At 35.0% G+C, this 68,198-nt stretch overlaps 4 protein-coding genes across 7 annotated transcripts; 1 reads left to right on the forward strand and 3 right to left on the reverse strand.

Moving 5' to 3' along the window:
- The first annotated feature begins 12,238 nt into the window (after positions 1 to 12,238).
- LOC115994640 (1-aminocyclopropane-1-carboxylate synthase 1-like) lies at positions 12,239 to 17,966 on the forward strand. Of its 3 annotated transcripts, none has more exons than XM_031118854.1 (6): positions 12,239 to 12,524; positions 13,003 to 13,050; positions 14,594 to 15,414; positions 15,589 to 15,749; positions 16,584 to 16,705; positions 17,180 to 17,966. In XM_031118854.1, the coding sequence occupies exons 3-6, from the start codon at positions 15,268 to 15,270 to the stop codon at positions 17,209 to 17,211; spliced, it is 462 nt and encodes a 153-aa protein (XP_030974714.1). In that variant the 5' UTR covers positions 12,239 to 12,524; positions 13,003 to 13,050; positions 14,594 to 15,267; the 3' UTR covers positions 17,212 to 17,966. The 3 variants fall into 3 exon arrangements, with proteins under 3 accessions (XP_030974714.1, XP_030974713.1, XP_030974712.1); XM_031118853.1 differs by lacking the exon at positions 12,239 to 12,524 and adding an exon at positions 13,579 to 13,709 and having other exon boundaries at positions 12,854 to 13,050; XM_031118852.1 differs by lacking the exon at positions 12,239 to 12,524 and having other exon boundaries at positions 12,854 to 13,709.
- Positions 17,967 to 29,200: 11,234 nt separating this feature from the next.
- On the reverse strand, positions 29,201 to 33,665 carry LOC115950690. 2 transcript variants are annotated; one of them, XM_031067917.1, is made up of 7 exons: positions 33,405 to 33,665; positions 31,549 to 31,952; positions 30,452 to 31,064; positions 30,171 to 30,271; positions 30,004 to 30,093; positions 29,749 to 29,876; positions 29,201 to 29,590 (listed from the first exon to the last, which is right to left on the reverse strand). In XM_031067917.1, exons 2-7 carry the CDS (start codon positions 31,912 to 31,914, stop codon positions 29,446 to 29,448), a joined length of 1,443 nt encoding a protein of 480 aa, XP_030923777.1. In that variant the 5' UTR covers positions 31,915 to 31,952; positions 33,405 to 33,665; the 3' UTR covers positions 29,201 to 29,445. The 2 variants fall into 2 exon arrangements, with proteins under 2 accessions (XP_030923777.1, XP_030923778.1); XM_031067918.1 differs by having other exon boundaries at positions 31,549 to 31,955.
- A 1,770-nt stretch (positions 33,666 to 35,435) lies between these two features.
- On the reverse strand, positions 35,436 to 36,877 carry LOC115950872 (pectinesterase inhibitor 10). The gene has a single exon (XM_031068146.1). It carries the CDS (start codon positions 36,797 to 36,799, stop codon positions 35,759 to 35,761), a length of 1,041 nt encoding a protein of 346 aa, XP_030924006.1. The 5' UTR covers positions 36,800 to 36,877; the 3' UTR covers positions 35,436 to 35,758.
- Positions 36,878 to 38,238: 1,361 nt separating this feature from the next.
- On the reverse strand, positions 38,239 to 41,020 carry LOC115950765 (universal stress protein PHOS32). Its single transcript, XM_031068002.1, has 4 exons — positions 40,666 to 41,020; positions 39,490 to 39,599; positions 39,275 to 39,393; positions 38,239 to 38,639 (listed from the first exon to the last, which is right to left on the reverse strand). The coding sequence occupies exons 1-4, from the start codon at positions 40,844 to 40,846 to the stop codon at positions 38,549 to 38,551; spliced, it is 501 nt and encodes a 166-aa protein (XP_030923862.1). The 5' UTR covers positions 40,847 to 41,020; the 3' UTR covers positions 38,239 to 38,548.
- Positions 41,021 to 68,198: the final 27,178 nt, after the last annotated feature.

Genomic DNA, 68,198 nt, shown 5'->3' on the forward strand with positions numbered 1-68,198 from the left:
GGTCTGGGCCCCGGGAAAAAACCCGGTACCCTAAACGGGCCGGGTCCGGGTTAAGGGTCTTGTCTCGCGGGTCAGGTCCGGGTATGAAAAAACCCGGCCCGAACCCGACCCGTTGCCATTCCTACTTCTGCAAAAGCTGTAATAGCTCCAGCTAAGCTACAAACAACTCTAGCAGAAGCAGAAACACCTTTTGCAGAAGCTGAAACAGTTCCAGCACATTCTGCAGTAGCTCTAGTTGTGGTTCCAGAAAAATCTCATAAAGCTTATCTTACCATCTTTAGTCAAATCATGAATTTAATGCAATATACTTTCCTCCAAGCAAACGATTTCATTCGGATGACATCATCCAACTGTAACAGCTATGATTAACAGCTGTTATAGCTATAACTTCAGCCATTAAGTCTCAAACTTTCTTCTTTTGGCCAAAGAACAAAAGACCACTTACTTTATCAAAGACTTTTCCTGATTTGCCGAGTTTCCCTTCAACTAGTTCTGATCTAGTTACATAGCTTGGCTCTATATAAAGAGGACCAAGCTACACACTAAAGGGCTCCTCTCTGATCTTCCTCTTTGATCTCTGCCCTCTCTGATCCATCTCACCCTCTTATGCAAAAACTTCACTCATTTTGCTGCAAAATACACATTTTTACACTTATCCATCTCCCTTACAAAAATATCTCTTCTTAGAGCACACCATTATAGACTAGCCCTCTCTTGTCTTCAATACTTTGAAACTCCATTCATCTTACTGCCATATCTCTAAAAGATCTCCATATCTTTCTTCATCCCTTTTACAAAACCTCTCTTCATAGATAACAACACAACACACATATTACAACACCATTACCCATAACCCACCTTTCCCACTCCATTATTCTGAAGTATCATCATCTTGTTGCCCAAAAACACATCTCCATCTCATTCTTTATTTCTCATACAAAATCCCCCTTCTTAGAAAGCAACATAACCAATGTCATAATACAAAAAACAATCCCAGTAGCAGCCTTTACTACATTTAACCTTCATTTATCTATCTCATACTTCCACTTATTTTACAAAACACATTCCTCACAAAATACCCATACACACTTCTCATATATCTCTAAGCTCTATGTCTCACAAAGTATACATATACAAGATCCATGTCCAACAAAGTATCTACATATAATTCTCATACATATTACAAACACCATATCTCACAATATATACATATCCCTTACCATCTCCACACATCTTAAAATATATCAAACACTCTTCCAAGAACTTATTACTAGAAGCCCTTTCTTATGAAAGGCAAAAACTTATAAAATTAAATGTCCTTCTTATGGAAGGCAATATCACTCATATTTGACTAAAAACTAAAAGAGTATTACATGGAAAAAGTCATTTAAGTGTATGATGAAAGGGGATAAACTTAACCAACCTATGCACATGGCTGGACATATTCTCTCTCCCTCCAGTTGCACCCATTTTTCCCCTTCAATCATGAAGTCGCCATGTAAAGACTCATAACATCATATTGTACCGCTGGATTCATTCTATCACGCTGCTGAAATGTCTAAGTCCATTGCTGTCCTACGGCTGGAGCACCAAACTATGAAGATAAGCCATTATATTTTACCCTTAAACTTATATTATCAAGTATATTTTGTTCATTATTATTATACCACTCAACTAATGTCATTATACTGCTGGAATCTTTTTAGCTCATTAACACTATAAGACTAGAGCCACAAACTATGAAGCTCACCAACATTATACGGCTGGAGCCACAAATCACATGAAGAACAAAGTGATGCTACACGGTTGGAGTCAGAAACATAAAAGATAAGTCAATGTTTCCTCCATCCTTGAAATTACATTATTGAGTATATGTTAACTCATTATCATTTTACCATTATCTAACCATTTAATAAACATGGTCTCACTAATAATAAACATACATATTAATAAATTGATATACCACCAATGGACATATATTACTTGGACATAAACCATTGTTGGACTTGTATCATTTGGACATATACCACCAATGGACATATATTACTTGGACATAAACCATTGTTAGACATACCTTATCATGATGAACATGAACCATGAACCGCAACTAAACATGGACTATTGGACTCATCCCATTGTTAGACATTCGACACCTAATTAATTATTTTCTAATATTGGATATCACTCAATATACATAATAATAACGTATCAACTCACCATTTAATCAAAACTATCATACTAAGCATATTATTTATTTATTTATTTCAACCATTATTGTGATTCTAAGACTTTGGGTTTTATCTATTTTGTAGGCTTAAAATACACCGGTAGTCATTGGTCTATGCGGCCTAATGTCGAGTTCCGGGTTGACTTCCCCAAAACAAATCCGGGCCTAGCAAAGCCACACCTCCAAAGGCACGTGGCTACGCGCACAAAAAACGCCCCCAACACCCTATAAATGCAGCCCACTACTTATTTATTTACTTCCATTATCACCCTATAATAAATCCAACCCACTACTTATTTATTTACTTCCACTATCACCCTATAATAAATCTATATAATTAATCCAGCCCACTTCTTATTTATTTAGTTCCACTATCAAGCCCAACAACCCAAAGCCTTTTCAGTTTAACTTAAAGGAAAATAAATAAATAAAAAACGTTGAAGCCTTCAAGGTTTTGCGTGACCAAATAGAAAAGTGAGGAGATAGAGAGTTTGAAGATTGTAATGTGGAGGGAAGCTTAAAGGGGGAAAAAAGTTGAAGCCTTCAGGTATTGCGTGAGAAAACAGAGAGTTTGAAAGCTACTCACCTTCCGGCTCTACCGTTTTGCAGTAACGGCTGTCTATCCGATTTCCTTCCTTCCTGTCTTCCTTTCCACACGGTGTATAAATACTGACAAAACTTGCCTGCTTTGGTTGAGGTATCTCTACATCTCAGTTCTTTTTTGCCCCATTAGATTTTGTTATAATTCTATGTGATTCCAACTACTTAGTGTGACTATGATTTCTTAGTATAGTGCTGTGGTGTTTGCTTCCACTATCTACTTCAATATCATGATTGTATAACACGGATTGGATTTTAGAATCAAAGCAAATTGTTTTCCTGGTGTTTCAATTTTTTGCAGTAATTTTTTTGCATAATTGTGTTTATGGTGGTCTTTGGTTTAGACTTGGTTTGATATTCATGGTTTTAATTTTAAGTCACTGTGCAAGTGTTTTTATTTTGTGCTAAGATTGTGTTTTTTAATCGAGATTTATAAGGCTGCTATGGTGTGGCTGATTGTTTACGGCATCTTTTTCAGGGTGTTGAATTTTTGATTGCTGGGTTTTTTAATCAGATCTCTACCTCTTTTGGGTCTGTTCATTTTGAGTTTTTTGATTGCTAGGTTTTTAATTCTATTTGCTTCTGCTGTTTTTCAACAATTGATATTAGAGCGTACTTCAATATCATGATTGTATGACATGGATTGGGTTTTAGAATCAAAGCAAATTGTTTTCCTAGCGTTTCAATTTTTGCGGTAATTTTTCTACATAATTGTGTTTATCATAGTCTTTGGTTTAGACATGGTTTGATATTCATGGTTTCAATTTTAAGTCACTGTGCAAGTGTTTTATTTTTTGCTAAGATTGTGTTTTTTAGTTGAGATTTATAAGGCCTAAATCTCTCTCCCCACCTAAGATGTATCAATTTCAACTTCCCATTAAATATGTAATTAACTTGAAATACGTCTAGAAAGTTGATACATCCCATAAAAATACGTCTTTCAAGAAAAGCAAAACATTATAGTAAACATTTTATGCATCCTATTAATCTGGGTGGTTCTTACTTGCAAGTTTTAACTAACCATTAAATATGTAATTAACTTGAAAGACGTATTGTAAAATGTTTTTCTCTTATTTAGTTCATTAGTTAATTACACACTTCAAAAAATTAGTTCTTTAGTTCAAATTAGTTAAAAAATTTGTGCTTTAGTTCAAATTAGTTTTTTTTTTTTTTTAAAAGCAGAGCAAATTAGTTCTTTAGTTCAAACATTATATAAACTAGTCGCATACCCGCGCGTTGCGCATGATAATTTTTTTAGAATGGTCTCATTAAATATTTTATTAATACTATAATTTTTTTTTTGAGAAATTTAATACTATAATTTTAGTTATTAACAATTGGTTTTTTATTAGTTTTTAAGTTAATAAAAACCTTAAATGTACCTTTTTTTACTTTTATACACGCTTGCACACACACACACACACACACATATATATATATATAGTGAATCTTTACACATACCTTTAAGAAAACTCTATATATTCCACATTTTTGGATGCATAAAATTATAGACTACTATTCTATAATGATAGTGGTTAATTAATTTTATATATATATATATATATATTTTAGTGATCTCATTTGTAACGCTTCTTACCATTATCATGTATTTACTAACTGATGATTTGCATAACAAAGATGATAAATGAGAGGTAGCATTGTTCATTAGATTTTTGAAAGTAATAGTGTATGAAAATTATATTTTTATAAATATATATATATATATATAGATATATAATATAAATAAGGTTAAATGAAGTGTCAAAAAATGAATTTTTAAATTTTCTAACTTTATTTCTTATGTAATTTCTACTACTATCAGAGAATATCTCTTTTTTAGTTATGATTAATATGGTTTTTATATTTAGAGTTTGATTAGTTTTAAATTTAAATTTAGTACAATGATTTTATTTAATTGTTGATTTAATTTTTTAAGTGAATTTAACGGTTTATGTTACTACATTGTTCTCCACACAATAATCTCTATTTTATTTTTTACTTCTCCTTACAACCTCTTTGTTTTCCAATCAATGATTACTAATTGATGTTTGGTTTTTTTTTTCCTTTATCTACTCTTTATTACTTTGTATTGGTTTTTTTCTATACAATCTCTCTCTCTCTCCATTGGCGACCTATCGTTTTCCAAAATTTGATGATGATTGGTTTTTTTTTTTTTTTTTTTTAATTTAGTGTTTCTAACTTGATTTGTTTTGTATTTCATTCTTCTTTTGATGCATTGGGTGTGAGAATGAGTGTTTCCCTAACATTACTCCACTTAATGTGGACAATTTTATTTATTTAATTTAGACAAAATATTATATTTTAAAAATTTTAAAATAAAAAAGGAGTGGAAATATAAATAATTTAATGATATATATGGGGATGTGGCTGAATTTAAATGTTAAATAAATGATATGAGAAAAAAAAATACATACCAATAAACACTAACTTATCCAAATAATTCTATGTAATATAATAACAGTACATTCTTATATACTATTTTTAATTATTTATAATGCAATATGATAGTATTTAACCAAAAAAAAAAAAAAAAACTTAACACACAAAACTAAATCCCATCAACCAAAATAGAGTTCTGAAGAATATAAAACTTTATCAAGCTAAAATAGAGATGCAAGAAATATAAAAATAAAAATCCACCAAAAAATTGAGGGAGAAAGAGTGGGAGTGGGAATGGGAAATAACCACTTTTTTGTAAGAGAAAATTATGTAAAGAATGGAAGAGTGAATGACAAATTTATACTAAAAGGATGATAATAAAAAGAAACAAAATGAAGGAAGATAAAAGGAAAGAGGAATAGTGATATCATGGGTAGAATGATTGGGGAGATGAAAAGGTAAAGAGAAGGAGAAAGGTTGGAGAAAGCGTAAATGTAAAAAATAAAAAATAAAAAATAAAAAAATAAAAAAATGAGTACAATTTGATAAGCACAATTTTCTTTTATTTGAATTTAAGTAAAATATTACATTTTTTTTAAAACAAAAAGAGAGAGAAAATATAAATAATTTAATGATAAGGAGGATGTGGTTGAATTTTAATATTGAGTAAAATAGAAGGGGGAAAAAAAAAAGAAAAATTAAAAGATGTAACAATAAACACTAAATTATCCAAATTATGCAATGTAATGGAATACTATTATATTTTTATCTACTATCTTTAATTTTTTATAATGTAATCAGATAAAATTTAACAATCAAAGAGCAAAATAATAATACTAATAACTTAAAACACAAAACTATATTGTATCAACCTAAATTAGAGTTCTTAAAAACAAAAAAATTTATCAACCTAAAGCGGAGATGCAATAAAAAATAAAAATTCACCAAAACATTGAGAGAGAGAGAGAGAGAGAGAGAGAGCCTTTTTGTGAGAGAAAACTATGCAAAGAATGGAAAAGATTGACAAATTTATAGTAAGAGGGAAAGGGTAAGAAGAGACAAATAAAGGAAGATGAAGGGAAAGATGAATAACAATATTAAAGTAGAGGGTAGTGGGGAGATGAAAAGGTAAAGGAAAAAAGAAAGGTTAAAGAAAGTGTAAATATTTAAAAAATAAGTGAATATAAAAAAAATTATAGGAAAATTGGAAATGAAAAAAGAAATATATATATAGATGTTAAAACAGACAAAGATAAATATTTAGATTCAATAATCTATATATATATATATATATATATATATTGTAAAAAAAATATGAATAAATAATAAATAATAATTATGTGGCGAATGACGTGGCGATGAGGTAGCGCAACAGGAGCTCAGCAGCAATAAATGCAACGCTTCAGCTTTTAGTAATATATAGATATAGATTACGTCCCTAGTTCTTTTTTGAGCAATACATCTTCCACGTATTTTCAATACGTCTTTCCCATTTAATATCTGAAGTTGAAAGTATGTAATTAATTTATGAAAAAATATTGTTAATTAATTTTATAGATCTATTTCATGTGAAAATGATATATTTTTAATGGCAATTTTTTTAATGAAATTGGAAGGAAGGCCTAAATTGCAACCTTGTAGGCAATTTTTTATTTGTAGTATCTTGAAAGGGGATATGTAACTTTTAAATTTGACAATTTTTAGACTACTATTGCATATTGTTCAATCAGAGGCATTTGTAAAAATGTTCACGCCCAAGCCAGTGATAATTGAATGATTACTCTTTACATTACTCTGATCAAATAAGCTGCATTTACTCAAGAACTTCTCCACTATTAGATTTGGTCACATGTATTTATGGTTTCTGTTTCCTTCATTGGGTTTCCATAATACTTTTTCTGTGTCTTTTTATTTTTATACTTTTCTTGGGAATTATATACAATTGAAAAGTTGTTTGACAACATTTCAAATGATCAAACGGCAATGAAACTTGATCATAGCACAATAGTAAGCTGTCAACAATTACAAACTTACCATTATTTGCAAAATCAAACATTGTGTTTTAATCCACAGACTGTGTTTTAGGAACCACCGCAAAAGGATGAAATCAAGAAAAGTCCATAACAGACTTCTGACAACAAAACATTTGAAGTTATTGATACAAAATCATCCCCACACACAAATAATGATCCAAGTGATCCACCCACAAGTAATGTTGATACCACAACAGTAAGCTTTCTATTGCTATATTTATTTGCAAATTCATTCAAAAAAAAATCTACAATATAATTTAATAAACATATTTTGGTGTAGGAAACATTGGAGAATTATGAAATCAAGAAAAAAGCAGATCAAACTTCAGACAAAAACACATTTCAAGTTCTTGATACAAAACCATTAACAAACACAAATAATGATGCAAGTGGATCAAAACAAGAAAACAATGATGATGCCATCCCATGAATGAGTTCTGCCTCTAATGTTGAAGATGCGGAACCAAATGATGATGACATGTTCCTTCAAGATCTAATCAATCATTGAAAATCTACAAAACAAAAGTCATCAAAGAAGAAGAAGCTTCAAAGACGCAAATGATATTGGAATTTTATATTTTCCTACCTATATGAACTCATTTCAGAATTATATTATTTCTTCATATTGTGTCAAAAAATCAAATACTTTACTTCATTAATAATAAAAGCTTTTTGGAAAATCAAATTGTTATCCAATTAAGTATTAGCACTGATAAAATCAATACCAGCTAGCAACTATAGCTACTTCTATTTCATGAAATATACTCATTTAAGTTTAATTACAAACTTCATTATTTGACAATCAAAACATCATCTTTTAATTTAACATCTAAATTAAACCTCATCCTCCAAATCTATTAAAATATATATATCTTTTTTTCACTCATCTTTTAATTTTTTTATTTATAAAAAACGTGTTGAAATACAAACAATGTTGTATTTTAAAAAAAAATTAAATTAAATCTAATTCATTTAGGTGGATTTCATTTGATTGAGGAACCTAAATATACTACCACCAAATATTGTGCCAAAATCTTACCCATTACCACACATATACTGCTTTCAATAATTGATTCATTAGTAATTTTTAATATCAAATTTTACATATGAATGTCATTAGAAAAATAAAAGGACCTCTTTATGTTGTTCAATAGTGCTGTAACTTAACAGCCAAAAACAATATTTTATTTTACCTTTAAACATAATTTACAAATTTTTATTGCAAAGACTCTTCAACATCCTTTGTTTTCAATTATCTAATAAATCAGTTCATGAAAGTATATTACCTTTGCATTTATTTCAAAACTTACACCACCCCAGTACAAATCAAACATGAAGCTTTCAAATCATTTGCCTCTCACAACCAAATACTTCAATTATTTATGACAATTTCCCATTTTTAAAAATATAATGAACCTATCATCTCTTCTCCATAATATTCTAATATTCTTACAATTAAAATCATACAAATATTTTATTGTTATCAACTAAAATTATTTAAAAAAATCTATATTACGTCATCCTGTTTAAACATAATTTATATGAATCTATTAAAAAATGGTGGCAAGTATATCTTTCATTGTAAAAAGGCAAAGGTTGAAGAGGATGAAGATTGAACAATTCAAACGACTCCTACACTAATGAACATCACTCACACACTACTTCAAGGTCTGTCTTCAAGTAGCCACATGTTTATGTTATTATACCATATCATGGGACAAGATATAAATCTAAAAAACAAACTGACAATCACCAAAATTAATAACTTTGTCTTAAGTAACTGATGTGGACATTAATCAATTTGCAGCTATTTACATGTATTTAATAATATAATTTTTGGGTCCCTGTTGTATAGATATTGTCATAGGAACGTTATAGGTTGTGCTATTTAGCATATACAAATTATTAGGATAGGATAAATATGTTAGTGTCTTTTGTCCTATTCTATAGAGATTTCTTTTACCTATCTCTGTTCGTTTGGATGCCTCTCTTTCAGTTACTTCTGCCAAAATTCAATACTTGCTCATCAATAGATATCCAACGATTGTAAGTGAACTTTTGTTGCTTGATATTCTCCTTATTCAAATAGTCAAGAAAATGAATAAACTTCTCCCATTCTCTTCTCTGATTTAAAGAACAGAAAATCAACCCCCAAGTGGCAGGGTAATACTTTCTTAATTACTTCATGATTTGCCTAAATGAAGTTTCGCATTTCTTCTAATTGGGAAGTAGTTTCTTTGTCATAATGGTATGAGCATACTATACCTTTTCATATGGTAATTTAACTTAGTTGGTATTTTTGTTTTTTTCCTAAATTTTTAGTATTACATACACAAATTTTAGAAGTCATAATTTTTTTGGAATGAAATTTAACTTTTTAAATATGGGGATACAAAATAAATTGAACTTGAACCAAATTATAGGCATGAAAAGTATGTTTAAAGGAAAATAAATGTTTCTCAATTTTATAATATAGTATTAAAATATGTATTTTTTTGGTACATTAATTTCTTAATATGTGTTATTTGTTTTAAAAAACAGCTGCAAGCGATTCGATCGGCTAACTAAAAAAACAAAAGTTCTTCACCGCATCAATCTAACTGGACTGTTTCAAAATCCTTTATTCCTTCGAAAAGATGAAGAAAAGCTCATTCATCAATGCTTTAGGGCTGGAAACAAACAGGCACTATTTTGGGGTGAAGCTCACAAATATTTTGTGCAAGGTAAAACTAAAGCAGGAAAAAAATCCTTCTTCAAGCCAACAAAGAAGGGGACAAAAAATGCAAAATATGGACTCGCAATTGCACTCTTATGTGAATCAAATGAGGAAGGAATCTAGCTACTATTATCAATTCTAAATCAACAAGATGGGAAACAATTGCTACAAAACTATTGATAAATCCTTCAACATACAACTTTTGGAACAAACACATTTTGCATCCCAAAAAACCAAGCATGCAAGAAAAATAGAGTAGGTCATTGGGATCGTGATTGCCCTTACCCTTATGGAAACGAAGAATTACATGTAACATGCAAAATGTGCTCAATTGACTTGGAAATGTACAAATTAGCAAACCGAGTGTGGTAGAAATTATGTTCCAAAAAACTAATAAAACAATAAAATTTCATCTTTCTATTTCAAATACTAATCTCTAATAATACAAAATAAATTCCATCACCAAAACATCCAATCACCATAAAAGAAATTATTACACGCAACGCGCGGATCCACAACTAATACTTCTTATTGTGGAATGTCATGTAGACTACCGCATATTTATTTATTTTTGTATATCAAGCTACCACAAATTTCCACAGGAGCAATGATATTTTTACACTCTCTTTCTTTCTTTCTTATATTCGCTATTATGTTTTAAAATGTTGATATTTTCGCATTGGATATTGATATGTAAACTAGAATAAAGGAATATCCTGAAGTTTGTGAAAATCCTGTGTGTGATTTGGTCCAAAAAAATCGCCCAGAATATGGCACTTCAAGTCGGCACCAAAACCTCTCTCTCTCTCTCTCTCATTCTTTCAAACCTCGTGATGAATCATCTGATGTACTTCGTGGAAACTTCACATATTGCCCTGCATTTTATTTTCCATGGAGTGTTAAACTAGTTAAATTGTCGTTCTGAGCAACAAAAATTAAGTACCTAACCCGGCAACATCGGAAAAATATATTCAAAGATCACGAATGAAGTAAAATTCTCTTTTCCACGTTAAGGGTTGTTATCATGGGTAACACGCAAGCAAGTACGCTTGTTGACCAATACGAACACTTAAGGCTCTCCGACTACCTTTTTTTTTTTTTTTTTTTTTTCTTAGGTGTTCTCGTTCTGAACAACAAAAATTAAGTACCTAACCTGGCAACCTGGACAGGTAGTGAGGATTCATATACATGATAAATCGGAAAAATATATTCAAAGATCACGAATGAAGTAAAATTCTCTATTCCACGTGAAGGTTTGAAGGGTAACACGCAAGCAATTACGCTTGTTGATCAATACGATTACTTAAGGCTCTCCGACTCTTACCTTTTTTTTTTCTTAGGTGTTCTCGTTCTGAACAACAAAAATTAAGTACCTAACCCGGCAACCTGGACAAGTTGAAAGGATTCATATACATCGGAAGAATATATTCAAAGATCAAGAATGAAGTAAAATTCTCTTTGCCACGTGAAGGGTTGATATCATGAGTAACACGCAAGCAATTACGCTTGTTGACCAATACGAACACTTAAGGCTCTCCGACTCTTACCTTTTTTTTTTTTCTTAGGTCTCTCTCACCTATAAATAATGGGCCAGAATCCGGTAGTTTGTCACTCACTACCACTACATTGTTAGACAAAAGTTGTTGATTCTTACTCAGAGCCATATCTCAAAAAAGAAACAATATTATTGAAGATATGGCTGTGAGTAAGAATCAACAACTTTTGCCTAAGATTGCAAACAATGATCGTCATGGTGAGAATTCTCCTTACTTTGATGGGTGGAAGGCATATGATAACAACCCATATCACGCTATTGATAATCGTGAAGGAGTCATCCAGATGGGTCTCGCAGAAAATCAGGTTGGTATAGAGGAATTTTATTCTTCCTCACTAAAAATGCACATTAATTAACATACAGAGTTATCACTGCAACAAACTTGAGTTTTTTTAACATGTTTTTATTTATGATCACTAAAAAATGTTCATAAAAACTTTAAACTTCTACAGTTATACACAGCTTTTTTTTTTTTTTTTTATATATACAAATTAGAATTTTTACTCTAACTTAATCTAAGTGTGTATATATATGTGAAATTTCCTCCTAAAAACTTGAACCCAACTTTTACCCCTATAAATATTTATACTTATGAAATGGTTATTGAACGAAGGGTAGGATATGCGTGTTATACACAACCGTTGAGTAAAGTAAAGAAATTTACATATTTATTTCTACCGTTGGTATAACTGTTGAAACATTTATTAAAAAAAAATTCACAGTTTGCATAACTGTTGAAATAGGATCGGTCTCGCGCTCTCTCTCTCTCTATCGATCTCTCTCTCTGAATTTTGAGCTTCGCTTTTCTCTTCTTCGAGTCGCTTTGAATTCTAATCTCTCGCTTTTCTGGGGTTTCTCTCTCTCTCTCTCTCTCTCTCTCTCTCTGTGATTTGATTTTTATTTATTTTTGGTTTCAGGCGGATTCCACTGAAGATTTCGAGCCATTGTTCGATTGCTCTCGAGTTCAGCCTCTCAATTTCGTGTCCCTCGACGGTATTTTATCACTCTCAACTCTTACCCTCTGTTTGGTTGCTGGGAAAATTTTAGGATTTTTTACCAGGTCATCGAAATTCTTTATATTTTTCTATACTGTTCAGGAGGATTAAATTGAAGAAAATCGAACCGTGATATTTGAAGTTTAAACACTTCGTCTCCTCGCTCGACACCTCGTCGTCTCCCACCGCCTCCATTTCCAACTTCAACAAACGACGCTACGTCAAAGTCAAGTCCCCTAAATCCTCCTCCTCTCGCTCAACCAAAACCTCCTTCTCCTCCTCTCTTCCCATCCTCAACCTTGACCCTCTCTCTGATTCTGGTACTTTAAAAAAAAAAAGAAAAAAAAAAAAAACTTTTGCGATTATGTTTACCGTTACTTTTTGTTTGGTTACTGAGAAAATACGAGATGGGAAGTGAAAAGAAAGTTCGTGATTTGCTTTCTGAGTTTTATGTTTGTTGTCGTGCTTGAATGCAGAGGACTCGACGAAGCAGTTGTCCAGGGAGATATCTTCTATATTGTCCGGTATGTGTTTGTGAAATTTACTCTGAGAGTTTTAAATTGTTTAAAGTCTTAAAATTTTTGGGGGTCCTTGATTTTGAGATAACGGATTACTTTGAAAGTGGAAGTTTGAATTTTTATAAGGATTTCGTAACCTGGGTAGTTGTACACTTGTACTCTGTTGTAGCTATGCTATTTTATTTGAGAAATTCACTTACTCAGCTATGGCTCAAATAGTCAAATGGTACTTCTTTCGTTTAAATAAGTTGTGGGTTTAAGATCCATTGGGTGTCTGTGTAACTTAAAAATGTAAGTAAGAATGTCCATTTTCTAGGGAAACAAGGTGAGCTTATTATGAATTCTCTTTTGGGTTTAGTTTCATTAGGTTGACAACGTGAAAGAATCTAGGAGAGTTAATTTTTTCCATGTGATTGTGATATATTTCTAAATTACTTCCCTGAAAATTACGGGAGCTAGAAGAAGATAAGAATTTGGTAATTTCGTTATGACTGCCATCCTATTTGGGTCGATTGGCTGCATTTAATGTTTTAGCCAACAAATTTAAAGAAACAAAATATGTCGTCGTGGGTGAAAAGGCAAAGGCTCAATTCATGCGTGACTCCAGGAAGCACATTGATATATCCATAACTGAGTTGCAGAAGAATCCTCTAAATTATACACAGGTTAGTCTTTTTCTTGTTTGTTTGAATATATGTGCGTGTGAAATTCAAAAGGATTTTCTAATTTTAACAAATATATTGAAAGCTTGAAGTTATCTATCAATGAAATGAAGTGGTAAATGCTAGAAGTGTGGTTACAGATCCGTTCATCTGGTCAACAAGGTTTTTCTGGCTTTAGGTCTTGTAACGTGAGGCCTTCTGAATGCGAGTTTAATTTAAATTAAAGCATTATCAGAATTTGATGTCTTCATTAAGCCGTTGACTTAAGCTTATGCTTATCCTCTTTAGTTCCTGCCAATTTTGTTAGCCGATCCGTTAAATAATTTGTAATTGCAATAAGACCTTCCCCAACTTTGATGATTTGTTTTTTGCTTATTTGAATTAAATCCTATGGTATTTACAAATACGGAAGTCCTTATGTGTATATATATATTTTAAAAAGTGAAACAAGAAATTGGAGAGCCTTGAAGTAAGACCATCATGGTTTGAGATTATTTTTTAAGTCAATGAATTGTTTTTTGGTTAAATCACAATGGGCAGGAATTGGGTAATTGATTAAGGCTATTGCAAGTTCAACTTACAGAACTACAAAAGAGACTGAGGTGCACCTTTGGGGATTTTGGTTGTTAAAGTATTGCCTTTGCATTATGAGGTGCACCTTTTGAATTTGAACCCATGATCCTATTGAAGATCATGGGTTCAAATTCAATACCCACTTAGTGCAATGTACATCTTTTTCCTGCTTACACTACAAAGGTTCCATCTAGGAAAAAATATTCTTGTCCATTAATTTCATTTAAATTGTGTGCCATATTCAAATTATTTTTTATAATTAAAAAAAGAAAAAGAAAATCTAATTGGTTCATTGTTTTTGTTTCTTTGTACAGGAAAATTTCTGGGAGATGGGTGATATATGTCCTTGTGGACCTTGCACTGAAATACATATGATAGAATTCATATCATAATAGGGAAAGTGATGGTTCTTTAAAACCCCTGCCTGCTAAGCATGTTGATACGGGCATAGGTTTCAAAAGGTTGATTTCTATATTTTCAGTTCAAATTACTAATAAAAAAAAATATTTTCAGCTCTAATTATCCATTGTATTTGTACAGTTTTTTTATTGTGTTAAAAGAGTAGTTGATTGGTTGTTGTAAATTTAATTAGGAATTGCACAATTGTGTTACATTATTTTGAATTAGGTTATTAAATTTTGATCAATGTAAAAAGTGCATCCAAATTTATTTATTTATTTATTTTAAAGAAAATACTAATTTCAACGTTTACAAACCGTTGAAATTTATCTCAAGATATCCTTTATCGACCGTTGAGTACATGTAGAAAAAAGTAATAAGCATCTTTATGTGTTTATGTTTCAACGGCTTTTAATAATACTTTGACGTTTATTAACCGTTGATAAAAGTGTAACTTTTTTTTCGACGGTTGCATAGGCCGTAGAAAAAAATTTTCGACATAGTTTTTAATGACGGTTTTCAACGGTTTTTAGTACTTCTTTCAACGGTTTCAGCCGTTGAAAATAACCAAATTTCTTGTAGTGTATATATGTATGTATTTCAGCTTTGCTTTGATTTGATTCAAAAGTGGATTAGGAGAAATCCTAAAGCTTCCATTTGCACCGCTGAAGGAGTTCACGAATTCAAGAATATTGCTATCTTCCAGGACTATCATGGCTTCAAGGAGTTTAGACAAGTATGAATTTATTGTTTGTAGAATAAAGTATTGGGATTAGGAAAATTAGATAAAATAGAGAAATGTGGACGTAGAGCTGGAATATATATATATATATATATATATATATATATACACACACACATATTTGATATATTATTGACAATTAGAAGAAAATGTGTGAATTATTTGCAGGCTGTAGCAAACTTTATGAGTAAAGCAAGAGGTGGTAGGGTCACATTTGATCCAAGCCGCATAGTCATGAGTGGTGGAGCTACTGGAGCAAACGAGACAGTCATGTTTTGCCTGGCCAATCCTGGTGATGCTTTCCTTGTACCCTCACCATGTTATCCAGTGTAACTCTCTCTCTCTCTCTGTGCACTCTTTCATTTTTGTTTTCTTTACTAATTAAAACACAAGAAAATTAAAGGTGTTCGATCACTGTTGTTTTGAGTCCTATATATAGCAGATGAAGGCATAAAAAGCTTTCCTCCTGTAAACACGGGAATATTGACATATGTCAATTCCAAAACATGTGTCAATATCGTATTTCTCCCCATGTGTGAATTATTAAAAAAAATAAAGGTTGAAAAATAAGTTAATACTCCAATTTAATTATGCAACTCTGTTTTCTGTGTTTCTAAACCAGACTTTGCTTAATCTTAGTTTGTTGGGCTCACTTTTTTCCTTATATACAACTGTGAGAGTTTAGAGTAGTGTAAAGAACTACACCAGAAAGATGAATTCAAAAGAATTCAAGTCATGGTCATGACCAGAAATATAAACAATTGTTGTTTTATATATATATGATATTGTTACAATGTCAAATATTCCAATGCCAACTATAGCTAGCAAAGGTCAATTAAATAATTTACTACTTTTGGAAGTCATAAAATTCAATATGGTTTGATTCTATAAGTTAGGTCAAAGTACATACCAAGTCAGATATTAGTTATTAATACACACGAAGTAATAAACTAGATTATTAAGTCAAAAAGCACGAGTTTTTATTTATACTTAACTCCATATATTAATTTGTGTAAACTTAACTAGTGGACCCTAGCTATTGACCTATAAGCCCTTTAATTGAAACAACCTGCTGGTCATCACCTAATTCAAATCAAAAGCAGAGTGCATGCGTCTGCGTACGGCTGATTTCCCATGTATATGAATCCTCTTTACTTGTCCAGGTTTCCACGTGAAGGGTTGATATCAAACCTGATTTTCTGCGAGACCCATCTGGATGACTCCTTCACAATTATCAATAGGGTGATATATATGGGTTGTTATCATATGCCTTCCACCCATCAAAGTAAGGAGAATTCTCACCATGTTCAATAATATTGTTTCTTTTTTGAGATTCCAATATTATTGTTTCTTATAGCTCACTTGCCATAGCTCTATGAATAATATGGATATTGTCTAACAATGTAGTAGTAGTGAGTGACAAACTACCAGATTGTGGCTATTATTTATAGGTGAGAGGAGATGGAAACAGATAGGAAAATATCATTACTCCTGTGGAAATTTGTGGTAGCTTGATATACAAAAATAAATAAATATGCGGTAGTCTACATGACATTCCATAATAACCAAAAGATTGTATTTTCTTGTTCACTTTTCTATGAAATCCATATTTATAATGCAGAATACACAAAAGTCAATGATAATTTACATTGCGATTATATATATATATATTGATTGCTCCAATTCCATGAGTTTCTTTAACAATCAATATATTGATTTATTAATCAACCTTGTAATTTTTCCCGATAATCTTCAACAGCAGAAGATCAAATCAAGAAATTTTGTGGCTAGAAAAACCTGGTAAGCCAAACAATGATAGTTGTACGCACATTTTCTTTTTCTCTGGGCTAATTTTTAACATCAGAAGATCAAATCAAGATATTGTGTGGCTCAGAAAAATCTGCTATTAAGCCAAACAATTAACCTGACGGCAGTAAAAGTGATGCTTTAAAGTGTTCAAGGACCCACAATCTTGCATTCCCCAATTTCAATTTCAATGTTTTTCTCATTGCATCCGCATCCACTATCTTTTCTTTTCCTAGCTACTTGTTATTACAGTAAAGGCCTAATTGCTTTTTACGAACAATGCAATTCCCATTTTGTTGGACCGTCAACATTACATGACAAATGAACATTGGACCATGGACGGCACGGTAACATGGTTCATATCTGGCACATAGAAGAATTTTTGAATGAAGCAGTACTGTAGTACTATAGCTGAATTAATTTAATGATCCACGTTTGCTTGTTTACGCGGTAGATATCTTTGAATAGCAATGATAAACGTGGTTGTCATGTCACACTCTCATTTCTAAGTTTCCTCTAAGGTCTATGTATATATATATTGTTGGCGTGAGCTGTCAGTGACTGGAGAAATCGTAGGCCAGTTTGTTTAGAATCCCTCCTCTTGAGGGTCAACCATTATAGTAGCCATAATTTGTGTATAGCCTAGTTTAGCTTCTAGATCCTTCTCTTTGTATTGCTATATAACCATACTTGTTTCTGTAAAGAAATATAATGAAATATACGAGCAATCATTTTGACATATATGTGCCTAATTATTTCACATTCAAATGACTCATAGAGTAGCAAGCAGGCACATTACAGGTTAATAATGTGGAACATGAACAAAAAACTTGTGAATCTTCCTATTTTCCTTGATTTCATAAGCATCCAAATTATAATTACTAGCATGGAAATTTTGTACTTCTAACCTTAATTTTGAGTGGTTTCACTTGAGATAGAACAAATTGATTTTATACACCTACTATTGTAAAGTTTACCCCTTTATTTTGTTTCTTTGTTACTATTATTCTCTACTTTACATGGGCAACTTTAGTTTATTGCATCACACAAACCTACCTCTAATACTATCCACCAATCATGGACTTGATCTCCCTGTCGATCTGCCAATTCTTTAATATGTAGGTCATCCCTTATGTGCATTACAACTAAGGGATGACCTAATTAAGTCATTGTTCTCTAATTATAAGTCATTGTTAATTATTTTATTTTTATTTTTTTTGACTCTCAGTCATTCTTTAAAGCTACAGCAGTTAAGTGTGAAACTTTCAATGCTAATCATCAATATATATATAAAAGCAGAAACCTCATGCGAGAGAGCATGAGGTTCTATCATACGGTGCACTCTATAAAGAGAATTGAAATACCCTTAATCCACATTAAAGATAAGAACAAATTTAAAAATGAGACTTTTTATTTCCTTTGGTTCAATATTTCAAAACTATTTTGGTTACATTATTTATTCAATGTTTTAAGACTACTATTTGTTTCATTTGGTTCAATGTTTCAAAACTTTTTATTCAATGTTTCAAGACTTTCAACCTTTCAATGATACTTACATAACACAAACATTGTAGTATTATTTGATCGTAATCCGTATGAGTAGGCTATGACCAAGGAAGGGGGCTTGTGTTTTTTATTCAGTGATGGTAGCTTACGGTTTTGATGTTGAAGTCAAACATTGTAGATTTTGTGAAGATTATGATTCGCTTGGAGTTTTTGGGTATTTGAGATTTTGGTTTGGGAAAGTTATAAATGTATTTTTTTTAGAACTAAAGAAAAAGAAAAAGAAGCATTCTAATAAATTATTTATGAAGTTAGCTATTTGTTTTAAAATTTTGTGTTAGAATTCATAATTTGTAGGGTTTTTTGTAAGTTTATTTTTGTGCTATTTTGTGCAGTATGAGCCATAGTGATAAAAACATAAATCAATGGTGATTTAAGTGTTTTTCGCTTTTCTTTAAGGATACGAAAGCGTTTTTAGCTCAATTAGTAAAGTCTCTGATGATTGTATAAGAAATCTAGGGTTCAATCCCCGCCTACACTAAAAATTGATTGGTGTCTTGGTCTAATGATAAAGAACTATCATCAGGAGCGGACGTCATAAGTTGAAATTCTCTCTAAAAAAAAAAAGGGAATACAAAAGTCCAAATAAAGACAATTTAATTGGCAAATTTCTATTTGTTTAATCACATTCTTGTTATGTTGATACTTACAAATGATTTCCTTAATTTTATTGAGATAATTAATTGGGTGTTTGTGATCATAGTTTCCATATTTGGTTGTGAGAATAGAGTGGTTGAGAAAATATTTAGTAGGTTGTTGAAATTTATGTAATTTTAGGATATAAAAGTATTATATACTTTAAATTCTTATTTATAGATTTCAAAATCATTTAAACCGTTTAAAAGTAAAATCTACTTTTAATAATATATATTATAATCTTACAGTGTTATACAATTGTTTTTAAAAGAAAATATGAATTAAGAAAATCAAGTTTCAAAATTAACAATATTGTGGGCAAACATAAATATTATACAAAAAATTAAGTATTATATGTAGATTTTAATACACATCAAAATGATTTCAAATGAAATTGTAAAATAATTCGCGCATCGCTCGAGATATCATCTAGATAACTCAATTTTTTTCCTCAAAAAAAAAAAAAAAAAAAAAAACTCAAATTTATACTCCCATATTTGACAATAACCTTAAAGTTCGAATAAAAGCATATTTTTTTTAAATGATGTCCTTCATATAACTCATAGGCTAAAGAGAAGTGTCCAACTTTACAAGATTGGGTTTGGTAAAAAGTGTTCAAAAGTTCTAAGAGTAAGATTACGAAGGGATAATATAATGAATATATCTACATATATACTAAATGTGAGGTAGCACTCACACTTCCTTCAAAATTATTAGGAAAAAATTTTTACTTCTCTATCTACACTCTATATTACATTACATGATTTTCTTTACTTGAAACCCAAGCTTTAGCACCTTCGTAGCTTCTTCTTCCGTTGATTTTTTCTTCTTTTTCATTTTTTAGCTAGGCCGAGGAAAAAGTTTAGTATGGAGTGGTTGTACCAACGTTTACATGAAATGTTATTGTTGTTGTTTATTATTATTATCATTATTATTGGTGAAAAAACGTCTAGTGAGATTACAATGAAGTAACCTGCATTCAATCGCTTGGCAAACATCAAATAACCAAATTCCCCCAAAGCTCTAAAATGGTCAACACACCCCCAAAATCACAAAAAAAAAAAAAAAAAAAAATAGCCAAAAATAACTTTGAATATCCCAAATGAATAAAATACCTTAGACTCTCTAAAATGACAAAAATACTCCCAAACTTCTAAAATGACCAATTACCCTTAAAAACTCCAAGACATACTTGGAAAAATAAAGGGATTTTTTTTTTTTTTTTCTTTGTGTGTGCAAAATAACACTATTTTTCAAACAATTTCGTTAGTTAGAATGGTTTCCAAACTATTTAGAAAACTAGCATCTCAAGTCTTTTAGACTCGATTTCAGTGTAGCAACTCAAGCACAAGAGACTACTCGAGTTCCATGTTCTGGTCACGCTAATCCAAACCGAGCAACTCCAGCAAATCCCAAGTTCGATCAATCCGAGCAAAATCTCCACCACCTCATACCGATCTGATCAAAATCTTACTCACAAACCCAAACCTAACACCTCATACCGATCAAAGCCAATCGGAACTTTACAAACCCAAACCCAACAAACAGGGGCGGCTTAAGGTATTGTGGGGCCTAAGGCGACTACTTTAAGCGAGGTCTATTCTTATACTCTGAATATTAATAGAATATTTATTTAACTTTTGGTTTTTTTTTTTTTTTAAATCTATTTTTTTTAGAAAAAAATTACAAATTAAAATGAACACATCGCAATGACTATACAACTAAAATAAACACTATTTATTGAATGAAGTAACCAAATACTAAAAAATTATGATTGAAAATTTTAATAAAGTTATATAATTGATATCTCTAAATAAAATTTGAGTATAAATTTATTTACTACTGTAAGATTCTTGAGTTCTTTTAACATTTATGTGTGAGAGATTAAATGATTGATCCATCTAATGAAAACATTTTTCTTTAACTGGTTTTTCTTTGATAAAAAACTACTTTTTATTTATTGGTGAATATTTAGAGCTTAAATAATACTTCCATTGGTACAAGAATATCTCTATTGGTAAAAATTTAGGGGCCTTTTTTTCATTGGGGGCCTTAGGCGGTTGCCTATTTGGCTCACCCATTGAGCTGGCACTGCCAACAAACACGCCACCACTTCATACAAATTAGAACTCACAAACCCAAAACCAACAATCGCACCACCACCTCATCCTAATTGGAACCTGTAAACTGAAACCCAACAAACGCTATTCATCCCAATTGGAGGTGAGTTTCGGTGGAGAACGAGAGATATGGAACAAAACAAAGTGAGAGAACCACCTCAGTGATGAGCTTTAGCCTTGGAGGCCCAATTTGAGCTTTGATCTAGAGAAAATACTAGAGAGAAGAAGGTTCAGAGAGAGAGAAGTCAGGTTTTTTTTTCTTTTTTTCTTTTAAGGAACTTTAGTCTATGAGACTCGAGTTTCATGTGGATTAAAATTCTACATCAGCATGCTAGAACATGGAACTCGAGTCTCTTAGGCTCAAGTTGCTACAATGAACTTGAGTCTAAGAGATTTGAAATGTTAGTTTTTTAAATAGTTTAGAAACGTTGCTAACTAATAAAATTGTTTGAAAAATTGTGTTATTTTGCAAAAAAAATCCAAAATAAGGTTCCAACTTCCCTGAGATCTTAAGACTTCTTTCTTTTATGCTCATCGTGATTCCATGAGATTTTCCTTTATACGATAATTTTACATTTTAATTACGAGGAAAATGAGCTCAAAAGATACCAATAGATAATCGAAAATGCCAAAGCAACCTTTCAATATTTGAGAGAAAAGGGGAATAATGCTTTAGAGATTCTATTAATTAGTGTAAAATAGACAAGCCATTGGTGCTTTGCTTTCCATGTTATTGAAGGTTCGACTATCAATGTTCAGGAAATCATCCACCATGAAAGCAGAAGCATCTGCAATGAGAAATCAACAACCGATGCAAAAAGGAAGAAAACTGAGCAGGGACAAGGTTTGTTAGACAAAATTAATTAGAAAACAGTGATCAAATTAGATTTTTTCAGTTTAGACAAGGAATCGAGAGTGTCTTATATTAAGCCTAACTTCTTAATTGGGAGGTAGCATTGGAGAATAATAGCATTTGTTTGAGCAATCTGGTGGAACTATTTATCAATGAGCTGCTATCTTTGATCAAAGTTCTGAGCACTCAATCAGAAAGATTCATTATTTTTCTAGGCATTGTTGTAGGAAAAACACATATCTGTATCGCATACAAAACATACGCAGCGGAAAATTAACAGATCTACTTCATTCACAATTGATAACATATACTATGTAAATTTCAGAATATAAGAACAAGAGAGTGTACCTTGGTGCAGTAAAATTCAAAACCAAAGATTAGAAGTACTTGGAAACACTTTTAATCTTCACTCCAATTCCACTTGTGCCCAAGAAGTGTGGTCTCAATCAATTTATATGTTTGCGTTCAAGGGAGATTAAGAGTGTCCAACACTCACATACAAACCATTTTCATTCTCTCTTTTTTAAAATTCTGTATGTTTCTCTCCTTATAACTGATTATCTAATTGGACTAGCCTTTTGGACATTTCCAATTGGGCTTTAGTTTGTGGCTTGAAGTGAGACCAAAATGGAACAAATAAGACTTTAGCTCTAATGGGTCTTGTACTTTTCTGTCAACTCTTGACAAGTCCAAAGTTACCATTAATTATATTTAATACCACTATATAAATATAATTGCACTCTAGGCCTTATTAATAAATTATATCCCAAGATTTTATTGTACATGCAACCCCTTCATAAAATATTTGTAGTAATACAAAGTCATGAATATATACTTGCACTTTGAAGATTACTACATCTTAATCCTTGAATACCCGGTTTAATCATTTAAGTTATTCATCATATATTTATGAAATCCAATTTCATAAATATATACTTTAATAACTCTTTACTAAAGTAGTTAGTCCTAACATTCTGAATAACCAAACTCATTAAACTTATCTCAATGAAATATTTTATATCTCCGTTAAGAGACTATGAATTACATCTTGAAAATATATGTTTCATCAACACTAAATATGGCTACCCAACGTACTGAGGTTTTGATCGTGACTTTAGATCTCACTCCTGATATATCAAAGCAATCTACACTTCATGATCAAATCCATTATTCTCTTAGGATTAAGAGTTCGTATATATAGAAGCCGTGAGATTTATTATTCATTTGACAGTCATTAAGAGAATAATAAATCTCATAACGGCCCAGTTTAATATGTCTTAACTCTTAAAACATATCAACATATCAACTAAAAGTCTTCACTTCCATGATTAAGACAAATTATCTTAGTTGATATGTTATAGTTTTCGTAGATAAAATGTCCAATTTCATCACCGACTACGAACTAAAATTCTAAGTTTACAAAGAACTTGTGATTTATATCTTCTATGATTAAATCACATAATATGCATCTCATGAACTATATGATAATGTCTAAATATTCATGTTAGCATTATTTTAGAGAATAATAAAACAACTTTATTAATCACAACATTAAGTCATACATAATGTCATACATAATATCATACATAGCATCATATAATAGGATTTAATGGATTTAATGGCACTAATCCTAACAATTGTGATATTGAAATATCTTCTACAATTAAGCTCTTAATCAAGTGAGGGATTGAGAAATTTGCTTTCTGGCACTCTGGCTAAAAAATCTGGAGCAATTGTTATTGTCAAATTCTTTCTTGTTTGGACCTATCTAATATTTCATCATTTGAATTAAATTTTCAAAGTATGTTTTTTCCTTACCCAAAAAAAAAAAAGGTTCAAACTTCAAAGTATGTTTTAGTAACATGCTTTCAAAGTATGTTGGAGTATTTCCTCAAAAAAATTAAAAAAAAAAAAAGTATGTTGTAGTAACTTAAGACTTTTTTTTTTTTTTAAACGACTTGTAAACCTTCTCTTATCTATATATATAAAACTAAAGTGTAGCATTTATTTTTATTATACTCCTGTTAAGTCACCTCATTCGCCACATCATTAATTTTTTTCATATTTATTTTTTAAATTTAATTTTTTTTACAATATTAACTATATAAATATATTGACTTTATAAATTCATTTTAGGAGGTTTTAGCTTTACAAATTCATTTTAGGCGGTTTTAACTTTACATATTCATCTACTTTAATTTTGATGTTATAACTAAATAATAAATCAATGGAAAATAAAAACAAAAGTTTTATCTACATATATTCCTCTTAGACGGTTTTAAATTTCAATATTATTTTGCCATTTTATCTTCCTTTATTTTGGCTTTTCTTATTCTCATCCTCATACTATAAATTTGTCACTCTCTTCCATTCTATGCATATTTTTCCTATACAAAAAAGGTTCTCTCTCTCTCTCTCTCTCTCTCTCTCTCTCTCTCTCTCTCTCTCAATTTTTTTTTCATTTTTTTTTTGGATTTATTATTATTATTATTTTTCTTGCATTTCGACCTTAGATTGATGAATATTCATGTTTTTTAGAATTCTACATTTGATTGTCTATAAAAAATTTATTCATAGACCTTGCTTAATCATTGATAGTAGAAAAATATACAACCTGATAGCTGCCCGTAGGAGGATCTCCAAATACAAGTTTCTACTTTCACTGTCCTATTATTGACTAATTCATATGCGTTCTTTGATGCAAATATTTTCTTTTATCATTTTATTTACAACACTAAAATACTTTTAATGAATGGTGTTTGTTGTTGTTTATTTACAACACTAATTCATATGTGTTGTTGTCAGGTTTTAGCTTATTTGGAAAACTAAAGGATAGTTTGAACAAGCTGATGAAGAACAGTTAGTTTAGTTGAAGACAATGACCTTCGTGCAATTTCATTTCACTATTTAAATTTTTTTTTTTAACAAATTAGTAGTAAATTGTTATGTATTTTTTATCTATATATATTTGAAAGCTGAAACGTAGTATTTATTGTTACTATACTTCTATTAAGCCACCTCATCCGCCACATCTTTAGTCTTTTTCATATTTATTTTTTTAAATTTAATTTTTTTTACAATATTAACTATATAAATATATTGACTTTACAAATTCATTTTAAATAGTTTTAACTTTACATATTCATTTACTTTGATTTTGATGTTATAACTAAATAATAAATCAATGGAAAATCAAAACAAAAGTGTTGTCTACATTTATTCCTCTTAGACGGTTTTAAATTTAAATATTATTTTGCCATTTTATCTTCCTTTATTTTGGCTTTTCTTATTCTCATCCTCATACTATAAATTTGTCACTCTCTTCAATTCTATGCATATTTTCCTTATACAAAAAAGGGTTTTATCTCTCTCTCTCTCTCTCTCTCTCTCTCTCTCTCTCTCTCCCTCTCAACTTTTTTTTCATTTTTTTGGATTTATTATTATTATTATTATTTTTCTTGCATTTCTACCTTAGATTGATGAATATTCGTGTTTTTTAGAATTCTACTTTTGATTGTCTATAAAAAATGTATTCATAGATCTTGCCTAATCATTGATGGTAGAAAAGATACAATCTGATAGCTGCCCGTAGGAGGATCTCCAAAAACAAGTTTGTACTCTCACTGTCCTATTATTGACTAATTCATATGCGCTCTTTGATGCAAATATTTTTTTTTTTTATCATTTTATTTACAACACTAAAATACTTTTAATGAATGGTGTTTGTTGTTATATATTTACAACACTAATTCATTTGTGTTGTTGTCAGGGCTTATTTGGAAAACTACAGGATAGTTTGAACATGCTGATGAAGAACAGTCAGTTCAGTTAAAGACAATGGTCTTTGTGCAACTACATTTCACTATTTAAAAATATTTTGTTTAACAAATTTGTAGTAAATTGTTATGTATTTTTTAGATGATGTTCTTAGATGCTTAGTAATTGTTTTAAGTGTTTAATATTTTATGTTATTCTTCATCTTCTTTATCTTATTAGTGTATTCTTTGAAATTTTTAAGAAAACAAATTCAATTTTTGTTTGAAATTATTTATTTATCTATTTATTTTTCATATATTAGATTAGAAGTTAGACTAGATTATGACAGCATTAACACAATACTTCATTCTCAAAAAAAAAAAAAAAAAAAAAAAAAAAAAAAAACCTTCTTTTTTCAAAACAAAATTTCTCTACTTTTTTCCCCTTTGGAATTGTACCCTTTTGTGTTTTTTTTAAAAGGACAAATGGTTACAATCTTTTATTTTTTCCCTTTCTTTTTTATTTTAAATTGTAGTTTTGATGAGTTTTATGAATTTTTTTAGTTATGTTTCTCAATGTTTTTGATTGTATGGTAGAAAAAATTGGGTTTGAGAAAGTTTGTTTAAAACTAAAAAAATAATTTCCAAATTTTATATACTTTTTTATGATACACAAAATATTATAAATAACTTTTATTAAAATATTAATATTTTCACTAACTTACTTTTTTAATTCTTGAGACAAATTGTATTGTTTTGATTTTGGTACAACAAAAATTATATGTATTACATTTGTGATTATCGTTATAATAAATGAAAATATGATTATGATTTACATTACTATTTAATACATTATTCCATATTGAAATATATATATATATATTAATAAAACTATTTTAAAAATATTATCACGTACAACGCGCAAGATCTGCGACTAGTAATTATAAAAGTGCTTGTAGCAGGTACGGTTAATTCCACATCTTTTCTTAGGTTGAAAGACTTGTAGCTCTCTCTCTCTCTAAAACCAAACAAGTGGTACATATTCCAAACTCTAGTAAAGAAAATATGAATTACAACATAATGAAGTGCAATGAGCTCAGAATGAAAACCGATTACAATTCTTTATCCATATTGAGAGAGGGGAAAAAAAAAATTTATATTTATCATCTAATTCATTGAGTCAGAAGACAGTTGGAAATCAAAAGAAAAATTAGAGGAAAATAAAAACAGAAAAGTTAGCAAGTTTCATAAAAAAAGACTTTTTCTAATTAACTTTGAAACAGTGCTAATTGACCAAACAATTCAAAAAATAGTATTATTGGGAAAAAGAAATGGCCCATTTGGGAAAAGGGATGTTGAATCCAAATGTATAGGTTATTACGGTTCCATCTGTTGACATAGCCATTGAGCAACCAGATTGTCAAGGCAAACACATTGATCAGTTTGGATTTGTTAATTGCCTTGTCTTTATCATATATCCATAACATTTTCACAACAAATGATAGGTTGTTACTGATTATTATTAGTGGGCAAAATGGTAATTTCAGTTAGAGAGTTATGGGTTATTACTTATTAGTGAGGCATGTGTGCAAATGGTACCACCTATATTTCATTATTTTAGCCCCAAAATAGTAGATTTTTTATTAATTTTTTTTTCAATATCTCAATAATTATGCTTGTGGCAAATTTTGAATAGCAGTGGAAGGGAAGGTGGGTTCAAATCATAGACATAAGGCAATACAAAGGTTGACATTTTTACTAGGCTATCACTTGAATCCATGATAATTTTATAATCTTCACTCTTTAATGTTTTATTTTATAGACAGAATAAATGAAAAACAATAAGAATGTAGTGATCTAATCATGCGTTTACAGATTTGGAAATTGCATGATATTGGGACTAATATAAATAGACTTGTTTTATGCCAACTAAAAAAATGTAAACATCACTTTGGTAATTAAAAAAATAAAAATAAAGATAAAAAACTTGTTTTAAGCCCTTTTGTGATTATACTCTAGTTATGTAATGTATTATAAACCTGGTTTAAAGCACTAGTATTACTATTTTCTTATGTATTCTAATAAATATTACTGTTTACTTAAAAAAAATACAAATATCGTTATTATCAATTTATTTATTTTATTTTTAAAATTTCCTTCATTTATATCGTGCCTTATTTTATAAACTAACTATTGGTAACTTTGTTTTGGTATGTCATTTTATGACAAAATTAGTAAAAAAATTTCATATAATCAGGATTGTAAAATAGCAGTAACTTTCTCTTCCCCATATGAAGTTTTTAATAGATAAGACTTCTTTATTAGAGAAATAAAAACTTCATTATAATGAGTCACACAGTCCTCTAGGTAAATTTACCTTCTACGTTTGAGTATTTTGCTTCATGTTATACTTGATCATTAATTGATTAGTATCCAAAATGTACAAGATTGGAACTTCCCAAAAATGGTTTAAGGAAATCATGCAGGGTTTTATGTGAACCCCATTTTGCCAAAACTCATATTAAGCATTTACATGCTCTTGCCACTTACGGGTATGAGGAAAAGTAATGTAACATGATTTTAACCATTACAATACTGAGAGAATGGACCAGGTATTTTTTAATTTTTTTATTTCGTTGAGAATTTTATGATTGGATTTATTTTGCTGTAAAGTAAACAAAGAAAGATGAGGGGAAGGGAGAAAAGAGAGGGGAATGAGGGTTAACAAAGGGTTATAGAATTTTCACAGTTGGTTAGCAATAGATGAGGTGAAAGCTTTGTTGGATTTTTAATAAATTTGGTAAGCTTTAATTGGACAACTAAGTCATTTTGCAAAAATTGTACACTAGTGATGTGATTCCACAATTTGTTTCATTATTAATGTGACAAAGTATTATTGGAATAATATCACTTTCATATAAATCTACTACTAACATCACTTTTATTAGCACTATGAAGTGAAAAAAGTCTTATATAGATCATAAGAAATCATATCACAAAAAGAAAGAAAGAATGAAGGAAAGAAATGGAAGTTTGATGACCTAAACATCATCCACATATGCAGGATTTCCAAGATATAACTTTTGTACGAGCTTCATCAATATTCATATCCAAAGTTTTAACTAGTTTTTATTTACATTAATGCCCTTCCTTCCCCATAAAAATTAGTTCTCAAAAAATACTTTGGTAGACTATATTCAGAGTGTATCACTTCTAAATGATGAATTTCACCTGCCTAATCCAACCTTCACCCGACAAACAACAAAGTGATAAATTAAGAAAAAGAACGACATTAGCAGGCAATTAGAGGTTGCATCTTTTGGTGTATTGCCCTGTAACAGTGGAGACTGCAGAGGGGAAGCTTTGACTTGGAATCCCGATACTTGTATGAATTTGTGCAATTTGGAGCTGCACATTTTTCTCGTGGGGGAGGATAACTGAAACTCCACACAATAAAAACCCGTCAAACAATCAAGTAATGACATAGGTCAAGTACAAGAAGAAAAATACGATATATGTGTATACACACACATTCAACTGTGTGTGTGAGAAGAAAGAAAAAGGGGAAGATAATAATAATAAAGCAAACTTGTACCTGCAGGGCACAGGATCAAATATACTTGGCAGACCAATATCTTCAGAAAATGTAACAATTGTCCCAGTAGGACCAATGACCCATCTGACAGTGTTTGATGCAAGTGATACAGTGCTGGCAGCCCTTTCCTGCATGACATAATGTATAAATACCTGAATGTGTAAGGTGTACAGGCATTACATTTTTTTTAGTGTGGGGGGGGTGGGGGTGTTGGTGGTGTTATTAAAATGAAGGATGTTCATCAATTCTTAGAACCTGTGCTAATTCATCTCGCTGCCTTTTCATCTTCTCTTCCTTCTTTTTTCTACCAGAATCTTGCCCAAGTATTTTTCTAATTGCCTCAGCCTAAAACACAAAGAAAGTTAGGTTGGTTCCTTCATTTATTGCCAAGAGCCAAATAAAGCATGACCTGATGAGCAAACCTCGGCCTCCCTTGCAGCCCTCTCCGATTGCATTTTACGCCTCTGTGCAGCCTCAGATCTCTTCAATTGCTGTTCTACTTCAGAGAGTTTCTCCTTTTTCCCTGTCCACAACCAACCAATGATGAGATTATTTAGATTGACAATATGCAGATACATTGGCATTTAGATAAGTATGTGCTTGTGTTATCATTACAATTTCAATTCATCAATGGTACTTGATGCAGAAAAGTACTTAATAATGAAAATGTAACAACAATAGCATGACAAACATAAATGCTCACTTTTAGATGAAGCACCATTTGGGAGGTCAGTAAGACCCACATCGGATCCAAATACATCTTTGCCAGATTGAAGTGCACGGTTACGTGTAGTGGGAATTGATACATTTCTTCCTTCAAGAAATAAATCAAGGGTTTCCCTTTTTGACTTTTTTGCTTTATATTCAAGTTCATCATCCAAGCTTTTGTCTTTATCTTCTTCCACATAATCTTTATCCTTATATACCTTTTCTAATCTAGACCTTTTTCTGCCATCTTTTACTGATCTTGGTGATCCATAATATTCCACATCATCACCATACATGCCATCAGCCAATTGACCACTCTCCTCATCTTCATAATCTTCAGAAATTCTTGAAGCACTCAGTCGCCCAAGATATTGGATTTCCTCATCATCGTCATTATCATCAACTCCTAAATCCAAGACACGTCTTTTAGGAACCCGCTTACTCTTACGAACAGGCTCATAAATCACAGAAAGACTTCCCTCAGATGTCCTTCCCCTTGAATTATATTCCTCTCCAAAACTAGAACCAGTATTGGAAAAGTCCTTCCACTTGACTTTAAGGTTATTCCCCTTGTCCGAAGGATAGACACGATTACTATCTAAATCATCCTGCACCAATCAGATTATAAGCTCTTTTAGCTTATTTAAGAATCTATTACATTAGAATATCGGATAAACACAATAAAAATCCTAATAAATATTGCATGATGGGGAAAACAAAGTCCTGCATAATGGAGGGAAGAGGTCATATAAGGGATAAAACAAGGTCAAATAAGGAAGGGGGTGATGAAAAGGTAATCAACCTGAGACCAGATAGAGTTAAATGGTTTCAAAAGCCTAAATAAATGAATCCATTAAATCACTTCAATGACTAATATAGTAACTACTGGACTAAAAAAGTAGAAATGCCCTCAATGAGTCTCTTATATCTGTAGTAGTACTTACTAGGGACCAGGTCTCAAGTGGGAAAAGAACGCCGGGGGGGGGGGAAGGATTGGACTAGATTAGCGGACACGATAAGTTACCCTGATCAGCAGCATAGAATGAGAAGAATTTGGGGTTGGAATGATTAACAAGGATCAACACAACATACCTGTGGAAGAAACTTCTGGAGGGGCTTATGGCCATCAGAACTGTGAGAAATTTTTGTGATGGAAGAATCACCAATAAAGTCGTTGCTAGACTTGCTGTGAATTGTACGAGTAACACCACCAACTTTGAGCTTTAGTCTCTTCAGCTTGTTTTCAGTTCCTAATTTATCAGAAGCAATTATTGTATCTCCAGAATTCTTATATTCATTGTGTCTTCCACTGCTAGATGGTTGTGCAAATGAAGGTAAAAGATAAAATTTCTGTTGAAATGCCTGTGAGTCAGGGTGAGGTCTGCGAGATACACTACTCCTCTTCTTTTTCACAGTGCTACCAATAACAGCAAACTTAGGCCCACCAAAGGTTTCCATTCATGCTAAAAATTTGCAGCACACTTATGGTGATTTCACTGCTACAAAAGATATAACATTAGTCAAGGAAGATCAGCAGCACTCAATAACAACAGCATGAGACCCAATGACAATATGCACAATGGGAATGTCAAAAGTAAATATATAATGAACAGTCCCAGAACCAAGAAATAAGCCTTACCAAACATTATCAAATAAGGTGTAAAAAAAAAAAAATAAGAAAGAAACTATCCTAAATACTACATCAAACATTCATTAGAATGAAAACTAGTAATAGTTATACTCCATTTTGTCAGTGGGAAAACCAAGGAAAAGAAAAGAAAGGGGGGTGGGGGAAGCAAAAGTTTTAAATTTGATATCCTAAATACTAACATAACATGCCCGTGCAATGTAGGATTGATAAAAAAAATCATGTGTAAACTAAATAATTTTCTTTATATACATTTTAAGTGGGGGAGAGGATTTCAAACACTGGTGACTGGACGTAAACATCATTGGATAAACTAAAGAATACATTTCAATAATAAAATTCTAATCCCATGCCAAAGCTTATTGTAAGATGTGTAACACATACGTTAGCCACCTGGTGCAGACAACGGTTGCAGCACCAAATTTTTATTATATAGTATATGATATGTTATATGAGTCACACGCCAAATATAATTCAAACTAAATTGCGCCGCCTAAATTTGATCATGCTCACTTAAGTGAAGGTTTCAGTCATCACGATCAAGAAAGAGAAAAAATCATTAATAAACACAAAAACTAATAGGATTTAACAATAGGACTAACAACTTCAAGAACAAGTGCACCAGAGAATATGCATACATACATATACACACCAACCATGGCTCAACTGGCACTTCCTTCTCCATTAATATGGGATGGAGGGTGAGGTGGTGGGTTCAAGATCTACTGGGCGTGCATAACTTACAAATTAAAAAGAACAATAAATCTGAACTACAAAAAGCACAAATTATATAACAAAGTAGCAACTAATAATAAAAACTTAATAGATACCTATCAATGAAAAGTGAATACAATATTACAATGTAGAATGTTCAGAAATATCTGACCTTAATATGAAACTCAATCAATGTGATGTTTTACCAATAAATAGGGAGGAAAAAAGAGAGAGAGTAGAAATTGAAGAAAAATATCATTTTGAAGCCAAATTATCTCATATGAGCCTCAAACAACTATTGGGTAACGCAAATTTTTAGTATTTTTCACTTGGACACAATCACACAACATTAGTAGAAGAAACATAAACTTTCATAACTTTTTTTTCCCTCTTCTTTTGGTTTTTCCCTGTTTTCTCAGCAGCCAAACTGAAATAAAGGCTGCATTTTAACGCAAACAAACACCCTTACTTTAAGCTTAAGGAAAAGAAAAAAAAAATTCCCAGAAAAGTGTTTCCCTCGTAACAAACAATGCTTAAGAAACAAAAATTAAGTGACAAAGTAAGTGAAAGAAAGCAAGGAGCTTACGCTGAGGAACAACGCTAGGTGGCCGGTAAAAGAAGTCTCCAGAAGCAAAGAAAGAAGCAAGCTTTGGAGACTGAAAGAGGGTTCTGAAAACTTTTTCTTTTTTATTTTATTTTATTAATTTTAGGGTATGAGTTTTTCTTTTTTGCAATTCTGAGACTGAGACTCATTTTGGCTTGGTATTGGTAAAGCCGTAAAGGTCTTGAAGTCCCAGACCATTTACCTGCTCCATTACTCTCCATATTTTGGGGTCTCCAACCATTATTTTATTTTATTTTTTTCCATGAGTTATATGTATATTAGTATATATGGATAAGAGAGAAGGCTAGATACAGTTGATTGCAGTACAAGCCCCAAGCCCAAAGATGGAATACAAAAAAAAAAAAAAAAAAAACAAAAATCTCGGCAACAAATATTTGTAGTTTTTTTTTTTTTTTTTACAACTATTAACGTATGTGACCTATTTTTAATGATATATCAAAAAAGTAGTATTAGTAATAAATTCATGTAAAAGTAATATGGCTTAAATCATGACTTACCATTTTATTAGCAAAAAAAAACAAAATCACAACTTACCATTATAATAACTCATTAATAAGTTTTTGAAAAATATGTATATCTTACATTGCTCTCCTCTTAACGGGACTTGGGACTTTGACTGGACCACACCACCAATAAAGGGAAAAGGATCATCTCTATTGCAAAATTGTCCATTTTATGGTAAAGATTTAGTTTTCATCTAAGACAATTTCACTCCTCCAAATAAAAAATGCATGCTAGGTTTAAATTATTATTTATTATTTATAACTTGAATTCTTGAAAACTAATCTTAGCCATGAAAGGGATTGTGTCTTCCTAACCAAGACAAATGAAGAGAATTTCAAGGTAGAGTCTAAATGGGATTCCCTTTCAACTGCATTTCTTTTATTTGAGACAATTTGCATCTGATTTTGACGTTCAATTTGGTTTGGGGGCACTCAAGCTTGATAAAGAGAGCCTATAAGTTACTTCTTAAATTTCTTTCATTTTTTTCTCCATAATTTATCATAGATTTATATGATAGTCTTTGTAGGGATAAAGGCCCAGAATAATATATTGGGCCTTGAGCTTTTGTCCGAGAATACTGAATTGTCCGAGGAAGGGCAAATAACTGTCAGGGGTTCTTAGTTAAAGTCTCATAAGTGAGGAACGAACAGAAGGTGATCCGAGGAGGAGCTCCTCCTCGAATATGATGAATGTAGCTCAAGTATGTATTCCAGCAACTAAGGTAACCTTTCAAAAAGCTCCAATGATAGGAACATATCTCATGAACGTGCAAGAAGGAAGGAAACTCAAAAATATCTAAGGAAAAACTACTACCACCGCATTAAATGCACCATAGCTACTTTTTTGGCCACATTTATGTGGAGAAGACCACTAGACAGTATTGTCTTGGTGAATGCAACTCACAGAAAGCCAAAGAGGGTGTCTGATGGGATAGGTACTCAAATAAAGAGCTCAAATGATCAACAAGTGTAAGATCAAGATGGTTCAAAGAGGGCTATATAACGTAAGAGACCCTCCATAGGGCAAAGGAACCAAAAAAAAAACTGAAAAGGAGATCTGTAACAAAGCTTTGAGAGTAAATATTTAAGAATCAGTGTTCTCAGACCTATCCGAAAACGTTATTCCTTAATAAACTTCTGTTATCTTTCTCTTTTTGGCATCAAAATCTATTTTTCTGTTATCTAATTCACTAGAGCTCAGTTTTCCAACTCATTCTCTACAAATTTATTGTTTTAAGCTGTTTTGGGCTTAAGTCCATATACTCGTTGGGCTAGAAATCTAAATCAAGTCCTTACAGTCTTACATGCACATCACATGCTTACTAAATTGGGTATAAAATAAATCCAATTTGGGAATATGAATCACTACAAGTTCTTAGTTGTCCTATGATTTTGTAAGAGTAATGACGTTTGAGATATGATGTATATCGTAGGAGGAACAAATCAACAAATTCATTCGAACTTCATAGGACTTCCATTTGTCCCAAATTAATAAAGCAGTGTCTTTGATACAAGAAATTAACAAATTAAGAATCATATGTTTCATCAAATGATTATACAAATATGTACCTTACAGCCAAACTTTCCCTAGAGTCATATAGACAATAAAATATGATAGGGTACTAAAAGCTTCTTTTATTCTTACCACACATACATGAATCTTTCTTCTTTTTTCTTTTTTTATGGAACACTTAACATGAATCCTAACTGATCTCTCTCTTACAAAGAGGAACATGTACAACTAATTAACAACAACCAAGCTTCGTTAGCCCAAAAACAGAAACACCAAACCTTAATCCCCAAAAAAAAAAATCACTTAATTAAGGAAGCGATGGCAAGGCAATTGCTAGCCATCTTGGTACCCTTGTCATCATAAGGGGATAATTCGGAACTTTCTCCACTAAATTCATCCTCACAGGTCACAAAATCTGTCAAAGCCGCACTAAGCATGGTATTGATTGTGCCAATGTCACGAGCTGGAATTGCATCCATTGCACTCTGAAGGTTATCTAAAGCATCATTGTACATTTCTGTACAGTCTTTGAAAATAGGGATATTGCCAGAATCAGTACTAGCCTTATGCACATTAGTGAGAACTAAAGCCATGGCTATTGCATCCTTTACATGTTGAGTGCAAGCCTTGATTGCCATTTCAAGCACTGAAATGGGGTCAGTCTTGTCACTTAGAAATGGAGCTAGAGTGGAAAGGCAAAGAGCAGGATTGTCTGTGGAGTCGCATATTTTTTTTATGGCAGGATCCATTGATGCAGGTATTGACGGTGGGTTGCTAGGTGGACTTGATCTGAGAATATCTGTTTGGGGACTGGGAGAATTTGAGGATTCTGGAGAGAGATTGATAGTTTTTTGAGATGGAGCAAGGATTGAGAATTGGTTTGAAGATGGAGGCATTGAATTTGAAGGCTCGGAAGTGGGATTTGGGACTGAGTTATGGCTTATTGGTGAATCTGATTGTGCCTGTAGGGAGGATGGTGCAGACTCTGATGGAGAATTCAAGGCGGGAGTTAGGGCTGTGATATGGCCAACTGGAGATGAAGAAGGAGTTTCATGTGGTGTATAATTTGGTGGGGTAGAGGGGTGAAGGTTTTCCTGCATTGGCATTGGGGAGGGTGGCAATGTTGGTGCAGACTCCGGTGGATTACTTAAGGCTCCCGATGGGGCCGATATATGGCTAATTGGGGGTGTAGAAGGACTTGGTTGTGGAGGAGAATTTGGTTGTGGAGAGGGTCCGAGAGACTGCATTAAGTTGCGTGGCACACATACGCCTTGTGCAGCGAAGAAGATGAGAGAAAACAAGAAGATGATGCATGGTATTTGATTGTTGTTAGGCTCCATTGTTTCTTAGTTTGTTGCTCATAGGAAGCTAGAAGAGAAGAAGAAATGTATTTGATGGGAAGGTGGACGAAGATTTAAAGTTTTTTTTTTTTGATAGTGTCGAAGATTTAAAGTTAGGGAGTCAAATTGGTTGGTAATTACAGTTTCCGAAAAAATAGGATGACAGTGAGAAATACTAGCCGTTAGCATGGTTTCAAGGAGCCCTTGTGGTTTTAATTACTTCTATCTCAGATCCAGAAATTTGGAAAGTTTGGGGGTTCTGTTTTTGTCATCTAAGCCTGCACCATAGCTATAAGCCTATAAATATATACTGTATCAGTGGTCATGGATTTACCCTTCCAAATTGGATTGGTGGCTGCCGGCTGGTATTCATTTTATTAAGTTTCCCTGTTAGTATAATAATAATAGAATGGCATAAATGATAAAACATAGGGAGGGTGAAGATTCAAGCAAAGCTCATAGGAAAAGAATGGAAGCCACTTCATTAACGAGTTCCATGCTTTATGTAACCATTGCTGCATCAAAATAGGCAATTAAAAAAAGTGACATAGCTAAGAGTACTTGCTTAAGGAAAGGACAAAAAAGAATATTACCGAAATGGGTTACCCGAAATTCATTTTTACATTTACTTTAGTGAGATTTTTATATATATTTAAATTACACGTCACCTTTTTAATTCTTTCTATTTTCAATTCACTTTTTCAAAATTTATTATTTCAATAAAGTGATGGTGGAGTAATAAAGCTCCACCACGAATTCCGATCCATGGTGATTCTGATGGTTTGTGAGGCAGAGTGGGATGGAGATCTGGTTTGAACGGGAGAGGAGGGTTGGATTTTTATTTTTTATTTTATTTTAGATCTAATATTGTGATATGGTATTATGTGTGAATGCTTGTATTCATTTTTTCATAAAATCCTAACGTGGCACTACCTTATTGGAGGTGTAAACTCTTGGTTTTATGCCAAGACCAGGCCAAATGTAAACCCTTTTCAATATAATAGAATTTTGTCGCCAAAGTAGGCATTAAAAAGAGTAATTTTAGAACCACACATTTTACCACAATTATCCTATGTTGTAGATTGTGATAATGTCACTTTTATATGGACCTACCGCATTTTTTCCACTACTCATAATTTGTGATGTAAGAGACATGGCAAAATTGTGGCACAAAAAATTATGTAGTCCTAATTTTTTTTTTTTTTTCTTAAAATAAGAAGACACAACATTTTTGGTAGCAAGAACTTGAAAATCAAAAATCAACTTCAACCAAGCGAAGATTAGACAGAAAGTCACAAGCTTTTGCATGTTCTAAAGGTTGTAAGATTCTCCCTTATTACCATTAAAGCTACTTGTATTTTTTTTTTTTTTTTTTTGATAGGCATGAAAAAAAAAAAATACTTGCTCCGACTTTTTTGCACTAAACGAACAAAAGCACATCCAAAACGTTAACTAAATACTAGTGCATTGGTAATGCAAGAAATTATTGAACAGTTTGTTGCCATAAAATACAGGGAAAGTTAGAGAAAGAGAATAGCTCACACTACAGTAGAATACACTCCAAACATATATATTGACTATGACGTTCAACCAACTTCAAAATGAACTAGGTGAAAGCAGGTTTATTTGGTACAACTCCATTCTAGATACCATATGGACTAGGACTCAGGCTGGCAAAAGAAAACCAGTTCAAGTACAGTCAGCATTGCACTTGTTTCTTGGGCACATACAGCCAAATAGGTAATGGAACTAATGATGTTCATTATCCACATTCTTCACCACAGTTACGGGACAGGCACCATTGTTCACCACGTAGTTGCTGACACTGCCTAATATAGCCCTGAAAGGAAATCAAAATCAAATTAAAAAATGAAAGCAAATCCAATCAAATCCCAAATCTGTTTGGCAACAAACTTTTTTTTTTTTTAAATAGAGTTTTAGCTTATTTGCTATGTATAGCTTTTCAAAGCATCACTTCTAGGTACAACCATACTTTAAAAACCAACTTTCAGCAAAAAGATACACCCAAATGCATTCCTCGATCAACTAACTAGTGCCACAGAAATTGTGCATTTGAACCCATACACTACACTTTAGCATATCCAATCCATTGAAAATCATTTTTCCTAAGAAACTTGGCCATTTACTAGACTATTATATGGTGATGCATGTTCTCTTCACTCAAAACAAATGGTCCATAAAATTTTGGTATCACTTGACTCTTATTTCAAAAAGGCTTTCTCTTTCACTACAGAAAAATGAATTAAATAGATTCAAAAGAGGATAATTGAGGAGGAAATTCCAAGTTGGTATCACATCATTGCCTCAATAAGTCAATATGAACTAGATTACCAAGCACCACTGTCCACCCAATGAATGACATCCATGGACAGCACTATCAAAAGTTAAGATCCAAATAAACCTAACCAAATACACAGTCAATTCCATGAACTAAAGCAAGTAATGGAATTTTACCTCTTAAGCTTGCCGAGCCCTCTGTTTCCTATAACAAGGCAGCTCAGAGGAATGTTATCAATTGCTTCACATATTTTCTCGCGAGGATCTCCCCAGAGGATCTTCATGACTGCCACAATCTGCTTCCACCTCACAAAGTTAAAAATGATTGACAATTACAATTTACAATAACATCAAAAGCAGTAAGAGTTCACTCATATGAAGAAGACACATGCCTGTTTTTGCTTTGCAGCAGTGTTGACAATGTCCAGGGTCTCGGGGTCAGGCTTCACTCCATACTTTTTCATAATGATAGGATCCGAGAACTCGCTCACAGGGATCAAAGCTGCACAATGGCAATTAAACAAACAAATAAAAATCCATAAGCTGATAAGCAACAAGGAAAGCATTGCATAAGGGACTTAGACTGTAAAAAGGCCGCCGGTACTGCTTAATGTGGGTTCAACTATAGCATGACCAGCCCCACCAGGTTCCCAATAGTATGAGTCAGTCGTAACCAACATTACAGCTCCAACTCCAAGGGCTTGAACTCAGGACATTAACCCCAACCATACCAAATGGGAGTAAGCCTTTATCATTGGACCACTCATGGTTTAAATACATTAAATCATCAAACTCTAAGCATGAAATACATGTCCATCAGCAGGTTTATTTAAGAACTAAAATCTCTTAAGAAGATAATTAGGCTACTGATAAAAACCCAAAATCAGTAAAAGAAACTGTTAGTTCAGCTAGTAAATTGTTGTGACGTTAATTTTAAGAAATCAAACAATTGAAGAATTTCTGACTAGAAGGCAGGTTTTTCCAGCATAGATAATGGATGGTAATATATCAAAATCCACTTTCCATTCATTGTTAAAAATAAAAATAAAAAATAAAAAATACCAACAATAAATCTATGTTCTGGTTCCATCACTAGCCCTTTTTTTTTTAATGAAAAATAAGTACCAAACATTTTCTAATCTCTACCCTTCTGCTCCTTGAAAATGAAAAATTAAGCAAAATTTAATCATTACCAAAAAACAAAAATAAAACAAAAGGACGATGAAGAAATAATTAATAAATAAAAACAACAGCAACAACAAAATCCACCTGTCTGTTGCTAACTTAAAAAATAAATAAATAAATAATTGTATTAACGACAGAACCCCTTTCTTTTTCTTTTCTTTTCTTTTTTGAGCAAACAGAACCCCTTTCTTAAAACAAATATATATATATATATATATATATATATATCAATCTTTACTTTATTACGAAAGTTAACAAGGTATTTCTTAACCTGCAAAGCTTTCATAATTTTTCTATTCATATCTGAGGATTCTGAGCTCTTAAAAGTTAAAACAAACAAACAAACAGAGAGACAAAGAAGCAGAGAGATCATAGAGAATTACGAGAACCAGTCTTTTCCCAGAGTTGCATCTCGCCCTCCTCGTAATGCCCTTCGGGGCGTACGGCAACGAGGATTAGGCTATCCCCATCACGGAGAACGTTGTCCACAGCCCATTTCAGCGCCTTCAGGCTACATGCCGAGAAGTCCACGGCCACCCCAACTCTGCGATCAACCTGCTCCATCTCTCTCTTTCTTTCTGTTTCTGTAAACGAATATGTATGTGTGTTTATGAATATATTTATGTCTTTCTTCAAAGTTGAAATCAATATTGGGTGCCCGTGCTTGTCCGAAAATGGACCGCGACTTAATAAGTGGCGGAGAAACAGGGAAGACAAAGTGGCAAAGTTCACTTTTACCTTTTTTTTTTTTCTTTTTTTTTTTCCTTTCTTTATTGCGCTTTCCCAATTGAGGTAAATTTGGTTTATATCTGGTAGATTTACAATTACAGCTCATCTGGCCATATGGGTGGGTCTAATGTCTGTGACAGAGATACCATACCAATAATTAAAGTAATCCTCTAATTATCCTCACGCTTTTTATTTTTTTTATAATTTTAGGTTTAGTCATAATTCTTCGCTGATGAAAAAAAAAAAGAAATTGAATGAATAGCAAAATACAATTTAAAGAAAAGGAGATTTGAGAAGGAAGAAAAAAAAAGAAAAACCATAATCGTTAGAATAGGGATTAAGGAAACTGAAAATTCAAAAAAAAAAAAAAAAAGAGAGAGAAAGAAAAAAAACCGTTATGTCTTGTTGATAAAGTTAAAAAAAATAAAAAAAAAATAAAAATAAAAAAAAAAGTTGAAACACGGTGACATTTGTTTTTTTAAGAAGAGTTGTTTTAAAGACATGAGTTAATGGGAGAGAAGTCCAATTTTGTAGGCAAAGTTCTAGATGGAGTTAGAGATGTATTTTTATTAGGGATAATTACACTTTACCCACCTGTGGTTTGCCTCTAATTTGATTTGCCTACCCGTGGTTTCAATTTTGACACTTTACCCACCTGTGATTCCCTCCGTTAAGGCTCTGTTACCCACCTCCGTTAAAAAGAAGGTTAAATATGTATTTTTACATCATTTTTATGTCTCTCTCCTCCCAAAACATAAAACACGTAAAAATTCAAGAGAAAACAAGATCAAAATGTGCTGTTGGTAAAAAATATTATGCAATTTCTTAGAACTTCAACTTGTATTTGAACTTATCATCTCAACCACAAATAAACTAATTATACATCTGAAAACATGATAAAGCCGTATGAGAAAAATTAGATAAAAATTAAAACTCATAATCTAACTCAACAACGTTCAAATAAATCAAATCAAATCTCCTGCTCCTCATGTCCAAAAACTAGAAACCTAGAAAAGTTGAAAACCTAGAAAAGTTCAAACAACAAAAATTGAAACTCCTGATGTCCAAAAACTAGAAACCCAAAAGAGTTTAAACAAGAATTGAAACTCTTCATGTCCAAAAATTGGAAACCCAAAAAAGTCGAAAACCCAAATCTAAATCTAAAGATCTAAAACTTAACTGGGTAAGTTTATCTCAAAAAAAAAAAAAAAAATGGGTAAGTTGTAATTTAGTCTAAAGATCTAAATCTTTTAGTGAGGCCCCCTTAATAAGTAATATACATGAATTCTTGAATACCTGTAGAGAAAAAACTCATCATCAACTTGCCAGGCAGCTGAATATTTAAATGACAAGCGGAGCATCTACCTGATTGATCCGACACTCAAGTCCTTTAGAAATAATAAGCTTTTCTGACCGGTTATCAAAAAAAGAAAAAGAAATAATGAGCTTGATGTCATCTGTGAAGTTATCTAAGAATGCGTCCGACCAAATCCAAGGCAGAGACTAACAATGAGGGACATTGTTTCTATCTGAGTTCCTCCATCGCTGTTCAATCTGACCAAGGAGAATGCACCTCCGTTCGATCTGACCTTCATCCCCTTCGAATCCAAGCCATCGCCGTTCGATCTGACCTCCATCGCTGTCTCCATCGCCATTCGATCTGACCTCCATCCCTTTCGAATCCAAGCCATCGTCGTTCGATCTGACCTCCATCGCCCTTCGATCTAACCTCCATCGCCGTTCGATTTGACCTCCATCGCCGTTCGATCAAGGAGAATGCGCCGCCGTTTGATCTGTTTCAGCAAATCAAGTAATTTTTATTCTACTGTTCACGATGTTGTGATATTTTCTGGTGGGTTTGTTGTTTGGCTTTGAAACCTTCCTCTCTCATATCTCTATTCCCTTGGTCAAGCTTTGCTGATCCTCCCCTTGGGTGCTGCCAATGTATATACAGTGGCTTTGTGTGAGTGAGATCTTAGATGTTGAAAATCAAAACTTTAGAAATTAAGTGCTGGAAATTGTTGATCCTCCCTGTTGTCATGTTGTAAATTGTGTAATGCTTTGATTTTAATAAATTTCTTAGTTTTGGCACAAAAAAATAAGTATAAGGAAGAAGACGAAGAACTCTCTCTCATGGTTTTGCTTCATTTGATTTGTATTAATTTTCTTGGTGTATCTTCTTCATGATTGTGCATGTTCTTCATGTTTGTGAATGATGAGGAACCAATATCATATTTTAATCTTGTTTTTCTCTTGTTTTTTTTGTTTTTCTTGTTTTGGGAGGAGAGAGACATAAAATGGGTGTAAAAATACTTATTTACCCCTCTTTTTTAACAGAGGTGGGTTACGGATTATTAACGGAGGGAATCACAAGTGGATAAAGTGTCAAAATTGAAACCACGGGTAGGCAAATCAAATTAGAGGCAAACCATAGGTGGGTAAAGTGTAATTATCCCTTTTTATTATGTTGTTCTCAAGTTTTGTTGTGCTTAAATTTAGGGTGAAAAGGTATTTTTGAAACACATAAAAATCCAATTCAAGAAAGATATTTTATGGAAAAAATTTTGACGTTATTGACCTTATTCTTAAAACATTTGTAAGATAAATCATTGATTACTAGATGGGGTATTTTTGACCTTCAGAAATTTCCAGATCAAAAAGGAAAATCTTGTTATAGATAGTATAGGTAACATTTACCACACATTTTTCATAACTATCCTAAGTGACAAACCCTAATTAGTTGTTTGTCACTTTTACATGAACTCACTATTTTTTCTCAATCGCTCATAATTTGTCAAAAGAGTAATAGTAAAGTTGCAACACAAAAGGTTGTAATCCTATATTTTTTTTGCAAGAATTATCTACACATGACATGAGACGCCAGACATATGATTATTGTTCATTTAATATTATTTCAATTTTGAGTTGAGTTTGATAAGTTTGAGTTTACCAGTGAATTAGATTTTATGTTAGAATTTGATTTTTTTCAAAAAAATAAGTTTGAGTTTGTTCACGAGTTAATTAATTAATTAGTTCTTTTTTTCTATATATAATAAACATCATGAGTACATTTTTTTTACTCTTTCACAATATACACTACTATTTAATAACTAAAGTATTGTAGAAATTTTATTATTTGAGTTAATTAGAAAGAATCATTTTTGCTTATGAACTTATAAAAATTAGATTTATCATCCTCTTGTAATGTTAAAAATTGTATATAATTTTATTATATAACATGAATTATTTATATCATCAATAAATTACAAGTAATAATTTTCTTATCTTATGAACTTATTTACAAACTTACATAGTCTAATCTATTTGTTTTTATTGAGCATAATCCAAGGTTAAGTCCTTCTAAAAAAAATCAAATCTTAAGTCCATATAAATGCAATTTAAACAGTTATAAATATAAATATATAAATATTATATATATATATATATATATATATATATATATAAATCAAATCTCATACTCACAAGCTTCTTCACGAGCACATTATAATTGTTGAGCTTAACTTAAACACAGACTTGAGCTTGACTTTTTAGTTAAATAAATAAACATAAATAAGTTTTTCCTCAAATCAAATCCAAACTATTAATTAAAAATTCAATCCATTTACATCACTAAATATGTGAAATATTTTCTCCTAAACTTCGTAATTATGTCCTTAGTTTGTGGTGTACTTTCAGGGACGGATCCAGGATTTCAAGTTAGGGAAGTCAGAGTATAAGCCCAAAAAAAAAAAAACTCCAAATAGGCATCCATATATTATTAACAAATTATCAACCAAGAAAAATACACAAAATCATTGTTTCTTACTACGTTAAAATGCAATCATCTACCAACAAATCATTGTTTTTTTTTTTTTTTTTTAATTTTGTTTTTGTTAAGTTTTTGGATTGAGTAATTTCTAGTTGGACTGGGTTGGTTGGAGTGGAGGGAGGTTTAAGGTTTTGGAAGAGAGGGGCCCAACTCCAAAAATGAAAAATATAGCCTATAAAAGAAAATATCTTAGGGCCAAGATCTGTCTTTATTTGTTTTTATGCTAAAACCTTATTCCTTCTCCATTGTGTCTGTGTGTTTTTTAACAAAAAAAAAAAAAAGAAGTAATATCTATGTTTTGTTTCCTTTAATTTTTATAGATAGGTAATGTCCATGGCAATTATTAGTAATAAATATTTTATCTTAATTGTTAGAATTTTTTTTATTTGTCAATTTTAACAAAAAAATGTTTATAATAAAGATTTAAATTTTATATTAAATTAAATAAAAATCCTGATGAGATGAACAAAATATTTATTAACAATAGTTCAATTTATAAAGGTTTCATATGGTCGAATAAAAATTTTGGATTTGAACCTTGAGAAACTAAAATGAAATCCTTTGTTATCCGTAGTTGATTAGTTTTTGTTTTTGTTTTTATTTTTAAGAGAATGCTTTTAAGATATTGTGATTTGTGAGCGGATAGTTTTTTTTTTTTTTTTTGGTCAACAAGGAAATATCATAAAACTAGGAAAAAACAAGTCTATTACAACACAATCTAGCTTTATCATTAGCTAGAATTCTTTCCACCACAGGCGGTGGATGCAAAAATACAACAAAAGAGTTTACATTGCTTGCACCTATTTTGGCCATTGCATCCGCACATTGATTGGCCTCCCTATATATGTGCTTTATCTGCATGTTGGGGAACTCCCTCACCAGGTTCCTGCAATCATTTAGCAATGATTCCAAAGTCAAGTTGGTGGTATTATTGTTCAAGAGTATAACAACACTTAATGCATCCAGCTCTATAATGATGTTATGCAGCCCCATTTCCTTAGCAAGTAAAAGACCATCCCTTAAAGCCCATAGTTCAGCCACACAGCTATTGGTGCTGCCAAGTGACCGAGCATAGCCTTTCAACCATTTCCCCTCATGGTCTCTGATCACACCACCCCCACCAGCACGTGCAAGGCTGCTTAGAGCAGAACCATCTGAGTTTAGCTTCACCCAACCCAATGGAGGTTTCTCCCATCCCACAGCAACAACAGTTTTGACTTTAGGCAATTTGGCATTCAATCCAATAGAGAAGAACTCAGCACTATCCTTAATACTCTTCCTGAAACAAGACCGGTTCACCTTGCCGGTTTTGAAAAGAAAAATGTTTCTATGCAGCCATAGCTGCCGCACTCCCATGGGAAACAAAATCTTCCAAGGAATGCCCATTCTACAGTAATTTATTTCTGCCTTACAGTTGACTTCAAGCCATCTACTAACCGGTAAACTAAAAGTATCCCTTAAGCAAATCGGGAACTGAATTTGCTGCTATGTGTGATGAAAAGTGGATGTGTAGGGAAGTGGTGTTTGTGACAAGTACAGTATGGTTTCTTTTCTTTTCTTTTTTTTATTCTTTTTTGAGAAGTCTTTTCTTTTTCTTTTTTCTTTTTTTTTTGGTTAATTTTCTTTTTCTTTTTGATAACAAGGTTTCTTGGCTTTCAATAATGGATATTCGACGCGACCGAACAATGCAAGTTGATATACTATAAGATTTCTTGGTTTTTGATTTTTGAGTAAATGCAACTATGCAAGTGGATATTAATTTGGAAGGACAGTCATTGGGTCGTTTGTGTTTGTGGGTCCCAAGATGTGGATTGCTCGTGAAACTGCTGTGAGAGACGACGGTTTCACAGTTTTCAATGTGCGTATGATGCTTGCTTGGTCCACCTTTGAAATGATGGCTCAGAAGAATTTTCCGAGAAAGAGAGAGGATGTTGGAAGACATGGCTTGCCACGTGAGAACGAGTTGATATTTCTGCAAAATAGTAAGAAATTAAATGGGAAAGAAAAGATTTTTCTTCAAAGTTCAAACCCTGATGGGAGGAATCTCATTTAATCGGATGGTTCATTGAATCATAAAGAAGAAATCTGAAGTTTTGAAGGATAATTAGTCAAGGATCATGAATCCATTTTCCCAGTTTACTTTTCTTGTCTCATTCTAGAATGGATTTTGTGATTTCTTATTAATTTTGAAAAGGTCTTGAATTTTTTTTTTTTTTTTTAGAAAAAATGTCTTGATCTTGAAGTCATAAATAGAAGATGCCGTGAATTTATATGAATATGGCTGCAGGCCTAGGACAAATGATTGTTGGACTTCTTTGACAGATTGATTGACATATAACTTTTTATTTATTTATTGTTTTTATGCACTCATTGTTTAGTTATTATTTACAAAATGTTAATTATAACTTTATAATTTTTAAGTATTGATGAGCACATGTGTAAGGAGCATTAACTACCAACATCAATGGAAAGAAACGAATAGACACTAGACAGCCGTATGTCATGAATGACAATAAAATAGGGATATAAACCACTTCTGAATTCCAAGAAGGTACTGACAGAATACTTTTACTAAAAAAACACAGCCACGCTCCATTCATCATAATTCTAACTTAAGGGTATCGGAGGGTCCTTAATAAGCATCATTTCAATATTATAATTAAGGCTAAATTTCAAAACTCACATTCTAAGTCTTATTGGTTTTTTATCTCAACTCTCTAAATTTGCATTCTCTCATTTCAATCATCTAAGTTTCAAAACTTTCAAATTCAGTTTTATGCTAAATAGACATCCACTATTGCTGTTAAATTCCCAAAACTATGTCGTTTTGCTAAGTTGTACAAACATGGACACGACACGGACACAGAGTTATGGCAATTTTTGAAAAATAAGGACATGACACGACGGTTAAATAATTAATTAAAATTTATATTTAGGCACATTTTTTAATATTTTTAGACATAAAATACATTTATGTCTAGAATTCAAATTATGTAAGAACTACAAATAAGTAAAATCACCTACAATATTTAACTTCAATAAATAAATAAAACTATAGCAGGACACACAAAAACAAATTTATAAATTATAAGTTATAACTAATATAAATTTAAAAAAAAAAAAAAACGATAGAGGGCACCCACAGGCCAGTGAGGCCACAACAGCAATTAAAAAAAACAAAAAAACAAACAAACAAAACGCGTTATAAATAAGTGCTTAATAGTACACGGTACACCCACCCACACCAAAATTAACATCTGAAAGGAAAAAAAAAAAAAAAAAAAAAAAAAAACAGAGAGAGAATAGAGGAATCGAACCTGTTGTCCGCGTCGAGAGAGATAGAGATCAGAAGGGACAGAGGGCACGGCGTCAACGTCGAAGCTCGCCGATCGACCCAATCCAACTCCGGCAAGGGACAAAGGGTAGCGGCAGCGACAGAGGGAGGGTGGGTTTCAGCAACAAAGAAGAACTTGAGAGTGAGATATGTGGTTTCAACTTTCAATTTTCAGACTCTAAACATGTTTTATTGTTTTAGGGTTATCACAGAATTAACGGTAATGGTAAATCTGTGTTTTTTTCTTTTTTTTCTTCACTGCTGGCGTGTTGGACGCGTCGGAACCGCGTTGGCGTCGTGTCGGAGAAGCGGAAAAAAAAAAAAAAAAAAAAAAAAAAAAAAAAAAAAGGGACACCGCCGGACACCGGAATCTGGCGCGTCGTCCCTGTTCCGGTGTCCGACACATGTCGGACACAGACACGACGCCAAAAATGGCGTGTCCGTGCAACCTAGTCGTTTTGCCCCTAATTTAATATTTATTTCTTAATTTATAAAAAAATTAATTAAAAAAAGACCAAATATTAAAAATAAAAACAATATAAAACAAAAACAATTGCCATACACGATCAGTTCCCTCTGCAGATACCTCATTTTGTATCCCTTACGACTCGGGCCTACGTTCTTCAATGACAACATTACTCTGAGGCACAAGGTTAATTTGGGGCCCAATCTCGTAAAAATTGACTTGAGGAATTATTTATGGAAAAAATAAACTTATTTTTGGAAGAATAAACCTATTTTTGAGATTTCTACTTTCTCCAATCACAAAGGAAAAAAAATAAAAATGAATACGTGGGGTGAGTTTTGTAGATTGGAGGAGTTTTAAAACTAACAAAAGAGTGATCCTATTTTGTAGGGAGTTAGAGAGTAAAATGTACTCCCCCTAGATCAAGAGTTTTACATAAAGTCGCCACTTATTTAATTTAAAAGGAAAAATAAGAAAACCTTCAATAAAAAATACTTTTGTTGTATTAATGTATATGACAATTTACATCAAATTTTGTAACAAAAATTCACAATACTTTTTGTCCTAGATACAATCTAAGAAAAGTAAATTACATTGCTTTATTTCCTAGTTACATTCTAAAAAAAAGTAAAATTGTATATATAAGAGTATAGTCTAGAACCCTTGATCTTGGTTCGGAGGCTAATTTACGAGATAGGAAGGGATTAAGCACCCATCTCGCCCAGTAAAACCGGTCTCCTAGGTTAAGGTGGCCAATGTCATGTCATGTCAAATATATACAAAGAATATGTCATATAAACATGTAATTTGCAGGAAATGTAAATAAATATGTGTTAGGGGAATTTGACATAAAGAGAAACAAAAAGTGAAACTTGTTAGATAACAATTTTAATGTAAAAAAAAGTGAAGGTAATGGCATGCTCATCCAAGGGATAGATATAAACAAAGAATTCCTAGCGTAGACATGTTCATCTAAGCATGTGAAGGAAAAAACAAAGTTGTCATGTTATTTGTCATCAACATAATTGCAAAGAGAAACAAATAAAAATAAAACATTTAAGCATATTTGATCATCCAAGCAATTATGAAAAGAAGTAGAGCAAAATCCCTTAGACATGTTTATCTAGAGAAAATCAAAATACTTTGACATGTTTGTTCAAGCATTCTAAAAAAGTAAAATAACTACCTAGACATGTTCATCTAAGTATTCAAGAAAAATTTGTGCTTTAATCTAGAAGTGTTCATCTAAGCATTCAAGAGAAAGTTGTGCTATAACCTAGAAGTGTTCATTTAAGCATTCAAGAGAAAATTTTGTATTAGCCTAGAAGTGTTAATCTAAGCATTCAATAGAAAATTATGTATTACCAAGAAATGTTCATCTAAGCATGTAAGAGAAAATCAATAAGACATATAGGCATGTTCATCCAAGCATAGAATAAAAGAAGTGAATAATGATTTGTAAGCATTTATTCTAGCATGTATAAAGAATTAAAAAAACACAATTAACTACTTACCAGCGTAAATTAAAAGGGGGAAGTGATCACTTAAAGGGCTAGGGAGAAAGCAAAAAAGTACTAAACTACAACCAAAGTAAGAACAATGGTTGCTCAACAGCTTTTCTTTTCTGCTTTCTCACTAGCTCTCTAGAGGGAATTCGAGGTCCCGAAAATGGAAGAGATCTTCTCTATTTATAGGGGAAGGGATGGCTTAGCTTTAAAGCTAAGTTATTAGCTTTCTTCTGAAGCTAAGGGAGGAGATAACCTGTTTAAATGAGCTGGAACGGATTTGGTGTTGATCCCCATTCAAATTTTGAAATGATGTTGCACCTGCTTCGTATTTTGGCTCTAATTTTCCGCTCAAAATTTCAATTGATTCAAGATGGGTGTTTTTTGAAAGAAATTAAATTATCTACAACTTTTTCAGAAATAGAGAAAGCCAAATCTCAACGTTATCCATGCCAAAAATGTGTTTCAAATTGCTGCTGAAAATAGTAACGTCTTTTGAGCATTTTTGAATTTTTTTCACAGGATGTATTTGTTTCTTTATCCAATTTATTTTTCAAAAATCTTTCTTCTAAAGCAAAGGGAAAGGATAAGTCTATTAGATAGGCTTGAACAGATTTGATGTTGATCCCCATTTGAAATTTTGAGAGAAAATTGAAGATAATGCTGAATTTGTGTTATATTCTGCACCTGTTTCGTATTTTGGCCATAACTTGCTGCTCAAAATTCCAATTGATTCGGGATTGATGTTTTTGTTTAAAGGAAATTTAATTCTCTACAACTTTTATAGAAATAGAGAAATCCAAATTTCAACGTTTTTCAGGCCAAAAATGCGATTCAAGTTGCTGCTGAAGATAATGACGTTTTTTGAGCATTTTTCTGCTTTTTTGAATTTTTCATGGATCATATCTCCAAAAATTTTTAAAAGAGCAGATAAGATGCCATAAAGAAAAACATTTTTATTATTATTTTTTTTAAAAAAAATGAAATAAAATGAAATCCAATCAAAAATCACACTTAATTTTAAATTAGTTCTTGTGAGAACCAATCAAAATTAAGTGTTTAAAATAGAATGTGATCAGGCCCATCGCGTAGGTGAGCCGTGATCATTGAAAATTGTTTGTATGATAACTTTTGATCAGGTGGTCCGATCAAAACCTATGACATACCATTATGATCGTTAGAGCATCAAGATTTGTTTTTTATCACAAATCTGAAGATCTACCGGTTGGTTAAATGCAAGTTGTAAAATGGAGTGTCTACAATACCCACAACAAATAACCAAGGAAGTGAATTTCCTCGTGGTGGACTGTTCGTCTTCCTATAAAGCCATCATTGGAAGACCAACTTTAAACAGTTTGAAGGCAGTAACATCTACCTACCACCTATCAGTCAAATTCCCAACGGAGTATGGGATAGGGCAAGTGCAAGGAGATCAGTTACCTGCTAGAGAATGCTACTTAGCCATGTTGGCTATAGATGAGCATGTGCAGACCATGAATATAGAGGAAAGAAGGGTTGTAGAAGAGCCCACTAAATTACTGGAAGACATCCCTTTGGAAGAGGGTAATCCCGAAAAGTTTACCAGAATTGGAACAAATATGGAGGAAAAAACGAAGAAAGACCTCATCCACTTTTTAAGGAAAAGCATTGATGTCTTTGTGTGGAGTCATGAAGACATGTCAAGAATTGACCCAAGTGTTATTACTCATCGATTGAATGTGTATCCATCTTCCAAGCTTGTTCGTCAGAAGAAGAGAGTCTTTACTCTTGAGCGAGATAATGCTATCAAGGAAGAGGTCCAGAAGTTAGCCATAGTAGAATTTATTCTGGAAGTCAATTACCTAGATTGGTTAGCTAACGTGGTGATGGTTAAGAAGGCAAATGGCAAGTGAAAGATGTGTGTGGACTTCACTGATTTGAACAAAGCTTTCCCCAAGGATAGTTATCCTTTGCCACGCATTGATCAGTTGGTAGATTCAACAACAGATCATCAATTGCGAAGCTTCATGAACACCTTCTCAAGATATAATCAAATAAAGATGGACGAGGCAGATCAAGAGAAGACATCCTTCATTACCATTCAAGGTTTATTTTGTTATAAGGTAATGCCCTTTGATTTAAAGAATGCAAGGGCAACTTATCAGAGGTTAGTCAATCACATGTTCCATCCACAAATAGGATGAACTGTAGAAGTTTATGTGGCGATATGCTAGTGAAAAGCTTGGATGAGAAGAAACATCTGGACGATCTGTAGGAGACCTTTGACATACTTAGACGATACAATATGAAGCTGAATCCAAGTAAGTATGCCTTCAGGGTTTCGTCAGGGAAGTTTCTGGAATTCATGGTTTCACAGAGAGGAATTGAAGCAAATCTAGATAAAATTCAAACCATACTGAACATGGAACCACCAAAGAATGTTAAGGAAGTCTAGTCTCTCACTGGACGAGTTACAGCTCTAAACGGGTTTGTTTCAAAAGTTATAGATAAGTGTTTACCTTTTTTCAAAGTTCTTAGGAAGGCATTCGAATGGACGGATGAATGCCAAAAGGCCTTCTAGGATCTTAAAGTCTATCTTACTACGACTCCCTTGCTAAGTCCATCCATACAAGGTGAAGAGTTATATTTATACTTAGCAGTGTCCCCACATGTGGTAAGTTCAACATTGAACAAGGAAGAAGGGAAGGTGCAAAAGCCTATGTATTATACAAGCCGAGCGCTAAGGGGAGCAGAAGGACGATATCTAATGATGGAAAATTTGGCTTTTGCATTAATAACGGCTTCTAGGAAGCTGAGGCATTACTTCCAGGCTCACGTCATCAATGTCATGATAGATCATCCGCTTAAGAAGGCAATGAACAAGTTGGAAGTTGCAAGAAGACTGATCCAATGGGTTGTTGAGCTTAGTGAGTTTGACATTAGGTACCAACCAAGAAATGCAATAAAAGCTCAAGCTCTAGCAGATTTCATTTCTGAATTCACTCCAAATCATGGTAGTTTAGACAGGGTGGAAGACGTAAAAACATAGGTCGTCCATGTGGATGGGTCGTCTACAACATATGTAGGAGGAATAGGAGTTGTGTTGCACTCTCCAGAAGGAGATAAGTTGAAGTATAAGGTTTGTCTACAGTATCAAACAACCAATAGTGAAGTTGAGTATGAAGCCTTTCTTAAAGGGCTAGAATTGGCTAAATCTTTGGAGGCTGAATCAATAGTCATCCTGGGAGGCTCTCAGTTGGTTATAGGTCAAGTGAATAGAACGTGTGAAGTTAAAGAAGAATGGATGAAGAAATATCTTAATAAGGTGAGACACCTTGTTAAGAAATTTAAAGAAACTAGTTTCATTCAAGTCCCAAGGGAAGAAAACGTGGAGGCAGACACCTTAGCGAAGGAAGCATCAGCAGATGGATCAGTGGACGAGTCTGATGAAGTCCAATACATGCCTAGTATAGATCTACTAGAGATACAACAGATAGAATGTGAAGAAAGTTGGATGACCCCAATAGTCATCTACATGAAAGATGGAAGGCTTCTAGAAGAAAGGGACGAGGCTAGAAAGCTAAGGATCAGATCAGCTAAATACGTCCTTATAGACAAGGTGCTATACAAAAGAGGCTTCTCTCAACTTTACCTAAGGAGTTTAGCTCCAGACGAAGCAAACTATGTATTGAGAGAAGTTCATAAGGGAGCATGTGGCAACCATTCAGGAGCTAGAGCACTCGTCCACAAGGTCGTCCGTGTAGGTTACTTCTGGCCAACCATTCAAGCAAATGCTAAGGCTTATATCAAGGTGTGCAACCAATGTCAACAATTCAGTAACATCCCTAGACAACCCTCGAAGTACCTTACCCCAATGATGGCCCCATGGCCTTTTACGTAATAGGGATTGGATATTTTGAGTTTTTTTCCAATTAGAACTAGGCAGATGAATTTTTTAGTGGTATGGATTGATTATTTCATGAAATAGGTGGAAGCTAAACCCTTAGCAAAGTGTTGAGGTCTAAAATAGGTCATAATGAAATAAGCCCAAAAACAAAAGAACAAGTCAAGCCCAAAAGGAAAATCTCAGGCTAAGCCCAAAAGTAATAGGCACGGATGACCCATGGGAGGCAAAAGGAAGGCCCAGAGGATCCTGAAGCCCAGAAAAGGAAGAATCATCCCAAAAAGAGACCACGGCAAAATATAAAGAAACAAGAATCCTCAAATCCCTTCAAGCACAAATAAAAAAAGAAAAAAGAGAAGACTGGGACAAATCGGTAGAAAGAAGACAGGAAAAGAAAAGAACAAGAAACGCAAGCGACCTTTCATGGCACAGACAGCAAAAGGGCCTCGGGAAACCAGGACAGGGAAGAAAGAATGGCAACGAATGACTTTCAAAAATGGCAGAACAGGATTCCGCCCAAATAGGAAAGAAAGGAATACGCCAGAAATGAGGATACCGAGAAGGGCATACCTCAGCACGTCCCAAAGAGGATAGCCAACCAGAAGCTTTCGAAGGAATCAGAACCAAGAGAAGGAAAGAGTGAGAAAAAAACGGCAAAGGGACTTACCGAGGCGACAGAGACAGAACATGCTCTGTTTGCAAAAGAACAAAACAGGGGAACCCGGGACACCCAGAAAAACTCCATTATAAAAGGAGGGGACGGGTCGTGAAGAAAGCAGCAAGAAAAAAGGAAAGAAAACACACAAAAAAAAGAAGAAACTCTCTAGGAAGAACCATCAGAAAAATCCATCCAGAAAGAAAATACTAAGGGAAGAACGAAATACTTCTTCCCGATATCCTGTAAAGGCCACTATTGCACATACTCGGATTCAACAGGAATCAAACTTTGCAAGTTTTGAAGGCTGAAATAGTCATTCAAGACTGCAATTTTTGAGCTTGATTGGACCTTGTATCACGTCCTAGTGAGCTTTCTGTAATCAAACAGATAACTTGTTAATGAAATACTGCCTCATAACTCCCAGGATCCCCACAGCACCTTTTCTTTATCGTTTTGCTAATCCTGTCTTTGTTCTGAATTTACGTTGCTAACATTTTTGGGCATTCTACGATATCCTTGTTTGTCATTTTTTTTATTGTCAGGAGTATTCTCTGTACCTACTTGATTTTTAAACAGCTCGTTAGCTGCGGTGAGTCAAGGCCCGGTCCACCAAATCCCTCTTTTTATTTGGGCCCGGGATCCTTGGGCCTGAGTATCCTAAAAAAAAAGGGCACTCTCACATTTTGGCGACTCCACTGTGGACTGGGCAAAGAAGAAGGAAGAAACAACCCTTTACAGAGAATGCCTCCAAGACAAAGAAACAGCAAGGGAACTAATGTGCCACCTACGGCCTCTGAGCCTGTAGGAGAAAACGAGGAAGTCTCCAGACAAGGAGGTGGGATACCCTTGGTAGAACAGGAGGTGGTGTCAGAACAAAGACACGCGAGGCAGGAACCAGACCTAATGGCCAGAATGACAGCAATGTTAAAGGATCTGGAGCAAGAAGTTCGTCTTCTCAAAGAAGGCAGGACACAGGAGGTCAGAGACAATATTCCCCCTACTGGTCACCAAGATGGGGCACATCCAGAAGGAGGGTCAGCAGTGGGAGGAAGGGCCAACCCTCAGTACTTGACGCTGGCAGACGTCAATGCCCTCCTGAAGCAAGAAAGGGAAAAACTCTCAGGGATCCCCAAGCAATTCTCTCAGGATCCCCCGTTCCCTCCAGAACTTCTTGGCAAACCATACCCTAAGGGGTACGAACCCCCAAAGTTCCATCCTTTCGATGGAAGGAATGGAAGTGCAGTGGAACATGTGAGTAGGTTTGTCCACACTATGGGCCCCTATGCAGGAGACAAAGAATTATGTCTAAGGGAATTCGCCAAACCCTTAGTGGATAGGGCATACACTTGGTACACCACACTGAGACCCGGGTCCATCAAGACCTGGGATGAGATGATGGAAAAATTCTGCGCCAAATATTACCCAGGTGAAGACAAAATCACTTTCCAGAACCTGCAAATGGTGAGGCAGAGACCCGGAGAAGACCCTGTTCAGTTCATTAAAAGATTCGAAGACGTGTCCCTAGACTGCTATAGAGACCATGAAGAAAAGGAGCTCGTGGAGACCTGTATAGCCAACATGCTTTTTGATTACAGACTTAACCTTGAAAATTTATGTATCACACAATTTGCTGACCTGCTACAGAGAACTAGAAGGACGGCGCAGACCATGAGAACAAAAAGGTTGCCCGCATCCCAAGCTATGACAGCATCAGCAGGAGAGAAAAGGAAGAGACCAGATGGAAGGCGTTTGAGGAACCACCAGTGATCCCATGTACAGCTGAGGAGTTAAGCCATGTCCTAGACAAGTGGATTGGAGACGGGGTGGTCAGGCCATTCACTGTGTCCAGGCCACCAACAGAAGAAGAAAGGAAGAACCCTTTATTTTGCAGAATCCATAATTATGTCAAGCACTCCACCAAGGATTGCTGGACCCTTCGCAGACTCTTCCACAAAAAGTTGAGAGAAGGAACCCTGGAGCTCACCCAGAAGGAGCCGGAAGTGCAGAGAAACCCCTTGCCTAACCACAAAGGAAAAGGGGTGGTAGCAGTAGTAATACACGGGAACCCGGCAGAAGCAGGAGAATCTGAAGGATCCTTCCACCCGAGCACAGTCAGGACCCTCCAGAAGAATCCCAAGTTCAAGTCACTATTCAATCAATTAGGATTCGGACCAGAAGCAAGGAGGGTGGCCACAGAGTCTCTCATGAGCATAGCAGCAGATTCAGGGATGGAATGCTTTACAGCTGAGTCACATGCTAGTCGAGCTTTCCTGGAAACGACCAATGCAATAACCTTCACTGATGAAGATATGGAGATTGAGCACCCAGACCACCGTAGACCCCTTTATCTAATGGCCACCATAAACGGCGTTCAAGTCAGAAGAGCACTGGTGGATACAGGGGCATCACTCAACCTCATAGCCTTAAGTACCCTGGAAGCTGTTGGGTTAGTTGACAGAAGGATCCTGGGGACTCCCATGGAGATAACAGGATTTGGAGGATCAGTAGAGTCAACAGAAGGATACGTGCAGCTAGCCTTAAGGGTGGGGCCGATAGTAGCTCTGACAAGGTTTCATGTAATTAATGCAGAAGTTTCTTATCACGTGTTGTTGGGACGCCCGTGGCTTCATAAACATCGCCTTATTCCATCCACGTTCCATCAATGCATTAAAGAGAGACTGAATGGGAGGCCCATAAGGATCCTTGCCAATCATAATCCTTTCAGCCAGGGAGAAGTGAACTTCGCAGAAACAATGTTTTATGATGAATTGGAGCCAGATGATGAGAACCCCGCCCCGGGGACCCCGTGGGCACCAGTCCTAGAAGAAGAAGAAGGAGGAAGGGGCACCCGTGACCTGAGAAACCTTCTAGAAAGAAAGAGACAGAAGAGGGAGCCCAGCTCTTCAGGATCCCGAGAATGTGTGGTGGTGCGGGAACCTGGGGGAAGGCTGATTTATCGTTTGTGAAGGTGCGCGGGACCTGAATGCATTGTGCAGGAAGGTCCCGGACCACCAAGCTGCATGATGGCCCAAGAAGAAATCCCAGAAGAACCAGTTAAGGAGGCTCAGATCCAGCCTGAGGAAGAATTAAAGAAAGTAGACTTGGGAACAGAACCAGGATCCCGAAAACCTGTCTTCATTAGCAGTCAATTGATGGCTCAAGAAAGAGAACAACTGGTAACCTTACTTCAAAAATACAGAGATGTGTTTGCATGGACCTATGATGAGATGCCTGGTCTAGACCCAGAGTTGGTAGTCCATTCTCTTAATGTGGACCCAGGGATGAGGCCAGTAGTCCAACCAACTAGGGTCTTCCACACTGAGATAGAAGCTCAAATAGTCCAAGAGGTCAGGAAATTACTAACAGCTGGTTTTATCAAACCCATCCAACATCCAAAATGGCTTTCCAACATTGTACTTGTGAAGAAGAAAAATGGTCAAATCTGTTGCTGTGTAGACTTTCGCAACCTGAACAAGGCATGTCCTAAAGATGAGTTCCCCTTGCCCAATATAGACCTCCTTGTAGATTCAGCCGCTGGAAACTTGATGTTCTCATTTATGGATGGGTACAGTGGATACAACCAGATCCGCATGGCAGCCAAAGATGCAGAGAAGACGGCATTCAGAACTCCGATTGTGAACTTTTACTACACTGTAATGCCCTTTGGCCTCAAAAATGCGGGGGCTACGTATCAACGAACCATGACAGCCATTTTCCATGACATGATGCATGAGGAAATGGAAGATTATGTAGACGACATTGTAGTCAAGTCAAAAACCAGAACAAGACATTTCCAAGTACTTGAACAAGTCTTTGAAAGATGTAGGAAATACAAGTTACGTATGAACCCCATGAAGTGCGCCTTTGGAGTGTCTGCTGGAAAGTTCCTCGGGTTCCTAGTACATCACAAAGGCATAAGCGTGGACCCAGCCAAGGCCACGGCTATTGCCACGATGAGAAGGCCAACTACTGTTAGGGAACTCAAAAGCTTCCTGGGAAGGGTCTCCTACATCAGGAGGTTTGTGCCTGGTTTAGCCTCAGCTACAGCAGGCCTATCCAAGCTATTAAAAAAGGGAAATGAATTTACCTGGGGAACGGAGCAGCAGGAAGCTTTTCAAAGAATTCAGGGCATTATGAATCATCTGCCCACCCTCCAGGCACCAGTACGTGGGCGACCTCTGTTGCTATACCTAGCATCAAACTCCCAGGCAATAGGAGCTTTGCTGGCACAAGAAGATGACCAAGGAAATGAGCAGCCCATATATTATGTAAGCAAAACACTCAAGGATACCGAGACCAGGTACCCCAGAATAGAGAAAGCTTGCCTAGTGATCATTTATGCATCCCAAAGGTTGAAGAGGTACTTCTCAGCTCACCAAATCCTCTTGGTAACTAAATCCCACCCCATAAAAGCACTCCTGCACCAGCCCCTTCTCACGGGAAGGATAGCACAATGGCTAGTGTTGCTCTCACAATATGATATAGGCATAAAAACTCCCAGGGCTGTCAAGAGCCAGGCCATAGCAGATTTGCTTGCTCAATTCCCAGGAAAGGAAGAAGGCCCGCTGAGTGAAGAAATCCCCGGCGAGGTAGCAGTGATGGAGATCCCAGGGAAGAAATGGACCATGAGGTTTGACGGATCAGCTACAGCAACTTCAAATGGGGTAGGAATTGTACTAAGCTGCGAAAATGGGGATATCATGCCCCTGTCCTTCAAGCTTGGTTTCTCATGCTCCAATAACGCAGCTGAATATGAGGCATACTTAACCGGGTTGACTATAGCACTTAGCATAGGAGTGAAACATATGAGAGTGTTGGGAGATTCTAATCTTGTAATCTCCCAAGTGAAAGGTGACTTTGCACTACGAGAACAAAGCCTGGCAGCCTACAGGACTTGGGCACAAAGGCTGGAGATGGAATTTCAAACCTTCAGCGTAGAATACACTCAAAGAAGTGAGAACAAGTTTGCAGATGCTCTCGCCACCCTGGGATCCCAAATACCATTTAATGGGAGGGATACGCTGATAAAAATAGGAAGGCAGGAACATTCTATTGTAAGGATCCTCCAAGGGATGTACCCCGGGGAATCCAAACAGTGGGACTGGAGGGACGAAATCAAAGAAAAGATGAAAGAGGCAAGCCCCAGAGGGAACATCAAAGAACTAATGGATTACACTCAGATAGAAGGAGAGTTATATAAGAGACTGCCAGGAGGAATATTGTCCAGATGTATCACCGAGAAGGAAGGAAAGGCGAAACTAGAAGAATTACACGCCCAAGCATGTGGAGTCACAGAAAAAGTCAGCCTATACAGAAGGATGCAACGCAGGGGATATTACTGGCCAGATATGGACAAGGAAGCAGCAATCATACAGGGGAAATGCCAGGAATGTCGTTTGGCAATTGATAAAGAAGAAAGCTACGCGGTGTTCATTGCAGAAGACTGGCGGGTTCCTTTCATAGGATACCTGGCTCGGGGGATCCTGCCAACCGACAGGGAACTGGCCCACAAGCTCAAGAAACTAGCGTGCAGGTATTTCTTGCAGAACGACATTTTATTCAAAAAGGGATATCATGGGGATCCCCTCAGGTGCCTGGGACCAAAGGAAACTAGAGAAGTAGTCAGAGAGGTGCACTCTGGAGACTGTGGAAGTCACCCAGGAAAGAGAAGACTGTATAAGCAGTTATTGTTGTTGGGATATTACTGGCCAACGATGAAAAGTGACTCTGATGAGCTGGTCAAAACATGTCATGCTTGCCAAGTCCTAGGAGATGCAATTCACACTCACCCAAATGTCCTACAGGATATGACGACGCCATGGCCTTTTCATACTTGGGGGCTCGATCTCATAGGGCCCATAAATCCTCCATCCAATGGTTATATATGGATCCTGGCAGCCACGGAGTACTTTACAAAATGGGTAGAGGCCATCCCTTTGAAAAAAGCTACTGGAGCAGCTGTGGCAAATTTTATTCGAAACCACATCATTACAAGGTTCGGGATCCCCAGAAGATTGATCAACGACAATGGAACCCCATTCATAAACAGAGATATGAAGGGATTAACTGAAGCATACCACATCAAGCATGGAAGGTCTACCCCATACTACCCACAAGGAAACGGCCAAGCTGAAGCCACTAATAGGGTAATATTAAAGATCCTTAAGAAAATGAAACATGAGTATGGAGGAAAATGGAGTGACCATCTGGCAGATGTGCTTTGGGCATGTAGAAGCTCTGTAAAGACAGCCACAGGATTCTCCCCATTCTCCCTGGTTTATGGAACGGAAGCCATCAGCCCTGCGGAGTTAGTCATTCCTACACCAAGGGTAGTTCTAGAGGAAAACCAGGGAGAAAGTGAGGACACAAGCAATGAAAAGAGGCTAGCAGATCTGGAAGGAGTAGAAGAAGAAAGAGAACTGGCTAAGAAAAGAAGCCAGAGATACCAGCAAAGAATGACCAGAGCATATGCACAAGCAGTACGCCCAAGAGTGTTCAGTAAAGGGCAATTAGTGCTAAGGATGGCGGAGCATGTGAGGAGGAACCTGCCAGGGCCTTCCAAGTTCACCCCGAAATGGGAAGGACCTTACATCATCAATACAGCTCATGAAAGTGGGTATTATTACCTTGCCAAAGAAGATGGAACAGTCCTGACAGAGCCCATAAACGGGAAGTGGCTGAAGCAATATTATGCATAAGGACAAAGGGATCCCGGTACCTCAGGGTCCTTTCACCAGTTTCACTATCTGCTAAGTTCCTTTTATTTTTGTCTTTTTCAGCTTTTATCATGAATTCTAGTCTAAGCTAATTTTGTTCAGGAACATGTGATAGATTGACACTTTGTGGTCAATACTGCACCAAAAGACTTTTTCTTTGTTCCTTGAAAATGACTATGTTTTAATGAAATTCCTATTTCTTCAACATTTAAGTTTTTCATACTATAAAGAAAAAAAAAAAAACAAGTTTGGATAAATTTAAGGAAGGATACCTGAGTCAAAAAAAAAGGGGGAAGAGTGTGTAATGCCCTTTTACATATGGCCCAGGATTCACCCCACAAATAATTTCAGATACCCCACAAACAGTCCCAAGTGCATAGGTCTAGGATCACAGAATAAAAGCAAAATATCTAGGATACCTAGCCTAGCACTTGGCAAAAGGGGAACCTGTCAAAGTTCATGAACTGGGACCGTATCTCGAAAAAATATATGTACATAGAGAAGGATACCAGTGTACCCAGTTCAGTACTTACATAATAGATTACCGGGTACCTGGACCAGAATTTACAGAGAAACCTGTGAAAACCATGGTCCAGGACTCAGGAAAGGAAAGAGCGATAGGAAAGAAAAGGCAATATACCAAAGAAAAAGGTAGATTCACATACTGAAAAAAAAAAAGAGAAACAGTTTTGAAACACAAAAGAGAAAGCAAAAAGCAGAACAATGTTCAAAAAAAAAAAGAAAAAAAAAACTTATACAATCCCAAATTGTCTATGTAAATCTAAAAAAAAAGAAGGCTAAGGAATGAGGCCGGCCAACAGGGAGGCATCCGGAGAAATAACAGGCACAGCCAAAGTAGAAAGGATCCTCTGCCGCTTGACCTTCAAGTCTTGTAAAACCTTGTGAGCACGAGCCAAAGCTTCCTCAGCAGCAGCTATCTCAGTGTCTATACTCTCGAAAGATTGCCTCTGAAACAGCATATGGGCCAGCAGACGCAAGTGATCCAGCAGAAAAGACAAGTTAAACTTGGCCTCTAGAAGGTCTTGCACCACCCCTCTCCACTCCAGAAGCTTTTCTTCGGACAAGGAATCTACAGAGGAATTCCTTAGGGAAATCAGCACAGCACACAGCAACTCCATTAAAATATTGCCCAAAAAAACGCCTCCCCTGAAGCCGCTGGTGAAATCCTCGTGACTCTTAAGCAGACTCTCTAGCAGCGGCAGGCCTTCCACAGGAACGGAGAAACGCAGGAAGCTGCCATAAGAAGACCCAAAAATATGGAAGTGGCTGGCAGGAAGACTGTTGAATTCCAAGAGATCAAAGCGAGCCAGAAAAGAAGAAAGCCTTGAATCAAGATCTGAGGCAGTCATCTTCGAGGCATCCCCCATCACTGTGTCACCACTTGCAGAAACAAGGGGACTTGCAGCCTTTTGCTCTGGACGAAGGTCAGCAACTTGAGCAGGTCTCACAATTCCTTCAGGAATAACAGGCTCAGAACCTGCAAAGCCTGTATCAATATTCAAAAAAAAAAGAAAAAAAAGAAAAGAAGAGGAAGAACAGATTTAGTCTTAAAAAAAAAAGGGAGAAAAAGAAGAACAAACCGGTTCCAGCTTCTTGGGGCAGAGCCTCTTCTTCCTGATCTCCTGACTTCCCCGAAGATTCTGGGAAGGAACATAAGGCAAGTTGAAGAAAAGGTGAAGGACCAATGGCAAAGTGGCTAAAAGAAGGGATAGATGCAGGGGGCTTCGACATATATAAAAAGAAAAGGAGGAGGAAGAAAAGGAAACACGATGGGAGTAACTTGCACTCACCTTCTGAGCTTTCTGATTCTAAAGAAGAGGCAACACTGGGAGCGGATTTCTCACTGGTTTGACCTAAAAGGAAAAGGAAAAGGAGGAACTCAAAAAAAATTGGAAAAGAAAGTAGAATATAACGCCATTTCAAGGGAACAAGGTTTACCTGTTTGTTTGGATAAAGGAGTGTCTCCCAAAGCACCTTTATCTGACAAGGACTGAGGAAACACAGTCCTAATAGGACTGGGAGTACGCTCAAGATGGGGACTTTGAGATGACGGGATCCTAGAAGCTTTGGGATCCTGGGAATCCTGGGAACCTTGCATTGGTTGCCCAGTTTCTTCGGCTGGGTCATCAGTAGGGGGCTCCTCCCCCATAACAGGAAAAACAACAGAAAGAGCTGTGATAATTTCCTCCCCCAGAGCCTTGTCAGTCATAGGAGGGGATACCTCCACCTAAAGGAAGGAGAAGAGGAAAAGGCAGTGTCAAAAGAAAGAAAAAAAAAACACAACAGCAGGAATGCAGACAACACAATGACAGAACAAAAGGGAAAGAACAAAAGAAAAAGGGGAACACATACCACGTCGTCTCCAGAAGATTGGCTCTTACCCGTCTTGTGATCAGACTTGCGCTTAGACTGCAAAGGAAATCACCACTCGTCAGCAAAATAGAAACAAGTGCGACAAAAAAAAAAAGAGAGAAGAAGGAAAAAAGTCTTGCCCTTCTCTCTCTCTCTACAGATTCTCTGGAAGTCTTTTGCTTACTACGAGTACGCCCAGAGGGTCCTAAAGGAGGCTGGGATACCAAATCAGAGGATCCTAAAGAACCATGGACTGAGGCAGTCACAGGAACCTGGGGAAAAGAAGGCTCTACCTTAGTCTTCTTCCGGGTCCTTGAAACCAAATGTTCCCTGACATCCTTGCCTTCCTGAGATGCCAAGTGTGCTTGAGGTTTTCCTGTCTTCCTTCTTTTCGCCTCAAAGCCTATTTCCACACCTCCTGTACTCTCGCCAACATCAGCAGCTTTCATTTTCTTTGACTTGACATCCTTACCTTTACTTGGAGCAGTGGCAACACTTATTGTCTCTGTTGCACCCCTTTTGATGGGCACCCCAGAGGAAGCACCAATGATGAGGCTATCACCTAGCCAGGTTTCAGGAAAATCCTGTCCATAAACCACCCAACCTCCCCTGGAGGCATGCCACTCTGCAAACCCAGTCTTGCTGCTTGCAGTAGCAGAAACAATCCCAGCAGTAGGAAGGGATAAACGTCTATTGGATGTAGGAGCAGAAACAATGCTAGGATTCGGGACATCCCGAACTGTGCCAGTGCCAACATAATCAACAAAGGACTTTTGCACTCTCCTCCAATAACTCGTATAGCCACTAGAAGCAAAGACTCCTCTTTGGGAGTTAGGCACTGCAAATTGGGGGCTCCTCCGTGACCAATAAGAAAAGGCTTGCAGCCTCAAGAAAGGATCCAAGGAAGGAAGGGATGGCACCACATCCTTAAAGACTAGAGGAATGTCCTGATCAAAACCAAATTGCCGGAGCACCCGGTGTGCTGAATAATGAGTATATTTTGGGCCACTTGAAGAAGGCACAGGAAGCCAGGAGGGGTTTATGCAGGCAAGATAAGCCAGACTGCCCTCATCACCACGGCGCAAGTCAAAGGTATTACCTGTAGAAGATAAAAAAGAAGACAACACAGAATCACATGCAAAGCCAGGACCAAACTCACGAGGGGATCTCCAATATAAGCTCCCTGCTTGGTCAAACAACTCCACAAGATTGAGACCACCACCCTTCAAGCTGATCCAACGAAAAATAATGGGAAATGCATCGGTAGAATTGCCACAAAGACCCTTCACTATGTCGGGGGATCCTTGGAACTTGTCTTTCACAAACTTCAAATTCCTGCACTTAGCCAAAGTAGCTGCAGAACGGTCCCACATGAAAATCTGAAGGATAGCACAGTGAAGAGACGAAGTGATCACATAACAAGAGTCACCCTCAGCCTCATCTCCATGAAGCTGGTCCAATTGAGAATAAACATGACCCAAAAACAGAGGGGCCAAAGGATACTGGGTACCTCGAGCCAACTTGATTGCCAATGGAAAAAACGAAGACTTAACTCCTTACCCAGGGAACTCACTGAACAAAAACTTACTAAGCCAAAAAGCCAGGAAACCGGCCCACCTCACTTCCTTATCTTTTTCACGAGAGAGGGTCATCACCCATCTCCCCATCCTAGCCGGCTTGCCGCCAGAAGAAGCGGCGCGACCACCAAAATGACCAAATAATTTCTCTTCTACCATGAGATCCTCACCAGAAAGGTCAATATCAAAGGGATTCTCTTCACCAAACACCGGGAGGAGGAAGTTATTAACCACATCCTCCAAGGTGACTGTTAATTCACCAGTAGAAAAGAAAAAAGTATGAAGGGAAGGGCACCAACGACGTACCAGATGCCTGAGCCCTTTGGCATCTCTGAAGCCCTCAAGGTTTCTGGAAATAGCCACTGCCTTTAGGATACCGGCGCGCTCCAAACGACCCACAAACTCAGCATCAGACAGTTCTTTGTCTACCCATATAGGCCAGCCCTGAATCTTTCCTGGAACAAAATCAAAGAAAATAGGAACCGCCTCTCGGATTCCTTGTCTGATCTGGAGATCAAAAATCTCTCTAGGGTCAAGAACTTGGGCGGAACCAGCGAAACCCGCTTGACCAGAAAACATCCAAACGTGAGGGGATGGAGGAGCCTCACCATGAGATATATGAGGAAAAAATGCGCTGAGAGAATACCAAGGATCCCGTAAAGGGAAGGCCGGACGTTCAGTAACCTCGTGAGAATCACTCGGAGCAGAACCAGAAGAACTTTCACCCTCAGAAGGACTGGGAGTACGCTCTCTCCTCTTTCGAGAAGAAGAAGAAGCCATCGAAACAATATGTGCTCAGAGAAGAAAAAAAGATTGAAAGTGCGAAAGGGAGGAAGACCAGAGTAACGAAGAAGAAGAGAAAAAAGAAAGAGAAACACAGAGTGAAAAACTCAGAGAAGCAAAGTGATAAGGTGAAACGGCTACAATAAAGGCGCAAATAGCAGTTGGGGAAAAACAGTTTATGGAAAGACGCGCCAGTTGCCAAGAAATTTAATTTGAAGTGATCAGCAGTTATTAATGAGGGATAACAGGAAACGAGAAAAGTGGGTAGAGGAGTTTCACCTCAAATACCCAACTGCCACGTCCCGTATAAAGAGAAAGCTGCGAGAGGTAATAATGATAAGGGAATGCAACACGCAAAAAGGAGGCAACTAAAAGCAGCAGAAAAGGGCCGGGATCCCAATTAAAAAGGAAGGAAATCCAGTAGAAGTCAAAGGAAAGGGGGATACCATGAGAGTCCTAGGAAACCTAAATCACTCACGCGTGGGTTTCAGGCAACCCACGAGCTCGGGGGGCTAAATGTTGAGGTCTAAAATAGGTCATAAAGAAATAAGCCCAAAAACAAAAGAACAAGTCAAGCCCAAAAGAAAAATCTTAGGCTAAGCCCAAAAGTAATAGGCACGGATGACCCATGGGAGGCAAAAGGAAGGCCCAGAGGATCCTGAAGCCCAGAAGAGGAAGAATCATCCCAAAAAGAGACCACGGCAAAATAAAAAGAAACAAGGATCCTCAAATCCCTTCAAGCACAAATAAAAAAAGAAAAAAGAGAAGACTGGGACAGATCGGTAGAAAGAAGACAGGAAAAGAAAAGAACAAGAAACGCAAGCGACCTTTCATGGCACAGACAGCAAAAGGGCCTCGGGAAACCAGGACAGGGAAGAAAGAATGGCAACGAATGACTTTCAAAAATGGCAGAACAGGATTCCGCCCAAATAGGAAAGAAAGGAATACGCCAGAAATGAGGATACCGAGAAGGGCATACCTCAGCACGTCCCAAAGAGGATAGCCAACCAGAAGCTTTCGAAGGAATCAGAACCAAGAGAAGGAAAGAGTGAGAAAAAAACGGCAAAGGGACTTACCGAGGCGACAGAGACAGAACATGCTCTGTTTGCAAAAGAACAAAACAGGGGAACCCGGGACACCCAGAAAAACTCCATTATAAAAGGAGGGGACGGGTCGTGAAGAAAGCAGCAAGAAAAAAGGAAAGAAAACACACAAAAAAAAGAAGAAACTCTCTAGGAAGAACCATCAGAAAAATCCATCCAGAAAGAAAATACTAAGGGAAGAACGAAATACTTCTTCCCGATATCCTGTAAAGGCCACTATTGCACATACTCGGATTCAACAGGAATCAAACTTTGCAAGTTTTGAAGGCTGAAATAGTCATTCAAGACTGCAATTTTTGAGCTTGATTGGACCTTGTATCACGTCCTAGTGAGCTTTCTGTAATCAAACAGATAACTTGTTAATGAAATACTGCCTCATAACTCCCAGGATCCCCACAGCACCTTTTCTTTATCGTTTTGCTAATCCTGTCTTTGTTCTGAATTTACGTTGCTAACATTTTTGGGCATTCTACGATATCCTTGTTTGTCATTTTTTTTTTATATTGTCAGGAGCATTCTCTGTACCTACTTGATTCTTAAACAGCTCGTTAGCTGCGGTGAGTCAAGGCCCGGTCCACCAAATCCCTCTTTTTATTTGGGCCCGGGATCCCTGGGCCTGAGTATCCTAAAAAAGGGCACTCTCACACAAAGATTACACAACAAAATGTCAAAAACTTCGTCTGGAAGAGCATTGTATACAGGTTTGGGGTACCTAGGGTTCTAGTGTTTGACAATGGATGACAATTTGATAACACACCTTTCAGAGATTTTTGCGAGAAACTTGGAATCAAGAATCATTATTCCTTACCCTCCCACTACAAGCAAATGGACAAGCAAAAGTAGCAAACCGATCCCTGCTAAAAATCATCAAAACTCGACTTGAAATGGCAAAGGGAGTATGGTCAAATGAGCTACAAGGTGTTCTATGGGCTTACAAGACGACTATGAGGACCCCCACTG

Source organism: Quercus lobata, chromosome 6 (genome assembly GCF_001633185.2).
Source record: "Quercus lobata isolate SW786 chromosome 6, ValleyOak3.0 Primary Assembly, whole genome shotgun sequence".
In the NCBI taxonomy this organism is placed as follows: Eukaryota; Viridiplantae; Streptophyta; class Magnoliopsida; order Fagales; family Fagaceae; genus Quercus; species Quercus lobata.

Excerpts from the sequence above, each read along its gene's own strand:
- LOC115994640 (XM_031118854.1), top strand. The coding sequence starts at position 15,268 with ATGTATGTATTTCAGCTTTGCTTTGATTTGATTCAAAAGTGGATTAGG. Across the intron at positions 15,415-15,588 it reads GCTTCAAGGAGTTTAGACAA|GCTGTAGCAAACTTTATGAG; the intron begins GTATGAATTTAT and ends AATTATTTGCAG. Across the intron at positions 16,706-17,179 it reads TATGCCTTCCACCCATCAAA|CAGAAGATCAAATCAAGAAA; the intron begins GTAAGGAGAATT and ends AATCTTCAACAG.
- LOC115950690 (XM_031067917.1), bottom strand. The coding sequence starts at position 31,914 with ATGGAAACCTTTGGTGGGCCTAAGTTTGCTGTTATTGGTAGCACTGTG. Across the intron at positions 31,065-31,548 it reads TCCAGAAGTTTCTTCCACAG|GATGATTTAGATAGTAATCG; the intron begins GTATGTTGTGTT and ends TGATTGGTGCAG. Across the intron at positions 29,877-30,003 it reads AGCGAGATGAATTAGCACAG|GAAAGGGCTGCCAGCACTGT; the intron begins GTTCTAAGAATT and ends TATGTCATGCAG.
- LOC115950872 (XM_031068146.1), bottom strand. The coding sequence starts at position 36,799 with ATGGAGCCTAACAACAATCAAATACCATGCATCATCTTCTTGTTTTCT.
- LOC115950765 (XM_031068002.1), bottom strand. The coding sequence starts at position 40,846 with ATGGAGCAGGTTGATCGCAGAGTTGGGGTGGCCGTGGACTTCTCGGCA. Across the intron at positions 39,600-40,665 it reads CTGGGAAAAGACTGGTTCTC|CTTTGATCCCTGTGAGCGAG; the intron begins GTAATTCTCTAT and ends GCCATTGTGCAG. Across the intron at positions 39,394-39,489 it reads CTGCTGCAAAGCAAAAACAG|ATTGTGGCAGTCATGAAGAT; the intron begins GCATGTGTCTTC and ends AGGTGGAAGCAG.